Source organism: Lynx rufus, unplaced genomic scaffold (genome assembly GCF_022079265.1).
Source record: "Lynx rufus isolate CCGP_SWC_20201006 ecotype Redwood Valley unplaced genomic scaffold, mLynRuf1.p SCAF_8, whole genome shotgun sequence".
NCBI lineage: Eukaryota > Metazoa > Chordata > Mammalia > Carnivora > Felidae > Lynx > Lynx rufus.
This window is the reverse complement of record NW_025814896.1, coordinates 36,176,719-36,248,807: the sequence shown is the minus strand read 5'-3', so window position 1 is coordinate 36,248,807 and position 72,089 is coordinate 36,176,719. Positions and strand designations below refer to the sequence as shown.

General features: G+C 40.7%; 1 protein-coding gene across 2 annotated transcripts; it reads right to left on the bottom strand.

Annotated features, from left to right (window-relative positions):
* Nucleotides 1–29,182: 29,182 nt before the first annotated feature.
* Nucleotides 29,183–58,148, bottom strand: SNAP25 (synaptosome associated protein 25). Of its 2 annotated transcripts, none has more exons than XM_047069716.1 (7): nucleotides 58,077–58,148; nucleotides 56,142–56,183; nucleotides 49,059–49,107; nucleotides 42,204–42,321; nucleotides 38,138–38,263; nucleotides 35,250–35,394; nucleotides 29,183–29,251 (listed from the first exon to the last, which is right to left on the bottom strand). In XM_047069716.1, the coding sequence occupies exons 1-7, from the start codon at nucleotides 58,146–58,148 to the stop codon at nucleotides 29,183–29,185; spliced, it is 621 nt and encodes a 206-aa protein (XP_046925672.1). The 2 variants fall into 2 exon arrangements, with proteins under 2 accessions (XP_046925672.1, XP_046925671.1); XM_047069715.1 differs by lacking the exon at nucleotides 42,204–42,321 and adding an exon at nucleotides 41,916–42,033.
* Between the last annotated feature and the right edge of the window lie 13,941 nt (nucleotides 58,149–72,089).

The window sequence follows — 72,089 nt, the reverse complement described above, 5'->3', positions numbered from 1 at the left end:
TCAACAATCGTTGTAGATTTTTAGCTCTAAGAAAAGATTTTAGCTCTAAGAGTTTCTTATTGTTGAGTTTTAAGAATTCCTTGTATATTTTGTATACAAGTCCTTTATCAGATACGTGTTTTGCAGTTCCTCCAATTCTTTCATTTTCTTAACTGTCTTTCACAGGGAAGAAGTTTTAAATTTTAATAAAATGCAACATATCAATTTTCCCTTTTATAGATTGTGCTTTTGGTATTGCATCTAAAAATTCATCTCTCAATCCATGATCATATAGATTTTCCCCTATATTTTCTTCTACAACTTTTATAGTTTTACACTTTACATTTAGATCTATGGTTCATTTTGAGTTAATTTTTGTGAAAAGTATAAGTATCTAGTGTCCAGAACCATTTATTGAAAAAACTGTCTTTTCTCCACTGAATTGCCTTTGAGTCTTTGTCATGGATAGATTGACTATATTTTTGTGGGTCTATTTCTAGGCTCTTTATTCTGTTCCACTACTCTTCCCCCAACTCACTTCTATTCTGCCTTGATTATAACAACTTTATATTAAATCTTGACATTGGGTAGTATAAGTCCTTCAACTCTGTTCTTTTTTAGTATTGTCTTAGTCATTCTAGGTCTTTTGCTTTTTGATATACACATTAAAATCAATTTGTTGATATCTACAAAATAATTGCTGGGATTTTGATTGGGATTTCATTGAATCTATAGAGGATGTTGGAAAGAATTGACATCTCTGGTCAGGACTGTGAACCAATGACAGATGGGGGTTGGCTGATGAATACCCAAGCTTTCCCAGCCCTCAGGTAGGACATATCTGTTCATGTTATGCAGTGCTTCCCAGAGTCCTCAGCAGGATCAAGCACCAGTTGCCCACAGTAGCACCATTTTTGAGCTATTTTCTCTTCTCTGCTCACTTCCCCATCCTCTTACTGTCACCAGCTAGACCCTAAGACCTGACCTTTACCGCCCACCTGCGGTAGTGGGTACCTGCAGTAGTGAGTACAAACTCACTAACCTTTGTCCTACATCTTTACTTAAGATCTCCTTTCTGCCTTACCTTTTAACTTTTGCAAATGAACCCAAAACCACCCCTCAGGTGATGGCAACAGGCCTGACAAGACAGGTACCAGCCCAGTCCACCCTGACCATCTGAGCTAAATGACTTGCACCTGCGCAGATGGACTGTGGTGTGACCCCTTGGAATGACTGGTACTTATCTTTACCTCATTATAATGCTGAAATCTCCACCCAAGGAGGAGCCTCATTTACATAACATACAATTTATGTATAGGTTTCCTTAAGGTGCATGTGCACCACCTCTACATATGATGACATGGCTTCCCTATCTAAATATTCATCGTAACCTAAACAAAAGGAACCCAGTTACCCTCTCTCAGGGAGTCATGGCTTTGGAAGCCATTCTCTGTGATCTTATTTGCTCCAAATAAAGTTTTCTTTGTGCGACAACTCACCTCATGCAGTTTCCGTGATACATCAGGGAGCGAACTCCCTTTCGTTCAGTCACATTACCAGTGTTTCCTGTAATCATCTCCCAGATAAACTACTTTCCCTCAGAACCTCATCTTAGGGTTTGTTTCTGGGGCATCAGACTAAGAGCTGTGACAATACAGGAATACTCAAAGACAGGCTCAAGTAAGGCAACTTTCCTAAATGTACCCAGGTTCCAGAGTGGTACCAGGCCTATCCAATCTAGATAGAAAACTCCCAGTTTGGTAATTTAATACCTACTCAAGGCACTCAAATTTAGCCTTTAATTTAAGACGCAGAAAGCAGTACCTCGCAAGCCTGCTATTTCTTCAGAAAGAAAAAAAAAAGATACAAATGAAACACATTTAATTTCAACAAGCATGCCTGCGCATGAAAATCTACCTCAAAATAGCTAAAATGGTAAAAGATGTGTTGCTATTTTAAAGCCAGAAGATTTGGATTTGCCTCAGGCGGCTTTTAGCTTCTAGAGTTTTATGGCTCACTGGTTTCAGGTTAGAAAGTTAGAATTGCAAAGGCGTGCTGTGGTTTCAGTCTCTGCCATTCTTTCATAATTTTGTAGCACAAGGGCTTTTCCAGGGAGGGAGGTAAGGGTGGGGTGGAAATCTAACAAGGGAGGAGTGAAAGGCACCAAGAGAACTGACCCAACTATCTGTCTTTATTTTTAACAACCTCTAAAGCAAGTCATGCACGATGAACATCACAGAAGCACCAGGCATTTGTTGGAAAAAATCCTCTGGGGATGCACTTCTTGAGGGGAGAAAATGGCTTCATAAAGAAAGGATGCAAAAACGCTGTGCTCTCTTTATCTGCAACTGCAGAATGCAATAGCCACTCCACCAAATCCTCAGCTGCAAAAACAATGTGTGTAATCTGATATTTATTTTTGCTGAAATGGAGCCGCAGCTCTGCCATTGCAAAGCGCCCAGAGAGCCTTTGCTGACCCTGGGGGGAGTGCGGCCTAACGAAACAGCCTCACTTTTGCAATTTAATTTTTCTTCAAGAGCACAGGCCAGAGTTAGAGGAACTTCTATCCAGCTTTTGGAGGGAAAGCCAAAAATGAATTAATGAAGCTTATCAGACGGCCTTTAGAAAATGTATCAGCCCTTTATTATGCTACAGTATCAGCCAACACTCGCTTTACTTTTCTTGGGAGGAATTGGACGGGGGCTGCGATCAGGGAAGATGTGCTTCGCTGTCTCAGCCCACACGCTCAAGCAATTTAAATCTGGTCTCCAGGAGACCTGACATCATAAAGGGAAATTGTATTCAGGCCTACTAGTCTAGGAAACATTACCTCAATGCTGCTGGATTTCTCAGTCACTACCATTGTTTCTTTGTTTCCCTGTATCACCAAACTTCATGGGAGAGAAATTACTGCTGCACTACTTCATCATCTAGTATTTCCTTAACTCTAAGAGCTGCTGCCGCAGAACTCTTGAATGATGCTGTTCTTTTGAAGGTCACTGAGGACCCCACCTTGTCCAACCCACTAAGCGTTTTTCATGGTCTGCACGATCCAACATCACCTCCCCACCTCCCCTGCCGTTCTAAGCCTTGTGTTTCCTTGCCTTTTGTTGACGTGGTCCTCCTCTTTTCCCTATGCCTCCTCCTGGCCCTTCCTAGTGGTCATCCTCCAAGGTTCTTTCTTCCAACCTCCTACTCTATATTCATACTCTCAACAAGCATCCATTCCCATACTTTCAGTTGGAGCTTCAGCAGCAATCTTGACTGATGAAGTACCTGGAAGGTAGGATTCCCCAGGGGAGGATGCAGAAGGACATTAGAAGGAACTTGGCCCTCTGATGATTTTGCTGAAGCCGTCGTATCTATCCTGCCTGCCCACCTCCTGATTTCTTCTGCATGCTAGAATAAACCTTGTGTTTAAGCCACTGTTTTGTACATTTTGGATTTTCTGTTATATGCAACAGAATCTAATTTAAATAATAAAAACGGGCATAACAATGTCTTCTCATAAAGTTAGTATAAGCTTTACATGATATAAGTCATGTGCCTAGCTCATGTGCCTAGCCAGACCTAGCCTATGTGGTCAAATATTGTAGATTTTATTATAAACTCCATGCCTGCATTCCCAGCTTCATGATGCATCAAATCACAAAATGTCAACTATGATCTAAACAAATCCCTTCCAAAACCAACTCATCCTCTGATTGCCTCAATCTTTGGTGTATGACATGACTAATCTCTTGTTAATCAAGGTTTTGAGTCTTCTCATTTTCTTGCTAATATTGAATCAATTGCTAAATGCTATTAATTTAGTCCTTCACATTTTCTCCAATTAATTCCCTCATATTTTCTCTGTAAACCCCCTAGTTGAAACTTTCATTATTACCCACCCAAAATATTACAGTTGTCAACTCGATTGGTTCCCCACTTCCTGTGTATCTTCCTACTTCAAGTTATCCTACTGAAACCATCACATAAGTCTTCCAAAAGCACTGCTCTAATTTTGTTATTCCTCTAAAAACCTTAGTGGCTTGGGGGCGCCTGGGTGGCGCAGTCGGTTAAGCGTCCGACTTCAGCCAGGTCACGATCTCGCGCTCCGTGAGTTTGAGCCCCGCGTCGGGCTCTGGGCTGATGGCTCGGGGCCTGGAGCCTGTTTCCGATTCTGTGTCTCCCTCTCTCTCTGCCCCTCGCCCGTTCATGCTCTGTCTCTCTCTGTCCCAAAAAATAAATAAACGTTGAAAAAAAAATTAAAAAAAAAAAAAACCTTAGTGGCTTGTCATTGCCCACTGAGTTAGTCCACATGCTCTTCAGCTTGGGGCTTGAGACCCTAACTTATATCTTCTGCTTCTCACCTCCATCTCCTTCCATGCCAATCAATCTAGACTCTTCGATTTGCCTTCTGCTTTCTTAATTCTGTTGCTTGGCTCATGTTTCACTCACCCAGAATGTCCTCTTCTTACTCCACTGCCTACATTTCAGTATCTTAGCTAACTTTCAAAGCATCACAGAAATTATATCACTCCTAAAAATCCCCTCCTTCCAAAACAGATGTGATTTTCCCTTTACTCAAAACACTTTGTATCTCTCTTATGGTGCTTGTGCTCCAATGCTTTACACCAGTCATTCTCACATTTTAGGGAGCATCTTAGTTATCTGGAAGAACTTTGAATATACAGATTGCCCACTCCCAGAGACCCTATCAAGACAGTATGTTATCGGCACAAAAACAGACACATAACGAATGGAATAGAATAGAGACCCCAGAATTGGACCCACAAATGGATGGCCAACTAATCTTTGACAAAGCAGGAAAGAGTATCCCATGGAAAAAAGACAGTCTCTTTAACAAATGGTGCTGGGAGAACTGGACAGCAACAGGCAGAAGAATGAAACTAGACCACTTTCTTACACCATTCACAAAAATAAACTCAAAATGGATGAAGGACCTAAATGTGAGACAGGAAACCATCAAAACCCTAGAGGAGAAAGCAGGAAAAAACCTCTTTGACCTCAGCTACAGCAATTTCTTACTCGACACATCTCCAAAGGCAAGGGAATTAAAAGCAAAAATGAACTATTAGGACCTCATGAAGATAAAAACTTCTGCACTGCAAAGGAAACAATCAACAAAACTAAAAGGCAACCAACGGAATGGGAAAAGATATTTGCAAATGACATATCAGATAAAGGGCTAGTATCCAAAATCTATAAAGAACTCACCAAACTCCACACCCCCCAAAAAATCCAGTGAAGAAATGGGCAAAAGACATGAATAGACACTTTTCCAAAGAAGAAATCCAGATGGCAAACAGGCACATGAAAAGACTCAACGTCACTCCTTATTGGGGAAATACAAATCAAAACCACACTGAGATACTACCTCATGCTGGTCAGAGTGGCTAAAATGAACAAGTCAGGAGACTATAGATGTTGGAGAGGATGTGAAGAAACAGGAACCCTCTTGCACTGTTGGTGGGAATGCAAACTGGTGCAGCCACTCTGGAAAACAGTGTGGAGGTTCCTCAAAAAATTGAAAATAGATCTACCCTATGACCCAGCAATAACACTGCTAAGAATTCACCCAAGGGATACAGGAGTGCTGATTCATAGGGGCACTTGTACCCCAATGTTTATAGCAGCACTTTCAACAATAGCCAAATTATGGAAAGAGCCTAAATATCCATCAACTGACGAATGGATAAAGAAGATGTGGTTTATATATACAATGGAATACTACTTGGCAATGAGAAAGAATGAAATATGGCCATTTGTAGCAAAGTGGATGGAACTGGAGGGTATTATGCTAAGTGAAATAAGTCAGGCAGAGAAAGACAGTTACCATGTTTTCACTCATATGTGGATCCTGAGAAACTTAACAGAGAACAATGGGGGAGGCAAAGGGAGGTGGCGTTACAGAGAGGGAGGGAGGAAAACCATAAGAGAGTCTTAAATACTGAGAACAAACTGAGGGTTGATGGGTATGAGGGAGAGGGAAAAGTGGGTGATGGGCATTGAGGAGGGCACCCATTGCGATGAGCACTGGGTGTTGGATGGAAAGCAATCTGACAATAAATTATACTTAATATAAAAAGAGAGAGAGAGAGAGAGAAAAAGAAGGTCTGGGAAAGGGTCTGAGATCTGCATTTCTCTTTTTTGAAAAAAAATTTTTTTAATGTTTATTTATTTTTGAGAGAGAGAGAGAGATAGAGAGAGATAGAGAGAGAGAGAGAGAGATACTAGTGGGGCAGGGGCAAAGAGAGATGCCAAAGCAGGCTCCAGGCTCCAAGCTGTCAGCACAGAGTCCGATGCAGGGTTCAAACTCAGCCGCAAGACCATGACCTGAGCCGAAGTCAGATGCCCAGCTGACTGAGCCACCCAGGCGCCCCTGAGATCTACATTTCTAACAAAGCCCCAGGTGATACTGATGCTGCTGGTGTGGGGATCACACACTGAGAACTGCTTTCTGGTGATCTGGATTTTACTCTTTCTACACTGTGAACTTCTGGAGATCAGACAATATGGCTTATTACAATCTTTGTATTTCCCAATGCTCCCAGCACACAGTAGACAATAAGTGTTTATTAAAATGGCACAGGGTAGAACAAGAGCCCAAACAAAGTTGGCAAGGACCTTTTGAAGCTATGCTCAATCGTTGGTTTCTATCATACAGAAAGAACACATCTAAGTGCTTTTGCCAAGAGCATAACCCAATTCTCCTGGTGTTAGCTATTGTTCTTGGTTTAGGGAAGTGAGCCCACAGCATGTGCTTGGAGGAATGCTAGGTATTGTAAGGCAAGGACACGACATGAATTCAGGGAAAGCAGTAGTTGAAGGGCTCCCCTAGAGGAGAAGGATGACAAAAGTTCAACATTTGGGAAATTAAGTATGAAGGTTGCCATGGTAAGATAACAACAGATTTCAAATCTATAATTGTACCTGGCAAGAGGCATGTTAGAGTCCCTCCATATACTATTGTTTCCTTCTTGTGCTTTTAATGCTTCAGAAGCAAGTCACTCTGAATTCAAGTTGTGCTTCTAATTACCCTTTTTATTATTCTCAGAATGTTCTTCAGAACCAACATGATTTTTAGGAAAGAAAATTAATTGCGGCTTTTCTTGGTTTGGAAATGTGGGCAACTGGGTATTCTGGCAAATCACGCCCTGTTTTCCTTCTGTGTGTAGATAACAGACTGATAATTCACCTTCTGCCTGTCTATCCAGTTATCTAGTCAGGGTGTTTTTTCCCAAGGCGGGGAGAGGACATTTTGCATATGGAAGGTGTTTTTGAAATGACAAGAAAATGAAGAACAAGTCAGCCAAAGAAACAACAAATGCCACAGTCATCCCCCAAAGACCTTTGTTCTTAGCTTTTCATATTTCATGTCATACTTCTCATGAAATAAATCCTCCAGAAACAACAAAAGATAGATGGAGACCATTACAAGAAAGGATGGATATCAAATATGGATTTTTTTATTTTAAAGAAGCAATTCAATTGTACCCAGATGGAACATTAGAAACGTCACATCTCTGCATCATCATTTTTCAGCAGCAGCACAGATGGTACCTTTTCATTTGCAGTGCGGGCCAACATAGTGTGCTCAGCTGTCTGCTCCACCCCCATCATGAGTCCAAGTTTACATGTAAGAGGACATGTTGGTTGAGTTAACCCAGAGACCCTTGGGAAACTGTGTTGCCTGGGGCCCTGACATTACTATTTTATAATATTTCCTTCTTCAAGGAAGCAGATGGGATTGCCAGACCGTGACTTTTATCTACTGTTCTCGAATAAGGCGCCCTAAGGCTTCCTGCCTCTTCCCAGAGCCGGACCACAGATCTACAGTGATGAGGAGAAGCAGGCAACATCTGCAGACCTTCTGTTAAAAGCTCTTATTTGTTTAAGTATCCTGTTTCCTTGCTATTTATATTTCTAGAAATTAGGGAGATGCTTATCCCTACTTGTCCCAATACAGTTGAAAATTACGATTGATGTCGTTCAAGGGCTCACAATTTATGTCCTAAGTGAAAAAACAAAACAAAGTAAAACAAAAACAGAGTGAAAATACACCGCCACCATCACCATCACCACTACCACCATTATCCCCACCTGACTATTGGAATGGTTTATCTGGGGACAGTAGCAGGAATTCTGCTTTCTCTAGGGAAATTACTATGGGCTTCTGGGGGCAATAAACCAGCTCAGAGATTCCAGGAGAATCCCAGTCAGGGAAGGTACTGGGTCACTAATTGCTGAGAAGAACTTCAACTAAAGAGAGAATGAAATTGTCTGTCAGTCTATCTCATGCTGTCCTGCAGTTTCTGCTTCACTGTGATAAAACAGAATTGGCCAGGAAGCACAGCATCCCTAATTTTGGCATACACATAGGCCCTAGGGCATAGCACAGTCTAGCATTTATTTATCAATTTGATTCTTGGCTTCCTAAGCTCACTGATTTTACAGACAGTGATAGGAGCATATCATTTTCAACATTTCACAACTGCGTTAACCTCTGTTTTCTCCTGTCCCTGGCTGTTAATGTAGAGCTGCCGGTGCTTTGAAAAGCACTGTCTTCCCCTTCTTCAGCCATTCCCGTATCCATTCCCTTTGCCATGTGGCTTTATAGCCTCCCCATTAAGAGATTGAGCCTATTTCCCTGATTTTTGATTCTGATTTCATCCATGCGACTTGTTTTAGGCAATAGCATATTAGCCGATGTGACCCAAGCAGAGGCTTGAGAAAATGCTTATTCGTTTCCATTACAGTTGAATATCTCTGCTGTCTCCATGAGTGGAAGCCCAGGCCATCCTACTGGAGAATGAAAGACATAGGGCAAAGTTGAGTGCTTCCATCTGAGTTCTCCTAGGTAAAGACAGTCTGGATCAACCAACAGCCAACTGACTCCTGTACTAATCCTGTACCTTTCAATCCATTGTTCAGTTTTGGTTTTACCTCCAATGTAATCCTCGAGTTTGCTCATCTCTCTCCACCATCACTGACCCAGTCGGTATAGACCTGTACCATATTTCACCTGGATTTTGTAATGTCCTCTTAGATAGGGTTCCTGCTTTCCCTCACATTTCCCTGCGAGCCTGTTCCTACTCAGCAGCCAAGGGACCTTTTAAAAACCTAAATCAGATGGTGTTAGTTTCCTGGATAAACCTTTTGATGGGTTCTCCTTGTTCTTAGAATAAAGTCCAATATGTTAACACAATTCTCAAGGTTTGCCTACCATGCTTCCTCACTGGAACTTCTAAAACTGTTACTCGTCTCCTACTCCACTGCTCTGCTCTTGTGTGTCCTCAAATAAGCCAGGCCCATTCCCCTCCTAGAGCCTCTGTCCTTGTTGCTCCCTCTGCCTGGAATGCCCTTTCCCCAGCAATGCTAACCACCAGCTCTATGTCCTTCATTAGTTTCTGCTTCAATATCACATCCTCCTGAGATCCTCTCTTCCTGTATCAAACAGGCCTCTTCCAAGTGGCAATCAGAGCATCTAGATGATTTCTTTCATAACATTCATCGTAATCTGTAATTATCCTGTTTATGTATTTGCTTGTTTTGTTGGCTGCCTTCCTAGTTAGAATGTAAGTTTCTCATAGACAGGATCTTGATTTTCTTATTTTCCCTGGTATTTTCAGCACCTCGCCTACAGTCAGTGCTTTGTGTATGTGTGTATGAGACATTAAAACTGGAGGACTCGGGGCGCCTCGGTGGCGCAGTCGGTTAAGCGTCCGACTTCAGCCAGGTCACGATCTCGCGGTCCGTGAGTTCGAGCCCCGCATCGGGCTCTGGGCTGATGGCTCAGAGCCTGGAGCCTGTTTCCGATTCTGTGTCTCCCTCTCTCTCTGCCCCTCCCCCGTTCATGCTCTGTCTCTCTCTGTCCCAAAAATAAATAAACGTTGGAAAAAAAAAAAAAAAAACAACTGGAGGACTCTTACACACACACATTTTATATATGTATATAATATGTACATAAAAATATATACATATATTAGTTTCCTATGGGAAACTCATACATTACCAATATATGTATGTGTTAATGAGTCTTCTTTAAGTTCACATACATACTAATGTATATGTGGGACACACGTGTGTAATCTATTGTATGTGTATAATGCACATATATATGTAATGAGTCCTTTAATTTTAACCTGACACATACACAATTTGCTCTTTAGAATCTTGCATTATCTAAAAATATAACTTGAACATCTTTTTGCAACAGCAGATATAAGCCTACCTCATTAAGTCTTCAGAGTATTCCTTTGTACGAATGTACCATAATTTATTTAGTCAATATGAGCTAGTGCTAAGATTGTTCCCATTCTAGTGATGAGGAAACAAAGGCTGAGGGAGACAAATCATTTGCCCAAGACAGCCAGTATTGGACCTGGCGCCTGAGTCCCAGTGGCGGGATGGGGCAGTATAGGCCTGACCTAGCACTCACATGGTACATGCATGGATGGAGGCAAATTTGTTGGGGGCTCCATTCCTTCTTTGTGGCTTTCTGACAACCATCTTCCCTCCAGTGGATCCATCTTCCAACAAGTTGAAGAAGCTGACATATGTTAGTGGTTTTAAATGTTGGCGCCCATAAAATCACCCAGAGGTCCTGTTAAAAGACAGATTTCTAGGCCCTACCCCAGAGATCTGGGCTGGGGGCTGAAATTCTGCATTTCTAACAAATTCTTAGACAATATTGATGCTTCTAGTCCATGGAGCACACTTTGGGTATGCGAAGTACTCCATAAGCATTAAAGCCCACACAAATTCAGGAGAATGTGACCTCTCAGTTTTCATTAAGCCCCTATTGAATGCCAGCTATGGTGACAGGTATTATGGCAAAAAGAACCCATCATGCAGGGCCTCACTCATGAAGATTTAAGAATTTAGTTGGTGAAAACAAAATATGTGTTACAAAAACAGAAATTTTTAGTGCAGTGAAGAGTGAGATAAGCGACAGAGGCATAGTCTTTAATTAGAAACCAGTTCTAGGGGCGCCTGGCTGGCTCAGTCAGGGGAGCATGCGACTCCATTTCAGGGTCATGAGTTCAAGTCCCATGTTGGGTATAGAAATTATACATACATACATACATACATACATACTAAAAAAACCCAAACAGTTCTGGGTAAAAAACAACAACAACAAAAAAACCACTCTACTTGGTGCAGACCACTGGATTTTTGGCATGTACTTACTAAATACCGATTTTTTTGATAAACCTTCTTCCCTCATTTTGGTGTGTGCCAAATTAGCATCCTCCCAGAACTCATTGATGACTGGTTTGAACATCTGCTTGCTAACCTGTTGCTTAGCTCAGACACTCCTAAGAGCCACATCATCAGGAAGGGAAACTGTTAGGGTAGATTCCTTAGAGCAGAGCTTGAGATGAGGGTTCTTGTGCAAGTGATTTATTTAGAAGGAGTTTTGGGGAGGAACCTATGACTGGGTTAAGCAGGGCAGGAGTATAACAAGGATGTGGTCTCATCTGTGGCCTTGCCTGATTCCACGGGGCTCCTGACTCCAAGGCACTAACAACTGTCTCACCATAGGGGGCTGGCCTTTAGTACCCCAATGTCTTTTCCCCATTTTCCACCCTGGTTCCTATAGTCTTTGTAAAAGTTCACTTTTTAAAATTTTATTTAGCAAGCATATATTGCCCACATACTCTAGGCACTAGGCATTTGTAAGGTCAGGGGCTGAACTTCCCTGTCTCAAAGCCCATAGTGATGTCATTTGATACTGAAATCTACCCTCATGGCTGCAGAGAGAACGTGGGCCCTCTCTCTCCAGGCTGCACACATGTAATTCACCTGGTGTATAATGTAATGGCCTACTTTATCTCTCACTTCCTATTAAGCCCAACGAATGCTGAACTATCTGCTCACCAGGATCTTTGCACATCCAGGTCTTATGTTGTTGTAGTACACTGAGTAGTGCGATCCCAAAGATATTAGGTCCTACTCTCTGGAAATGATTAATCTTACTTTATATGGAAAAAGAGTCTTTGTAGACAAAATAATTAAGAATCTTGAGAGGAAGAGATTGCTCTAGACTATGCAAATGGGCCTTACGTGCTATCACAAGTGTCTTCAAGGCAGAGGAAAACTTGACAGGGGAGGAATTGATATGAAGATAGAGGCAGAGATTGGAGTGATGTGGGCACACCAAAGCATGCCACCGGCAGCTGGAAGAGGCAAGAACGGAATCTCCACTCCAGCCTCCATAGGGACATTGGCTCTGCCAGCCAATGATTTCAGACATCCAGCCTCCAGAACAGTGAGAGAACAAAACTCTGTTGTTTAAAGCCATCCAGTTGTGGTAATTTGTTGTAGCAGCCCTAGAAAACTGAGAGCAGTTGTTATATTACCTGTTTCTGGAGTTACCTGGGTGCCTTCCCCTCTCCCACAACACATACTTCATCACAGTGATGCTTGTTTCTTCAGCTCACATGCCTACCTCTCTAGGCAGCCTCCTAGATCTTTCATCCCACCACCTCCAGGCACTGATCTAGTAGACACCCCTTGTCTGTCTCCCAGAGTTCCTTGAACAATATTCTCTCATTGCCTTTGCTCCGTTCTTTTCTATGACCTTCCCAGGTCAATCTCCCTGTGAAATTCTAAATCCTTAGGGTCTTATTCATGTCTATATTCCCTGGTCCTGGCTCAGGGCTGAGTGAAAAGTGGCTTCCTGGTATTTGTTTCTTGACACGAAGAGGAAGTAAGTAGATGCTGCTGTTCAGTGACTAAAAGGGGAGAATCAGGGGCTCGTGAGGCCTCACATCACTGGCCAAACCTGACTGGACATGCGGTAACTCCCCTGGCTGAGATGCCCTGTAGAGGCTTCTCCCCCGTTATCCTACCAGTCCAGCCTTCCAGCCCAGCCTGCTCTGAAGCTTTCTGAGGCCTCAGGCCTGGTTGTGTTCCCTTTGGCTTCGTGTCTGCAGAGCCCGTGTTTATTTTCTGCTCAGCTCTTCTTATGTTCATCTCCTCTCTCTGCTCTCCTTCTCCTGACTCCCAATCAGCCGTGACTCACAACCTCAAACGCTGTTCCCTTTTGTCATTATTTTGAGGAGTCGCATGATTTCCCTCATTATCACCTTCGGGGCTAGAATAGGGGTTGGCCTGCAGTATTTTATTTCTCAGGGCCAACATGAGGGGTGTGAAGCAAGTGACAAGTTCAATAACCTGGGGTCAGGTTAGCGTTCTAGCGATCTAGTTGCTCTGAGGAGGTGGCTGCTAAACGTGGAATTTGAAAATTAGGACTGGGCTTCAGTCAAGGGGATGATGGTAGAGCCTTTTCAATTCTTCCTCTATAAATTTGCTTTCCAACTCAGACTTCCTGGACAACATTTATAGTCAAATTTGACAGTCTCTTCTAAAACCTGACAGTTTTCTTTCTATTAGCCTCCAAGGAAGGTAGATAATTATTTTGTCTTTTTTTTTTTTTTTTAACATCAGGTAGGGAGCCTCCAAGGTGGGGGTGTGGTTGTATTTTCTCCCCTTTGTAAGCTGTTTGGAAGCCACTTGTAACGTTGTAATTATGAAACCTGGGCTCTGTGGGAGGTTTTAATAATTGATTCACAAAGTGGCTGAATTAGTTATTTATTGCTGCGTAATGGCCTCTCCCAAAACTTAGAGACTTAAAACAACAAGCATTTGTTAACTCACAAAGTTTCTGAGACTTAGGATAAAGCAGCAGCATATTCTGGCATGGGGCCTCTCATGAAGTTGCAGTTCAATGTTGGTTGAGGCCACTACAATCTTCAGAAGGGCCTGGAGTTATCTGCTTCCAAGAAAGCTTATTCATATGCCAGTTGGCTGGAGGCCTCAGTTCCTTGTCATATAGGCCTCTCTACAGGGTTGCTTGAGTGCCTTTATGACATGGTGGCTGGCTTCTCCTGGAACAAGTGATCCAAGAGAAAGAAAGGAAGAAGCCACAAGGCCTTTGATTACCTAGTCTCAGAAGTTACACACTATTCTATTCCTTAGAAGTCAGTCACTATGCTCACACTTAAGGGGAAGAGAATTCAGCTGCACCTGTTTGAGGAAGTGTCAAAGAATCTGCAGATATATTTTAAACCACCAGAGTAGAGTGCCTTTCCTTCAAATAGCTCCAGAGAATGCAGCAAATCATTTTTACCCTGTCGATAAAATACCACCTGGTTTTTGAATGTTTTGCCGGAAGGTTGCAAGAAATATAGAAGTCTTATATCATAATCATTAGAATAGTGAAAAATAATAGTATATAATAGTGAAAAAATAATCCTTATGAAGATAGGTGAGAGGATACTGTGCTGCCTTAGGTCTGGGTAGGTGGGAGGATTTGAGAAGAGTAGAGGATCCCAGTGGTTTCAATTTAGTACTTTCTGTTTAATATATACAATATTAACTAGCTATCTCATTGCCTCTTTGATTCAACAATTCAACATCAGGCACCATGATAAATGAGACAAAATCCTTGCTTTCAAGACTGAGAGATAGATGGAAGAGAGCTACTCTAGATAAGCTGCCTAGCCCAACCCAGCCCAGACAGAACCCCAACTGACCATAGATGAGTGAGCCCAGTAGAGACCAGGAGAACCACCCAGCTCAGATAGTTGAACTCTGCAGAAATGTGAGACATTAATATTTATTTTTGTATGCCTCTGGGCTTGTGTGATTGTTATACAGCAATAGTGACTGATACAAGTTTACAGTGTGGTAAAAAAGACAAAGTGAAAGGCAAATTTTGCAGTGCGATATGATACATACTATGCTTAAGGCTCTGACAAGAGTGAGACGGGAGGGCCTAAATCTACCTCAGGGTGATCAGGGAAGCTGAAGACTTCAGGTGATGCCTGAATGAAGTCCTAAGAATGAGATGGTGTTTGCCAGAATGGGTTGGAAGACTGACGCTGGGGTGGGGAACCACATCCTTTTCCGGTAAATGTGAAATCTTGGTAAGCTAGAAAGCAGTTGTAATGGATGGGTCCTAATTGTTGGCGCCCCTGGATCATGAATCACTTCATAAGTCCTGCTAAAGGACTTTATCTTACTCTTTATCTTAAAGGCAACCACTAAAAGATTAAAGAGGCATAAAATAATCAGATTGATGGTTTGTTAAGCGCACACTGGAAGTGGTGTGGAACCAGGCAGGAATCAGGGTGGCTAGTTTTGAATCTGTGCTCCTCCAGATATGGCCATGGGAAAGAAGAGGACAGAGGAAGGAAATATTAGGAGGTGGTTCAGACAAGGCTTGGCAGCTGATATAACGAGGGGGTGGAAGTTGGCTTTAGTTCCAAAGCAGAAGAGTTTGGAAGGGGTAGGTGGTAAGCATTTCAATGTGGGTCACGATGAGTTTGAAGTGCCTGTGGGTGAGCTGAAAGGAGGTGTTTAGTAGGTAGGCAGAAAAGCAGTTTGGGGCCTCAGAAGAGGAGCCTGCAGCAGGCATATACTTTGGGGCATCATCCACTTGGAGGCAGTGGCTGAAGCTATTACAGGCAAGGTTGGGTTTATGTAGGTGAGAACCAACCCAAATTTTGTACTTTAGGGAAACACTGACCCCTAAATGATGGGCAGAGGAAGAGAAACCAAAGGAGACTAAGAAAGAGATGCCAGAGAGAAAGAGAAGACACAGAGGAAAGTGATTGCACATAAAACAAAGAGAGGGCTTTGGAGGTTAGCAGTATCACATATCTCAGGGAGGTAGGAGCATAGAGGATTGAAGAGTGTTTTGTTTGTTTGTTTTGCACCCAGAAACTATGATGAGTTTCATGGTGACCTGAATCAAAGGCCAAAAGGGATGAGAGGTGTATTGCAAAAGTAGACAAGGAAATGGAGACAACAATGGATATTAACTACCGCTTGGTAGAAGAACCATCTGTGGTCTCTTGGCTGCAGCTCTAACTTCAGCCATGGATAGGGAGATAGTTCTGTATAGGCTGTGACTCACTTCAAGCAGACAGCATCTGGCTTCTGGTATGTACTTTGAATTTTCCTTTCTGCCCAGGGCTTTTCCAGTGTCCTGAGCACTAGTGAGAGCTTGCTTAGCCCAGTACATGCAAGCTTGGAAGTATGGGGGAATTGATGTCTCTGTGGGAGAAATAATAATCATCCACCTATGGGGATGCAAGCTAGTTAATGAATGCTTGACATTCATTATTCATAATAGTCAAGATATGGAAATAACCTAAATGTCCACTGACATTTGAATGGATAAAGAAAGTGTGGTATATATACACACTGAAATATTATTCAGCTATAAAAAAGAAGGAAATTCTGCCATTTGTGACAACATGCATGGAGCTTGAGAGCATTATGTTAAATGAAATAAATCAGAGGAAGACAAATACTGTATGATCTCATTTATATGTGGAACCTGCAAAAAACCAAACTCATAGTAATGGGGAATAGAATGATGGTTGCTAGGGGGTGTGGGAATTGGGGAGATGTTGGTCAAAAGGTACAGATTTCCAGTTATTAAAATGAGTAAGTCCTAGGGGTCTAATATCCAGCATGGTGACTATTGTTAACAAATTCTGTATCTTATACTTCTAAGTTGCTAAAGGAGTAAATCTTAAATGTTATCACTGTAACAGCACTCCAACCAGTCTTAAGGGTTATTTTGCTTTAAGCTCTGCACTCCTTGCATCAAGTCCCTAAAACCTAAGTCCCTTAATCTGTAGCAGAACTACCCTTCTTTCCTTGAAGCTGGTCTTGAGGAGTGAAGGATCAAACTTTCCCAGAAGATAATGCCTGGCCACATTCGAAAACAGCTGCTACAGATGCCAGCAAGTCTGTTCAGGGTCCTATCAACATACGACTAACCACCTGGGCACGTGTTTCTCCCACACATAGCCCCCTCCCTTTTCCCCTGACTCCCCCTTTAAAATGCTCGGCATCTTCCCAGGTGGTCACCTTCCTGAATAAAGCAAACTTTGCTTTCCCACCCTCAATAGGCTCTCAAGTACTGATTTTTAAGCAGTGAACAGCTGAATCTGAGTTCGGAACCAGTTCTCTGTTTGGTAACATTACCACACACACAAAAATTATATGAGAGGAAGATGTATTAACTAACTGTATTGTGGTAATCATTCTGCAATATAAACATGTAGCAAATCATCCCCTTGTACACTTTAAACTAACATAATGTTATATGTTATTTATATCTCAATAAAGCTGGGGAAAAAATGCCTGCCTCTCATCTTTAGAGTGGACAAATTCTGAGAAGGATTCTGTGAACTTCTCTGAGGTCACATGGAATTAAGCCCCATTAACTAGAGTGGTGATATTGACAACACATGCTTATACGGGCCTTTCTTCCTCACCGGATCCCTAATTCCTGCTCCCTGATATCACTCCCTAGATAAACTACTTGAAACCAAGTCCGTATCTCAGGCTGTGTTTGGGGAGACTCTAAACTAAAAAGGAAATCTTTTACACTAAAGATTTAAGATAAATGTATGGATATCAATAGGTACTCACCCACTGCACTCCCTCTCCTTAAAGCTTCTGCTGCTTAGGCGGCCATATTTCATGTCACATGACCTTACCCTCCAACAATAGCTAATTGGACCAAGGGGAGCACGTGACTGAGCTCAACCAACCAAACATGATCTGGTCAGCAACCTATGGTGTTGCTTGTTCTGTGAATATAGGGGAGGAGCTAATTGGTTTCCCTTGTTTTGGGAATTTGACTAAAAAATATCTAGAGAATAAAGAAATAAGCAATGAGAGCAAAAACTGAAAGATTGAGACGGATAGGAGTAGAGAAAACATGGCAACAACATCATGAGAGAACAAAAGCAGTGAGCTAACAAAAGAACATAAAGAGACAGAGGTGGAGTTTCCATGGGGCTCAGAGGAGTCCTGTATTCTCCTTGACTTTTTAATTCCAGTCATGTGACCCTTCACTGTGAGAAACTTCTCCCTTCCTTTTGTCTACAGTACCTTTATTTTTTACTATTATTTTTAAGTAGGCTTTGCATCCAGTGGAGCCCAATATGGGGCTTGAACTCATGACCCTGAGATCAAGACCCAAGCTGAGATCAAGAGGCCGATGCTTAACTGACTGAGCCACCCAGGTGCCCCTGGTCTGTAGTACCGTTAGTGAGAATTTCCTGTAGCCACAATAGCCTCCATTGAGTGATCTGTGGAGGGAAAGTGTGCTGATGCCATTGTTCACCCCTCTAAACCAACGTGCTTCCCTTCTCCACCCTGTCTGGATCTGGCAAGCCAACTTATGTGGACTTCATCACCTCCTCCCTTCCCCTGGCTCCTGGTGGGTTTAGCACATGGGAAGCATTAGAAAGGCCAGAGATCAGAAGGTGGGAAGGGAGGGAAACTATAGTGTTTATCCCCAGCTTCCTTCTATCACATTGCTATAAGTTAGCTCCATCTGTCCAGGTAAAGCCAAAGCTTAGCCAGGCAGTCCTCTCCATGTTATACAGCCATCCTTTCCGGGTTCAGGGAACTGGTCCCTTCCCTCATGTCTTTCGAAATAAGGAAGGGAAAGGTTTCTCACTGTTGCTAGTCCCAGGGGACTGTATCTCCCTCCCGGTTTCTCTACACCTGCCCACACCTTCATAAATAGTCCCTATTATGACATTCTCCTTGCATTATTCAGTCCCTCTAGGAGTCTGACTAATATGGGAAGATGGTACAACACAGGAGGAAAGGGACAATTTTGAAACTGAAGGGACAGGAAATGCAAATAATTCTTGTCTGATAATTGCAGACTGTCAAGTTGCACTACTCTGGGAAGCATCTTTCGCATTGGGATGGAATCGTGTGAACTGTGCTCCTGCTGACAACTTCAGCTTTCCCTTAAAGTATAAGATAAAGTCATGCTAAGAGAGAGGGAGGTAAATGAGTGAGGCAGGAGGAGTTTATATTTGAAAGACTTCTGCGGTGGAAAGGAGAGCCAGATGAAGTTGGGGACTGTATTTTGCTGCTTTTATGACTGTTTCAAAAACTTTTTTTAATGATTTATTTGTTTTATTTTAGAGAGAGAGAGTGAGAGGGGGAGATGGGCAGAGAGAGAGAGAATTCCAAGCAGGCTCTATGCTCAGTATGGGTCTCAACACGGGGCTTTATCCCCCAACACTGGGATCATGACCTAAGCTGAATTCAAGAGTCGGGCACTCAGCCTACTGAGCCACCCAGGCGCTCCAGTTTCAAAAACTTCTTGTTGAGGTATAACATATATCCCCTAAAGTGCACACTTATCACATTACATGGTTCAGAGAATTTTTGCACACTGAACACACCCATGTAATCAGCCCCCATGTCAAGAAATAAGATGTTGCGAATACTCCAGATAGTTCCCTTGTGTCCTGGTTGACTCTCTAAAACCCAAGAAAACCACTATCTTAATTTCAAACGCTATGGATTAATTTATCCTATTCTTGCATTTTATATACATGGGATCAAACAATATATTCTTTTCATTAGGCATCTTTTATTCCACACTGAATTAGCATGGTTTATGCATGTTGCTTCAGCAGGTAGTTGTACTCTGCTCATTCTTGTTGCTGTAAGTACCACATGGGTAAACAACCATAGTAAGATTTCCCAATTCTATTAATGGGCATTTAGGTAAATTCCAGTTTGAGGTTGTTATGAATATTTCTGCTCTGAACATCCTATTATGGATGTGTCTTTTGATGAACAAAAAGGTGATACTTAGGAACAGAATTGCCAAATCATAGTGTATGTACACATTTAGCTTCCATAGATACTACCAAATGGTTTTCCAAGTGGTAGTACCAATTTACAGCGACACCTACTGGGCATGAGAGTTCCAGTGGGGCCATACATTTTTATTGGCATCAGTCCAGGTCACTGCATGATTTTCACCTGTGTTCCCAAGAACCCCAAGCACAGGGGGAATCAGGCAGAGGACTACATTGATCCAGAGTTTGGGGTTTGTAGTCCAGGGCTGAAGGGCAGAAAACTGAAGATGCCGACATGAGAGTAGAAGGCGTAGTGCACTGGGGATTTTGCTGACATCGGAAGCTGGACTTATTGATAGATATAACTTAGAAGCAGGAACTAGAAGTCTGAAGGGCATAGGCGGAGATGTAAGACCACGAGAGAAGAGAGGTGTGAAATATTTTGGTCAGAGGATGAGTTTGGAGAAATGTTGAATGCGTTGAGACTAAAGATGCGAACAGCTTGAATGAGAACAGTTTCAAGCTGTAGAAAATTGCAATCAAGGTCACCTTGACGATGGCCATGAGAATAAAGGGAGGACCAAGGAACACAGGTGGAGTTGTTTCAAGAATATGAAGGAGACATAGCCTGGAAGTGGCAACAGGGAACTAAATCTCTAACCAGCCCCATGTCCTCCAATCTTCCAGTCACTATTTTTATTTAAAGGTTCCTTTTTATATTTCTTTCTTGTTTCCTTTTAACTAGTTATGTCACTCCTGCCCTCATTTTCTTCTGTTATCACCTTGCCAGCATTGTTCAGTCTTATCTTCTTTGGGGTCCCTTTTTCTTTTCTTCCTCCTTATGCTGAATCCTGACCCTTTTCCTCTGGGTCTTCAGGATTCAAAAAGACAACAACATCAACAACAACGTTTCCCTTATTACTTTTCTGCTGTCTTCTGAAACCCATGCTCCAACACCAATATTTAGAACTTCATTTTTGCTATCTATCCTACAATTTGCCTTTTTAAATTTGTCCTCCAAGTTATTCTGGAACAGTGGCTTTTGAAGGTTTTATTTTTTGTTTTATTTTGTTTTTGCATTTTCTTTTTTATCAGTGGAAGCTCTTTCAAACAAAATCTCAGTTGACCCTATATATCGAGTAGGGAAAATGTGGAGTTGTTACAATGTGAATAATGCCCCCTATGGCTGAACAGTATGTAACCTGCACAACTGTATGCAGTTCATGTTAGATACTTCTTAAATATACCTTCAGATTCTCTTCTCCCTGTCTCATATTCCAGTCACAGCAGTGGCAACCAATTTTATGCAGACTTCAACCAGCCTCGTATAAGTATGAACTGACAGTGTCTATCTATCGCAGTCCCACGTCTCGCTTCTGCTGTAGAACTTCTTTGCTCCTCTAAGGCAGGACATCCTCAGAAAGAACCCCTTGACACACGTGTGCACAACCCAGAAGTACAGGGGAGTTAATGCCCTGTCCCATGACTATACTTGACCAAAGGGAGATGGAAGCAGATGGGTAAATCTCCCTTTCTTGCCCCAGGAAGATGGTCCTGATGTACATTTTGCAAGGTTTCTCAGCTGCCTCGTGGGAATTAAACACCCAGGTAGGTGCCTATAGAGCAATGCCTAACTCTGTCCTGCATTCTTGCATTAGCTCTCCTTCCTTCAGCATTTCATCCTCCCTCTACTCATTCCTGTTCCCCAGAATCACACTCTCAGATTAACTATTTAGCCTTATGCCACTGTGTCAGGCTTTGTTTTCTGAGGAGCCAGCCAGTAACACCCCTAACTCAACCCCCTGGGGGGTGGGAAAAGCACTTCCAAGGCACTCCAGTGATTCTCTTTGGTTTGAAATTAATGCTGGGGAATAAAATTATGTTGAGATAGTTGGTGGGGATATCTTGACTGAAGAACTAACTGCTCATTATTCTTGGAGCCGAAGTTTGCATTTCAGGTGCATACATGAAAGTTCAGTGGGCATAAATTGAAATGGGCCATTGTCATGGTCAAATCGATAGGTCTGGAAAACAAAGTGGATTTTTAGTGGAGAGGTATAAAAGCTCTAATCCCTTAGAGAATCTACTTGGCCTAGTTTGGAGTTTTGCCTTTAATAACAGATGAGAATATGGGTTTAGGTCTCTAGGGCTTTCTATCTCCACAGCCTCTGAAAGTTTAAAAACACACACCATTAGCACTTGCCTCATCTTTCCTAAACTGGCGGTTGTCACAGTTTCTTTAAAGTAAGACAGTGCCTCAGAAGACAGCAGTCACCTCCCACACCCCCACTCCCCCAGACACCCAGGATACATCTTGTGTATACTTAAGCTGTCTCTGACACACATAATTTCTTTTTCATCCCTGAGTAATCAGTCTTTTTTATCCTCTTAGCAAAGAGAACAGTATATTTTTGTATAGAAAAGATAGGGAGGAAAGGAAAATAAAAGAAAGCCCTCTCCCCCCCCCCAAGAAGTTTCCCACAAAATAGCAACAAATAAAAGATGGCAAGGAAAAACTACAGAAGCTTCTAGAATGAGGGCATTTTTCAAGCGCTGGTTGAGGATCCAGTTCTATTTTGAACATTTTAAAATCGTTTTTTCAAGTTCTGTTGTTTAGGGGTTAATGATGGTGCAGAAACCCTATTGCTTTGAATAGGAGGGATTAGTTTCCCTATTTCAGGATTAAGGTCAGTCTTAACGACAGGCTGCCACATCCTGTCAGCAATCCTCAGTCCTACGATCATTCTGCTCTCATTCTGCTCACAATTCTCAAATCCTCCCTAGGGCTGAATGCCTGCTGAGCCCTATGCTTTTTCTTTTGAATATTACTAAAAGGGAAGAATACTAGCATGAGTCCACTCTAAGATGCATGAAGGGCTCACCCTAACCTTTTGTTTGCATCAGGTTCTAAAGACACAGAAGAAAGGAGGATTCTATAGGCCTCTTTGAGGTTAGATTGATTGTGAAGATAGCCATATTATTCACCCTTCTCCTTGCAATATGACTTTGAAGCTTTTACCAGGAAAGAGGTGGAGTATATTTCCTTATGTCTTGGATTTGAACTGGTTCTGTCACTTACTTTGGCCAATAGAATATGGTAGAAGCAGTGTGCCTAGAAGAGGTTTTGCAGGCTTCCACTCTTTCTGACTCTACCATGAGAAAAAGTCCTGGCTGACCTGCTGGAGAATGGAGGCCACATAGAGAAGTGAGGAGCTTCAGCCAATAGCTGGCCAATTCTCAGAAGCTAAGTTGCCCAGCTGACCTGCAGTATACTATAGTCATGTGAGAAACCCAGCCAAGACCAGAAGAACTGACAGCCAAGCCTAGCTCAAAATGCCAAACTACAGAACTGTGAACTGAATAAATATTTATTGTTTTAAGTCATCATGTTTTGGAGAAGTTTGTTACAAAGCAGTGGAAAACTGTTATAGAAGGTTCATAGCCCCCACCGTATTCTTTGGATTCTTAGCCTAGTTTGCCTCATTTTTTTAAGAATTATTTTTTATTTTAGAGAGAGAGAGAGAGAGAAAGCAAGCAGAGGAGAGGTAGAGAGAGAAAACCCAAGCAGGCTTCACTCTCAGCACAGAGTCCCAGACTCTGGGATCATGACCTGAGCAGAAATCAAGAGTCAGATGCTCAACTGATGGAGCCACCCAGGTGCCCCTCTAGTTTGCCTCAATATTATTAATAGTATTTGCAGCAATGATAACAACATGTAATATTAGGATAGAACTGTAAAGTATACAACTCATTTGGTTTTCATAACATCCAGGGAATAATTCCTGTGTTGCACATGAACAGTAGCAAAAAACAATATTAATGCTCCTGACTTTTATGACCTTTGGATACAGGTCAGAAAGACTGACCCTTCACCTTTCAATGGTGAAAAAATTAGAGCACATTTCTTTATAGCAGTGTTTTGGAGGAGATGTTCAGACACTGGCATGTATCTCACGAGAATGTATTGTCTGAGGTAGGGTTTCCCCAGAAGCGAACCTGAGACAAGGATTTCAGGGGAAGTAGTTTATTTGAGAAGATATTCCAGGAAACAGCGAGGTGGGAAAGAGAGCAGAAAAGACAGCCAATAAAGATAGTGATAATTACCAGGCAAGGTATCATGTGAGGGATTGGTGATTGATTCTGCTGCAGGAACTCTGGGAAACAGTGTAGAGCACACAGCTCAGAGTTATCCCAGACTGGGGCCAAAGAAACTGGGCATCTACTCACCAATCCCCATCCATCCTTGGTTAAGGACTGCTTCCCAGAACATTAACAGCAGTTCTGGTGTTCTGTATCTCAAGGCAGAGATTTGCAGTGTTCTTCACTACAAACAGTGGTTTGTGAGTAGAGGTAAGAGCTCAGAGGATATGGGCAGGGCACTAGCATTGTCTAGTAGAAGGATTATGGGCCATTTTTTTTCTGAGTTTCTTATAGAAAGAGGATCATGAACTTAGGCAGTAAGCCCCCTGAACAGAATGGTCTTGAAGCTGTGTTATGGCAAGAGGCTGGAGGAGCTAAGAATGGTAAAATGGTGGCACCCCATTTAGGATTGGAACACTGGAATAGTTAAATGTCTGGATACTTTGGCAACTCATCCTGGAATTAGCTGTAGGTAGTGAGGTTAAATGACTTGTTAATGGTTTACTTTTCTTTGGTTTCCTTGTTTCCCAAAGTGTCCTACATTCTAGGAGATGGATTTGGGCTTCCAAATCCTAGGTAGAGAATTTGAGATTTGTGACTAACTTGCTTGAAGATAAACTAGTATGTCAACGATTGTATGAAGACCACTTGGACCTTGAAGTCAACATTTTCTACTCTCCTGAGACAATTTGACTTGATGTTCATTCCTTGCACACTGTTTCATCCTCTGGGCTTGCCTCCTTCCTCTCTGAGCCAAAGATATTTGCAAGTTTCTTCCAGACAATGTGGGAAATAGTTAAAACCAGGACTGATTGAGTTGCAGAGGAGGAGTTCCAGTATTACTAAATGAAAACATATAATTTGTAATTTGTTTCATCATTCCCCAAATCTGCTTCTCAAATGGGTTCACCCTGGACATATCATTTTGGTTACTCCAAACCTTGAAGAACTCTTTACTTAAACTTATCTGTGAGGTCTTCCCCAATCATTCTCTCTTTTTTTATTTTTTATTTTTTATTTTTTTTATTTTTGGGACAGAGAGAGACAGAGCATGAACGGGGGAGGGGCAGAGAGAGAGGGAGACACAGAATCGGAAACAGGCTCCAGGCTCTGAGCCATCAGCCCAGAGCCTGACGCGGGGCTCGAACTCACGGACCGCGAGATCGTGACCTGGCTGAAGTCGGACGCTTAACCGACTGCGCCACCCAGGCGCCCCTCATTCTCTCTTAAAATAATACCTTCTCCACTGTCTGCACTCTTTTCCCCCTTCACTGCTTACATTTCTGTGAGACACATATCTCCTGATATACTTCATATTTGACTTGTTGGTTTATCTATCTCCCCCAGATTGAATATAAATTCAATGAATGCTGAGAATTTTCCCTGTTCCCCCTGCTGCCTTCTCCCCTTCCCCTGCCCTGTGTACTCCCAATACTCAAAACAAGGCCTGGCATAGAAGTTCAATAAATATTTCATGTATGAATGAACAAATGAATCAAAGGTGTTCACCAAGACTTTTGGCTAAAAAGTCCAGTAAATTTGTCTTTGCTGCTCTTTGTGAAGCCAAATGTCTCCTGGAATTTCCTGGCTGGTTGAATTGAGAGAGGCACAATCCTGGATTCATCTTCCAGGCCTCCCTATAGCTTTGGAATCATACACATCTGGTTTGAATCATGCCTACATCATCAATTATTAGCTGAGAAGTCTTGTTAAAATAAACTATTAATTTCTTCTGCAAAATGGGCTAATGACCCCCATTTTGTAGCATTTTCAAGAGGGTTTAATGAGTCAACATAAATGAGGCACTTAACATAGCACCTGGCATGTAGTAGATGATCACAAAGTATGAATCTTCTCCCTTTTCTCTTAATTTTGGGTGCAGTTATCAGTTTGCTGACAAATCAGTGACACAAAGATCAGGAACATTGGTCAAAGGGGGTGCTGGGGGAGAATGTGAAAAAAGGGAAACTGAAACTACAAATGAAGAGATAGGCCAGAGGAAAGGACACTGCTCCTAGGACCTGAGACCACCTTTCACTTTCTAGTTGTTTGTAGAAGGGCCATGGATGAGGGAGACAGAAGATTCAGCCTTGCCCCAGTAATTATATTTCTAATGTACTTCCTGACTTGGTTCCTACCCAGAGCTGATTCATCCCCAGGGAACATGTACTCCTTTAGCCAAAAGAAACTGACTGCATACGAGCTGAGGCTGGACAAACTCAGTTATCCAAGAAAATGTGTTTGAGAATGAATTATGTCATAGGCTTAAAGCAAAATGCTTGTATCTCACTTTTCATGTATCCAGTATGGGGTTTTAATAACACAAACATTCACTCACCTGAGTGAGTAGAGATGATTGACAGGATATGGAATTTGGGACAGAATTTTCTTTTCTTTTAAGTTTATTTATTGATTCTGAGAGAGAGAGAGAGAGAGAGAGAGAATCCCAACCAGGTTCTGCTGCCAGTGCAGACCCTGATGTGGGGCTTGAACTCACGAACCACAAGATCATGACCTGAGCCAAAACCAAGAGTTGGATACTTAACCAAATGAGCCACCCAGGCGCCCCGGGGACAGAACTTTCTAATATGACCCATACGTTGACCCCTTAGCAGCTTTCATATATGCGGAATATTTATTCACTTTCTCCATATTCTAGCATCCTTTCTACTACTTTAACTTTAAAGAAGAAATATGTCGTTATAGTTATTTCTCAGAATAACTTCCCTGAGTATCTGGGTATGTCTAGAACTTGTTTTGAGGCTTGGCAAGAGGGTGAAGAACTGCAAAGATTTGTCGAGAATGAGTTTGTCATCACTGTTTTCGTTCCTTAACTTCTCTTAGCAAACATCCAGAACTGCTTTCAGGGATGAAATTATCTGGTGGCCAATCAAGGCAACCAGGATGAATTCATCTCTATTGATATTACGGGGCAGGAGAGAGAGGCAGAGGAGGTAGTGGAGGTGAGGGAGGTAATGGTGGTGATGGCGAAGGTGGAGGTGAGGGCGATGACAGTGGTGGCAGGTGGTGGATGTGATTGTAGTGACTGGGATGATAGCAGTGATAACGGTGGAGATGCTGAAGGTGTTATGGAAGATGATGAAGTTACAGAGGAGGCAGAAAGGGGAAGGTGGCAAGTAGTGGCAATGGTGGGGGGAGGGGTGGTACAGGTGCTGGTGGAGATGATGGTGGTGGAAGTGTTGGCTTCAATGGTGACAGAAGCAATGATGGTGGTAACAATGATGACGTAAAAAGAACTGGAAACATGTCTGCACAAAGACTTGCACATGAACGTCCATAGCAGCCTAACTCATAATAGCCAAAAAGTGGGAACGACTTGAATGTCCGTCAATGGATGAATGGGCAAACAAAATGTGGTAGCCACACACAATGGATATTATTTGGCCTTAAAAGGAATGGGGTTCTGTTACATGCTACAACATGGATGAACTTTGAAAACATTATGATAAGTAAAAGAAGCTGGACACAAAGCCACCACATACTGTATAATTCTATTTATATGAAATGTTCAAACAGGCAAATCTATAGAGACAGAACATAAACTAGAGGTTGCCTATGGCTGGTGGGAGTGGTATGGGAGTGACTGCTAATAGGTATGGGGTTTCTTTTTGGGGTGATAAAAATATTCTAATACTAGATTGGGCAACTCTGTGAATATACTAAAAACCATTGAATTATATACATCAAATGGGTGAATTGTATAATACATCAATAAAGCTGTTAAAAAAAAGCGGCAGTGTCAGCAATGTGGTCGTGGAGGGTTCACTTTTGGTGTGTGGGAGAGGAAGGAAGAGTTGATTGATACCCGATATACCTAAATCTATGTTGGGTCAAGTCTGAGTACCACAGATTTTTTCCATAGACATTTTTTCTATCTTCTGGAAAACTACATTTTCGCACATAGCTGACACTGAATCGACACACAAGTATTTCTGAAACAGATTATAAAAATCAAGCCAAGTGTCACCCGCCATTGGAATCGTGTCTAAAAGGAACATTTTTTTTTTTCATACAGTGTTTTTTTTTCCCCCCCATACAGTGTTCTCAGCATGCAGAACTGCTTTTTCGGAGCAATGGGATGGAGGAGCCAGGCTTCCCCTTCTCATGTGATTGCAAAATCAGACGGAGTCCATGAAGAAATTAAAGCAGACATCTGAGGTCTATAATTTTTAATAATTTTAAACTAGCTACAAAATGTCAATCACTTCACAAACTGACAGAGGAGACAGGAGGAATTTAATATTACATGCTGTAATGATATTTATCTCACAGTTTATCTATATTTCATTCATTTATATTATTTTTTTTTAAGATTTCTTTATCAGCTACTAAATATCTCAGCAATTTGGTGTGCATAGCTCTAGATTAAGCAACAGAGAATTGTACTGATAACAAACCACAGGGGGAAATGGTGATTAAAAAGAGTCAGCCTTATAAAATTTACATCTTCACACTGTTTCACAGCAAGATTGCTTTCTCCAAAACATAGCCTTCAAAAGCAGCAAACAAATCCTATATTACATTCATTTGACATAGTTCATCCAAACGTATATTTTGCTGGAAATGATTAAGTGGTGAGTGTGTCAAATCCATCTTTTTTTTTAAATTCTTTTTTTAAAAAAAGGATGATTATGATTAATAAGTCTATATATTGACAGAAAGAAAGTGACACTACTTCAGTTTTGCTGGTATAACTTAATCTTGACAGTGTCTCAATACTGAGCATGCTTTGTTGTTTTGTTGTTTCTGTTGGTGTGTGTGTGTGTGTGTGTGTGTGTTTTCTCATCAGTATGCTACTGTCATGGAAAGATTTTGTTTAAGTAGGAATCTAAAAATCTATTTAGTTCTCATGCATAAATGCATAAATCACATCACTTTTAGTGCAATGCCTGTTATGTAATTCCACATTGTCTAATCATGAAATCATAAAGACAGATGACAGCCATGAGGAACCAAGGACAGCAAATTTTGAGAGTTTCAGAGCCTGACACCCAAGGAAAGGACAGTGGCAGTAGCTCTGTGGAATGTCACAGTTTTACAAGAACAATACTGTGTATTGAAAGAATCAACAGCACATTGAGCATTCCTAAATTGTTGTCATTCAGCAAACACCACTGAGGAGAGAAAAGGAAAAATGAAACCCAGGACATCTTATGTAGGGAGTTAGAGCCACCAAATGACTACTATATACAACCTTTGGAAAGAAAGAGACCCAGAAAGAACAAAACACATAATATTGTTTGGAATGTGATGAATGACACAAGACAACATTCACAATGGGAGTGGACTGATGTGTGTATGTGTGCAGACCTACTAGGTAATACGATGAGAAAAGCATGAAGGTGCTATTTTGCCCAACAGCATTTGGAAGAGAACACAGGTGGGCACATTTAACCACTCCCCAGCATCTTTGTTGCACGTTGGTTGGCCTCATCAATTCTGGTTTTGTTGGAATCAGCCTAGAAAAAGGGAAAAGAAAACAGAATTCAGGTTACCTTTTGACATTCCATTCTTCCTTCTTGGTCTATTGAAGTGCCCCCTTCTTGAATGAAGGCATCTTGAAACTCCTCCAGTCAGAATTAACCCTCTCTTCTCTTGTGATTCCCGAACCATTTCCTGTGGCTCTACTTAGACATGATCAAAGAAGCTTGATCTTAGCTCTCATGACTGTTTAAACCTACCAGAGGTTATCCTTTTAAGGACAGTGTTACATCATTTATCTTTCTATCCTGGAATGACACCCAATGACTTCTATGTTAGGTATTCACATCTATTGGATTGAGTTGAATTACCACCACTTATACAGTTGGATTCAAATCATGGCTACCTTATTAGCAGTATCATTTTGGGCCAATTACATAACATCTTGGGGCCTCAGCTTTCTTGTCCATAAGCTGGGAATAAAAAAGAATATTGCTAACAACCATGAGTGTCTATTATATCCCATTCATTCAACTTTGACAACATCAAGATTAATATCAACTATGAGATGTATATTATTATTAATTCTTTTATATTATTATTAATTCATTTTTCCCAATGAGGAAACCAGGCAGCCTGGAGTCAGAGTCCACACTGGTAATCATTATGTTAATCATTATAGTACCTAGGTCTGCCGTGAAAATGAAATGAATTTATATATATAATATGTTAGAATAATTTTTTACAAAGATTAAGTACTCAATATATCTTATCTTGCAATTATAGTTATTGGATGAAAACTTGACTTGTTTTAGGGATGTTTAATAATTTTAGGCCTCAGGGCACCTGGGTGGCTCAGTCAGCTAAGTGTCCGACTCCAGCTCAGGTCATGATGTCATGGTTTGTGAGTTTGAGCCATGCGTCGGGCTCTGTGCTGACAGCTTAGAGCCTGGAGCCTGCTTTGGATTCTGTGTCTCCCTCTCTGCCCCTCTCCCATTCACCTCTGTCTTTCTCTGTCTCAAAAATAAATACAAAAAAATTATTTTAGGCCTCATTTCTGAAGACTCACTCCTGTAAGCCTGATAATTGCCTTTTTTTTTTTTATTAAAGTAGGCTCCACGCCCCATATGGGGCTTGAACTCATGCCCCCAAGATCAAGAGTTACATGCTCTACTGGCTGAACCAGCCAGGTGCCCCTTATAATTCGTTGACTTGTTTTAACAAGGGGACTTTTATCATAATTTTGTGCCTTGACTGATCTCACTGCCTGGGTTACCTTTTGCTGTATATATAGCATGAAACCCAGAGTTGCTACCATAATAAACTTTTAAACCCCAGAAAATGAAGTATTCCCAACACCACTGAGAAAGGTATGAGTCAGCAAGCAGAGGCAAATATGAAGATTCTGTTTACGCTGTTGTTTTGTCCCAGCGTGATTGGTAATGGTGTCTGCCCCTCCCCAGCCTCAGAAGAGAAGCAGGAAGCCAAGAGGCAGTGTGGGAAACAACTGTTTTTCTATCAACCAGTATTTATTCAATGATTACTGATTTTGCATCTACTATGGTACTTGGTACTTTCCTGCCTCCACCAAATTGGATATTCTTTATTCAGTTTAATTGTGAATTCCCAGCACAATTAGAGTTACCAACATTCAACTAGAAATTTGCCAAGTTAAAATAGAAATATTGCTAGATTACTGTAATTCTGAATTATCTGGCAATAGCTTCCTACCATCTGTTTGGATAACCAAAAGTTGACTTTCAAAACAGGTAAGAACATTAATTTGCCTTGATTGTTTTGATCTATAGACTCATATTCTGGACCTTAGTTTACTGATTTGGAAAATAGGTATTCTTTCCAATTTTACTTGGCTCTTAAATCTTCCCTCTTTAGCTATAAATTCTATCAGAAATAATGACCCTTTGGTGCAAAGGAAAATTAAAGGCTCAGACCAGTGTGAAATGTTCCTGCAGATTGAATTATACTATTTTTTCCAGACTATACACTGAGGAAAGCTCAAATGAAGAAAATCATTCATTTGAAAATGGGTGGCATTTCTGGAAGTAAACATTGTAGAAACTCTTGCATTAAGAATGCACTGGTGAGCCTTCACCTGGTGGTGAAAAGGGATATTTTGAAGTATAACATGAGGTTATTCTTTGGATATCGTCAAAGGTTCTGGAACAGACCTATGTTCAATAAACATCTGTGATTTCCACCTAAATTTTCTCTGAAGCAATCAAAATTCAAGCCCATATATCTGATGCAAAAGGTTCTACCTCTTTATTGTATAACAGAAATAGGATCTTTTAGGAAAAAAATCCTGAGGTAATCTCCTTTTAGATGTCTTCCTGGTATTTGGAGAATGCCTGTGTTCATTCTGTTTATATGCTTTAGGACTGTATTTATGGAATATAGCCCACCCCAGTTTTCACATTTCTATTTAGAGAATCTTAAGCTTGCTGGCATACCCAATATGCTACATGATTTGCCCTGTGAGAAAGTAAGGATGACCCCCCCCGCCCCCCACTGAGCCAGTAAGAGTTAGAAGGAGCTCATTAGCCCACCACCCTTCTGAACACTCTAGAAATATCAGCTTCAGACCATGGCAGGTAGCTTTTAGGCCCCTGCTCAGAATGCCAGAAGTAGATGTTTATTACCCTACATGGCAGCCCATTCTCATCTGAGGTTTGAACTGGTTCCTTATTATCTTCCAGATGAAACAATCAGGTCACAAAGCTGGTGAGTGCAGTTGGAACCTGAGGTCTTAGTTTTCAAATGCTGTGTTTTCTCATTGATAGGAGAATTCAAGGAATGTTAAAAGCTTCAGCTTCACTGTGTTTCACTGTGTGTGTGGCATCTACTGCTGACAACTTGAGATACTTTCTTCCTTTTTTTCTTTCCTGTTGTTTTTTTTTTAATTTTTTTTTTTTTTTTTTTTTTTTTTTTAGCGAGAAAGAGAGAGAATGCACAAGCAGAAAAGAGTGGCAGAGGGAGACAGAGACAGAGAGAAAATCCCAAGCAGGCTCCACACTCAGCACAGAGCCCCATGTGGGGCCTGATCCCATGACCCTGGGATCATGACCTGAGCTGAAATCAAGAATCACTCAACCAACCCAGCCACCCAGTTGCCCCTACCACCAACACTGACAACTTTAAATCAAAGTCTGAATACCGGGGCACCTGGGTGGCTCAGTTGGTTAAGTGTCTGACTTCGGTTCAGGTCATGATCTCACAGTTTGTGGGTTTAGCCCCGCGTCAGGTTCTTTGGTGACAACTCAGAACCTGGAGCCTGCTTCTCTGCCTCTCTCTCTGTCCCTCCCTCACTCATGCTTTCTCTCTTTCTCTCTCTCTCTCAAAAATAAATAACATTAAAAAAAATTCAAAGTTTGAATACCACTATTTCCTGAGCAACATAAAACAACTAATATAAACTTACCCCATTTTAGTAGTTTTCTGAAAGAACTGTACCACTTTAACCTTAGAAGATTGTATATATATAAATAACTCAAAGCAGAAAGCAAGGTTTTAAATAGACAAAGTAATTTCTTGACAGTCCACGGGGACGTATTAAAATTACATTGCTTTGGGTGCACCTGGGTGGTTAAGTGTTCCACTTCAGCTCAGGTCATGATCTCACAGTTTGTGAGTTCGAGCCCCACATTGGGTTCTCTGCTGTTAGTACAGAGCCCACTTTGCCTCATCTGACTCCTTCTCTCTCTGCCCCTCCCCCACTCATGCTCGCTTGCTCTCCCTCAAAAATAAATAAACATAAAAAAAATTACATTGTTTTGGACTTCCCAAACTTCACTATCAATCCAAGTGATGAGAAAGGATCATGATTGATGGGGTAGGGTGAAGGTTGTTGTTGGGGTCATGAGAGAATATGGGAGAAACATCAGGATTCTCTTTACTCTTACAGTGTGATTTTAATTTACTCTTAAATATGCAGGAGACCTTCTAAACTGTTACCTGTTATCAGAAGTGAGAATTTACATGAGAAGGTAGAAGTCTATTAATAATTGTGCAGCTCATATAACATGTATCATTTGGGGCAACGCTGGGTTGAAATGGACTCTATCTAATCATGCTTAGATTATGATTTGGGGAGTAAGACCCAGGCTGGTTATTCGAAGGCAACTAGACCCCTCTCTCACTTCTTAAGCAATTCTACACCTAAAAGGATGATACAAACCATAACGGCTATTTCCCATCCACTTGCCTGCCTTCCAATTATACCTCATGGCTGCATATGTCTTTGCCCTTGTAGTAAATTGGGCCCCAAATGAAAGGTTTTCCCTAGAGAAGAGAACTAGAAATGCAAAGTGGCAAAATTAAGATGCCACTTGCCTTTCCAGGAACACTTTTTGTGCTTAAAGTCCAACTCCATCAATAAAGGTTTGACCCCTCTCTCTTAGTAAAAGTTCTCCTTCTGGAACTCTAATTGAGTTAGAGGTACATTATCTCTCTACATCCGTGAGTAAATTGGGTCCATTGACAGAAAATGAGTACTTCTTGTTTTTTCAAATCATTTCCTGATGGAAGGTGGTTCAGCAATTATTTCTTAGTTCATTTTTCTGGGCCATCATGGGCAGGTCAGTCTGTGTTGGCTCCAGTGCTTTTTGAAACTCTCAATATTGTTGTAAAATCTATTGATTTGCACAGCTTTAAAAGCTTTAGCATATCAAAGGCTCTTAGCAAGGATAAGTATGTCATGACTTGCAAAAGTCAGCAAAGCACAAGCTTTTTGCTAACCAGCACTGACATTTATATAGCTCAATATTGATCGGGCAAAATATTATGCAATCAGATATTTTTAATATGGGGCACATAGAGCACAATAAGGCAAAGTATTCCCTTTATGTCTACTTCCTTTTTCAAGTCTTGGGTTCCAAGAAACTCAGTATTTAGCCTTCTGATTCAAAGCATCCTTCTCTGCTCACCAAAGTGGAATGAATTATTTAGAAGAAACTCAGGGCTTCAGGCTCAGAACTTCAACATCCTCCAGGGAATAAACTCATACAATATAAGATTAGCCAACTAGAATTGATTATAGATGCATGATGGCCACTAAACTTATAATGTATCTATTTCTTCCTGTTGTCATTTTGACATTTTAGGAGATTATAAGCAATATTCAGGACTCTACTGATTGGGGAGGGGACAGAATACAAGATCATAGAAAGTATGTCAGATTTGTATAGTGTGGGATATCAGGTTTTGGTGCCCCAAATCTTTTTATAAAAGCTACCAAGTGTTTCTTTCTATTCTTTTCCAATCTCAAGCCCCCAAACCCATTCCTTCCCATTCTATTCTCTCCACTTTTCCTTATGCCTCTTGTTGACACCAGGGGGTTCAGTCTTAGAGCCACATCTGGTGTCCTTGTGTGAATTCAACTTCACCAGATTATGCTCTCTATTTTGAGACCTGGACATGTGAACTGCTGAACTAGAAAAGGAATGTGGGCCTTTTTGAACTATCATGAAAGCTTTGGCATTTATAAAATCAAAGCTCATATTCATTTTCTGGTTAAACTAAAGTAAGTACTCTTTCCCATATTTCCTGATTATATTCCTACATCATCTCTTGACAAGCTCCTAACCAACCTTCAAGGCTCAATTTGACTTTTATTTGGGAGACTGTCCTATAACTTAACTCTTGAAATCTTCCCTCATCTAACCCTACTTTGAATTTTATGTGTGGCTCTCTTGGCAAATTATATAAATTCATCTGGAGGCTCACTGCCTCCCATAGGCTGTGAGTTTGTTACTAGTGGGGATGATATCCTTCTCATATTTATGTCCTTTGGTGCCTAGCACAATGCTTGAAATAGGAATATCTGCTAGATTCTACCCTCTTGTTTACTTATATGTTGGTGAATTTGTGTCTTGGAAAATAAGGGGAAACTTCCACCTATTGGTGTGCCTGAACCCAGTATCACGGCTTGAGGGTCTTATTATGTCCTTCATCCTTCCTCAGTGGTTATTTCAGAAGAAGTAATGAACAGTGGAAACTTGTTAACTGCCACAAGCTTACCTTCTCCATGATCCTGTCGATCTGGCGATTCTGTGTATCAATCTCATTGCCCATATCCAGGGCCATGTGACGGAGGTTCCCAATGATACCGCTCACCTGCTCCAGATTTTCATCCATTTCATTTTCTCGGGCATCATTTGTTACCCTGGGAGTCAAAATGGCAATTTTTAGAAGGCAGAATGTGAGAAAAATCTCAAATACCAAGGACTCAAAGCTTAGGGAAAATCTGTAGACGCCTAGGTATCAATCCTATCTACCTTCACTCTGTTCAATATGAGAACATTTTAGCTTTTATACATTAGAAAATAATTTTTTTTAATTTTTTTAACGTTTATTTATTTTTGAGACAGAGAGAGAGCATGAACGGGGGAGGGTCAGAGAGAGGGAGACACAGAGTCCGAAACAGGCTCCAGGCTCTAGGCTCTGAGCTGTCAGCACAGAGCCTGACGTGGGGCTCTAACCCACGGACCGCAAGATCATGACCTGAGCTGAAGTCGGCCGCTTAACCGACTGAGCCACCCAGGCGCCCCGAAAATAATTTTTTTTAATATTTAAGTAATCTCTACACCCAACGTGGCGCTCGAACCCACAACCCCAAGATCAAGAGTCACATGTTCCACTGACTGAGTCAGCCAGGTGCCCCTACGATAGAAAATAATCTTTAAATTTCATTTTTGAACGCTTGAGTTTATAAAGAAGGCATATTAAACAGATTATCTACTTCTCTTATTTCCACCAGCTTATCGCTTCCTCTCTTCATATGTTTATCTCAAGTTTCATTTTTTAGGAATAAAGTCATTTTAGTTGGGAGCATTATAAGTCGGAGAATGAAGATGGAACTAGTTAGAAACTGTATTTTCCTTCTGAGATGTCAACCAACGTCTCCAAGAGTTAAATTTAGAATGAAAGAAAAGGCTTATTGTGTTAAGTCAGAGAATTTCTCTGCTCATGTTCTTCCCCATTTGGGACAAACATCCATGGGAAGGGTAATGATAATTACAGTCTGCCCCTTAATCCAGCTTGCTCCCAAGAACTCCAAAGGGAGCTACTTGTTCAAGATGATTTCTATTTGCTCAGATTTCAATGCAATGGGGGTTTTGGTGGCATTGCAAATGGGTGATTTCAAGGGAAGAAATTGCGATAAAAGATTATTGTCCCATTTTGGGGAGGAAGGAGTTGGCTCTCAAAGTGCCTTACCATCTTGCCATTTTTTCATAGCTCAGCTTGAAAGTTACAAAGGTAGTAGCTCTTTATTGCAAGTGGTAAGTACTCATTCTAGAATGTACTGGCTAATTAACATTTTACCACTGCAGATGGTGATAGCCTAAAAATGTCCAGAGGGGTAAAAAACCCATTCCCCATGGTAACCTCCAGAGTTGACTGTTTCATTAAAGTTTTTAAAGCAGATGAGACCAGGGGAAATTAAAGGAGAACTTCCTAGCTTTTTAACATAAAAGTTTATTTTAATGATCATCAACAGCTAAGGCCTACTTCTAGTTCTATGATTCTCAACAAATCACCTGAGCTTTAAAAACCACAGATGCCTGGGTCTCACTACTAGAGATTCTGATTCAGTTGGTGTAGGTTAGGCTCAAGTCCCGATGTTTTAAAAAAAATAGCCTCAGGTACTCTAATGTGCACCCAGGATTGAGAACGCTTGGTCTAGTTTCCCTGGAAGCAAATAGAAGCAAGAATAGAATTGTCAACTATGAGGCTTTATAGACCTTATACCTAAGTGACAGTAAGCTGTCACTTGAATCTGGATTATTGGTTGGTAATATCAGCTACAATGGTCCAGGAACAGATAGATGTGTAACTATCTGTACACCACTCTAGTCAATGGTACCCTAGTCACTGCTGTGCTCCATAGTAGCCTGTAAAAGGGAATCATTTTTTTTTCCCTTTTCTTTTTAACAACAGGAATATTTGTCATTATTACTTTGTTTCCTAGTCTCCTGAGAGCTGAATTCTGGATAGGCAGATCTGTGTAATTTGAGATTTTTAAATGGGTATTTAAGTTGGCTTTTGCTTCCAGGTCTCAAAGGAAATAAGAAGTCAGGTATGCTTGTTATTCTCTATTTGTACCCCCAGATCCATTGTTTGACTGGTTTTGCTCTCTCCCCAGAGATGCTGGCCTCTCTACAACTACATCACCCAGCTTCTCTTACCCTCCAGCTAGACTTTGGTGGTGACCAGTGAGATACTGGAGGGCAAGAGGAGACAGGAGTGAGGGCACTTATTTCCCTTTCTCGTTTCCTGCTGGTTTTGCAACAGCTGCATTTCTCTACAGTCTCTCACCCACAGTGGTAACTATTGTCAGGTTCTAACAATAGCTCCTGTCCCTTTAGGACTCTTCCTGCTGCTGCTAGTCCACAAGTGATTTACTATTGCTTGTTATTAGCCCTGCCCATGCCTCTATAAACAATCTCTTTAGTAAGTTCTGTTCAATTAAGTTTGTGGAATGAGATAGATGCCCATTTTCTGCTGCACTGATACTGGATGTGGTCACATGACCTGCTTTGTCTGATGAAACTGGCAAAGCTGACAAGGTTTGTGGTAAGTGCTTGTGCATTGGAGCACAATGCTTGGAATGCTGCCACCACGACGTCAGAAACCAGGGCTTTTCTGCTGGAGGGACTACACGGAAGAGAATGAGGTGCCCTGCCCAGCCAACCAACAGACAACTGAGTGAGACCATCTTGGGTGATCCCGCGCCAGTCTGCATGTAATGAGGGAGCCCAAGAGGGGCTCTTGGAAGAACTGTCCAGCCAACATACATATTTATAAGTAACCAGTAAAATGGTTGTTGCTTTAAGAACCACTCAGCTTGGGGTGATTTGTTACTCAATAATAGATAACTGCTATAGGACTGGCTGCACACAGCTCACCTCCGAATGAAGCCACCACTGATGGCCATCTGCTCCCGTTCATCCACCACACGAGCAGGCTGGCTGGCCACCACTCCATCCTGATTATTACCCCAGGCTTTTTTGTAAGCATCACTTGATTTAAGCCTATGCAAAAGAGAGGGTGAGTGACAAGGCAAGGGGGTGGAGCGTCAAGCTCACAACAATGGTTACCTCTTCAAGCGAAGAACCGAACCAAGCAAATGGGTTTTAATTTGAGGCATTAGAGAATACCGATATATCATAATCTGGACCGAAACAGTTGGCCACCACCATGCCTCAGCTACTCAGCATTTCATTTCCAATTGAGCCAATTGCAATTGTCTAGACTGTAACCTTTGTCCCAAAGGTTGTTCTTGTTTTGGTTTCTTTTTGCAGTTTCATTGGATTTAAGACAAAGATTAAGGTAGCTGGAGGACATTCAGTTCTATTTCAGTGGCATGGTTATATTTTGAGACACAAAACACACAGAAAAACATACTGGCAGACAGACACATAACAAGACTGCCAAGTAGAGTGTGTACATCACACCACAGCAACACACTGTCATCAAGAAAAACACACTTGACTGAGTTTTTACACACCATCATGCAGATTCCCTGTTTTAATTTTCCCCCCAATGCATGTACAGAACTAGCTATTCCAACTCTGCATGAAGGACATAATGGACTGGTGGTTGGCCAAGGGTGGTGGTCTTTGAGTTGCCTCTAGTGTGATTTGAATTAGATAATATATCGGTACTTCCAAACAGTCACTATACATCTAGTTGATGTACAAACCTTTGTCCACAGAGACAAAAAGTAAAAGAGGCATAGTGAAATGAATGCAGGAAAATAGAAGAGAGAACAAGCCATCTAGCACCAGAAAAGGAAATCCCTCTATGTCTTCTTCATGCACCAGCTACAGGCATGAGTAGAAAGTGAAGCATTCTCATTTAAGCCAAACTACTCCAGGAGTTGACCATTCTCGAAAAAGGCACTAGCAGGACAGTAATAGCCTTCATGAGGATTTGAAACGCAGGTTCAGTAGCTTCTTTGTCAGGCTGGGGGGTGGGCAGGGTGGGAGTGATTACAAACTCCTACTTCAGGCTATCCTGGGGCGTGACAGGGGAGAGTGGTCTGGAACTGGTGTGGTCTCCATGGGCCATATTTCACTGAGCTGCCTTGGAGATAAACTTAAAATCCAGGCATACCTGTTGTGCCCAATAGAAACATGTGCAGCATATTTTGGTGGGTGTGTTGGATTAAGGCAATCAAAGATGTTTTTAGGTTCTTTGCATAGTAGAAACCATATGCTTTTTCATCCAAAAAACAAGAGAGCTTCCTTTGGTCCCATGTTCACATTTTCCATTATAAGACAACAGAATTTAGCCCTCCCCCCCTTTTTTTTTCATGCACTAGAGAATCACAGCCATCTATTAAAACTGGCTCTAATACTAATATTTGCAGATTGAGAACCAAGCAACACTGGAGATAAATTGGAAAATTGTACAAATGGAATTTCAGCAATTCCCACAATCTAGTGTATAACGCCACAGCCCTGAGCTGTCAGAATTTACTGTGCTAAAGAGCCATGGGCCCACTCAGTGGGACAGCATCCAAAAACTAATTTAATAGAGCTCAGAGTCTGGCTTTGTTTTTTTCCAACTCCCCATCCCCTCCCTCCTCCCATTAAAAGAAATTATATGGACCTTGTGATGTTTTCTGCTATGTAAAATATCTGGTATACCATCTTTGGCCAAGTCAAGGGGGTGGGAAAGTTTGCGTTTCTGAAAGAAGGCGAATCACTGCACCCACAATGCTGCACATAGACTCACATAACTGCCGTACATCTACCATAGTCCTTCGAAACATGCTGAGACAGGGCGAAGCCCTCAGAGAGTCCAGGGCACCACCAGCCACTGCATTGTGACACATGGTTTTTAAAGCATTATTTACACACAATAGGGAACACTTCAGTCAAGCTTTGAAGCTCAGTTAGGGTCTCTTATGCAATAAGGAATTAGTGCCAACTACTATGTGGAATTCGTAGGGGCCATCGTTTCATCTGAACATTAGAATCCATACCGGGGTTGGGCCTGCCTCCACACTTTCTCCACACAGTTGAAGAATGGGGAAATTGTATCTGTTGGAATTCATCGCAAAACAGGTGGAAATCTCACCTGGGGGGACAAGTGGCCACTGAAAAGGATATACAGGTAAATCTTGACTAACTGGAATGCATAGCAATGAGTCATCTTGGTGAATTAAATGCCTTTCTTAATTAACAGTGGGCCATGGAGGAAAATTTTGTTTCAGGGGTGATTGTTGAATATCTGTTAGATTCTCAAGCCACTTTCCTGCTTTAGAGTTTTAGGGTAGTGAACATGACTGACTTTTTCCTTGGTTATAGTTTCTCCTGATGTGCCTGATGGCCTTTCTTCTGAAGATCAACTCTTATTGTTTGGTTCCCTTAGGTATGGAAGTTATAGGATGTAGACTGAGTGGCAGAATGCAAACTTCCCAGGTTGCCCTTCAAGGAAAACCATTTTAAGTCTCTGATGTGATTTCCACCCCCACTTTGCTCAATTGTCTCTTTTTACTAAAAGTGGACGGAAGCAAAAGTATCAATACATTGAAGGTTCCGGTTAGCTAGATTCCAGTTAATCAGGCTTTACCGTAGATCATTCTTTTAAAACAGTTTTAAATTTATTTGTAAATTGAGCCCCTCCCCCTCCTAAATAGGAAGTGGGATATTTTAAAATCAGCCTCAAAGTTTAAAGGATGTGAATGGTCATATAATCAGCTAGAAATAACATCAATTGCTGTTCTAAAAGCTAGGATCAGGAGAGCTTTTAGGAAAAAGGCTTCTGTTCAAAGGGAGGTGGGAGGAGTGAGGGAGATTGGGTACGGGTTTAATTTTCCAAATGCATGTTGGACAATCCACTCATGCATTTTTTTTTCACCGCTAGTCAAATGAGACTATCTTCCAGAACCCTCATTTTCAGGTTCCTTCTGTTGCAAACCTTTATAACCACATGTCACATTTCTGCTACATTCCAAAAAAGCGTTGCAGAACCTGGAGGACAGTTGAATGTTTTGTGACGTCGTGCATGCAAAATCTACACATTTCAACATTTTAGGCAGTGTACAGGTAGATCTTCCAAGAGGAAGAATTTCGGAGGGATGGGTCCAATTTGAGTAAAGCTTGAGCACTTCTTGCTGAAGGGCTCATGGCCTCTGCAGTGGGTGCAGCTATGGCATCTATAGTCTAATCTCTGGACAGATTTGGTAACTGGTAGGGGAATCTCTTTCATACTCTCTATCTTACGGATGTTTGCTTAGGCCAAATTACTGGCCTCTTTTTCTTCCAAAAAATCAAACCATGACATATGTGTTTCTCAACTTCCAAACTCACCCCCCAGTCTTTTCTAACTCTGCAATTTTGGCTTTTGGGGTTGGGGGAAAAGAAAATTCCCTGGGCGCCTCTTTCTTGAGGCTGGTCTCTGGCTCAAGGTACACTTTCTGGAAAATGTTGAAACGTTCGTCAATAAAAGTTGCTGACAGTGAAGCTTTCACTGTAGTATGCCTGATTTTTAATGCATCAACAGTAACTCCTACTAATATCATCTATGCTATGAGATGAATACATTGGAGACGGTATTGATCTGTTCTGCATGCCACATGCTCATCCTGCCTCTGTGCTTGGCAGGAATGAGCTTGTCAAGGCTTGGAGATGGGCCTTGGGAAACCAAAGCTTCAGGCAGGCAGGCAGCACCTACTTGTTACAGGGACACACACAAAGCCCGCAGAATTTTCCTAGGTCCGTCAAATTCTTTTCTGCTTCTTTCATGTCCTTATTGATTTGGTCCATCCCTTCCTCAATGCGTTCCAGTTGTTCTGATTAAACACAAGTATTTTATCCCCACAGAATGAAGCAGATGGAAAAGGACAAAGAAAAAAAAGACAAAACTTCAGACATTCACTTTGACATTAAAAAAGAAAAAAATAAAAAGAAAGAAAGAAAGAAAACTGGACGCCACAGATTAGAGCTGGTACCCAGTACCTACTTGTTACAAGGACATATGAAAAGGCCACAGCATTTCCCTAAATCTTTTAAATTTTTCTCGGCCTCCTTCATGTCTTGGTTGATATGGTTCATGCCTTCTTCGACACGATCGAGTTGTTCTGGTTAGGACAAAGGGATGACAGTGTGGAATGAATTTTTTGGGGGTTTCCAACAGAACATGAGAAATGACTATGTGGAACGGAATTTGAAAGAGAAAGATATTACAATGCATGGTCCAAGAGGATGCATTGCTGTAGACTGGTGCTGCTGCCCTACACAGGCATAGGTGGAAGGAAACGAACAGAAATGATGCTCAAAATAGTTTGTAATTCAGACACGATGGGATGGGGTAGGTAGGCCTGTTTGATTCTGAGTGTCCAGGAAAACAGCACAGCATATTCACTTACTCAGACACCAGTGAAACCCGAGAGAAAGAAAAACGGGGTGTTAGCTTATGTTTTAGGCATTCAGATTTCATGCCACTATAGAAGGTATCTGCTTCAATTTTAACTATCTCTATCTTTTGGCTTTAAGCATCCTCGATCAGGTACAGGTAGAAAACAGAATCAATCTTCTTTGGGGAAAATAATTACAGCGATAATTAGCAATGGGTATCGGGTCTTTTTTCCCCTAGTAGTGGCTGTCTAGCCAAAGGTAGGCCATGGGCAGTTTTGGGTTTTGAATACTTAATCCATAGACACTGTTAAAAAAAAAAAAAAGTCAACATCAACAGAGTAATATGCCAAGTACCAGAACATTTAAATTCCTCTCTCATCCTGACTTACTTGCTATGCAAATTCTGGAAGGCATTTCACTTGATTTCCCAGTCTCTACAATGGGGGGGATGTTAGATCCCAAACCCAGGCAGACAGCAGGGAAAACAAATGCTTGGGGCTCTGGAGGAGGGGTGGCAGGCTGGAACATAGAGTCATCACTCCCAGCAAAGCCGACCCAAGTGTATCTGAGACATAGATCGATAGCCATAAAGCCGGCTTGTGCTTCTGGGTTGCCAGGGTTACATTCACTAATCTGATTAATTTTTCAACAGTTGTCACCAAATTGAGTAAATTACATGTTCAGTAAAGGGGTTTTTAAAACAGCTTTTAAGACTGTTAAAGGGAAGGAACAATGCAATGCCTATCTAGTTACAAAACCTAATTACACTTCCATCCCTCTTTTCATCTACATTTCCATGTACACATGCTTCTGGGAATAAAGGCTTGATTAGAATAAAACTGATAAATACATTTCCAGTCTAAGGGCATAAATAATCATTTAAAAACAATTTCACATTAAATTGTAGAGTGAAGATTATCATTCCAAAAAATGAAGATTAAGTTCCTTGCTGACCCAAACTGGGGAAACTGTCCATTTGGAAATCAAGAGCCCATTGTGTTCTCTCTTGTGGGACAAAGGATAGAATCCAGCTTATTTGGAATCTGCTACCTGTGCTATGCACCTCAAATGATGGATGAAGGCAAAATTTAGGTGTTTCTCCAGCGTTGGATAGCTGGAAGAAATAACAGTGTTGTGCTGGTGAACTTTTGCTGAGTATGTATAGGTATAGTAATGTCTTTAAGAAAATCTTTAAAAAGACTTTAAAAAAAATTGATGACAACTCTTGACATCCTAGAAGATTCTGTACCTTTCTAAAGACTTTATTCTAGTTCCCGTTAAAGAATGTAATAAACTAGTCTGCAGATTAAAAAAAAATAATAACTACTGAATGAGGGGATTGGGAGGGAGAGGCACAGCTCAACATGGCACAGCTCAACATTGTCAAAAGAAGAACCATGTTAAGTACAGACAGAAATCCCAATGGAATAATTGATAATAGCTTTCTGGAGTGCTGGGTTAGGATGGGATTGAAAGACATCTGGACTCAGAGGGAAAGCAAGCTGCATTCCACTAATACCAGCTGAAATACACGCAGATTATGGCATGGGCATACATATTCCGGCATTTGTCCTTCCCAAGGAGTTTCTCTTGAGTTAATATTTTGGCTAAAAATACAACATTTCAGGAGCCCCACCCACCATAGCCCCAGGGATTAGGCAGTAAAAAAAAAAGGCAATAAAATAAAAATGTGAATTGGTCCACAAGTGTTGTATTTCTGAACCAGGAATTCAAAATAAAATATAAAAACAAACAGGCTGGTCCCAATCGGTATTCCTAAAAGCTGGGTTCTATCATGGGTTGCCAGATTGTTAGGCAAAGGTCATAGCGAAGAGAGGGATGCCAAAGCTCTTACGGAAAAGTTGATTCAGAAAACTATGTTATAGCTACCAATATTGGTTGAATTGATCATTTTACCGAATTGAGTCAAACCTTTAATTAAAAACATGTGGAACCATTTTGTCATAGGTATTCTAACTTTTCATTTTTAGAGTGTACTGTTATGTTTGTGGATGTTTGGCATATTGGGACTTCATACAATTTCAATGGATTTCTGTGAGGAATCTCTCAGCAAATCCTTGAAAGTAATCAATATCCTCATTCCATTCCAGGGTGAACAGTAGCATCCAACTGACTGATGCAATGTACTGTCCATTGTTGATTGTTCCTTACCTCCCTAAGCTTGCTTTTTGGTTGTTTTCTGTCTCTTCCTGGAGACTAGGAAGATAGTAACATTTTGGGTTAGGAGAAGTATTCCAGTAGATGATGCTATATGTTGGGGCAAGAGATAGTACTTTCTTTTGCCATAGTTACTTGTGATAGATCCAGCAATGGCAGGATGCTCAGGGATCTAAGTTTAGAGACCTTTCCTACTAATCTTATTTAAGTAAGGCAACATGAGGCCCTTAGAATCCTCGACCTGGTTTAAAAACACACAGTAGAAGAATAGCAAGATGTCAATGCTATTGACCCAGTGTGCAAGCCTTCCTGAGTATATTCAGTTACCAGATGCTGCCTACATGATTTTCATTTTCCTTGGCATTGATGAACATATGGAAATTCATTAATAAGTTTAAATAGTCACGTGTGGCTAGTGGCTACCATAGTGCAGCTTTAGTCATTCATAACAGATATTGGTGTGTAGACTTTAGCAAAAGGAATGTTTTCTCAAATGCTACTTTGTACCTCCATGAACCTTTTAAGAAAGTTGGCAGTCACTCTGGGAGAGGCCTTACTTTGCTTTTACTCTGCCAGGCAAAGGTCAAAGATTTCCCTGTTTAGTTTGAAATTGATCCCATGGGATTGTCTCAAGAGCGGAGTCTTCAGCATTGAAACAAACACATAACCCAGCAAAGGCCAACAAAAGGAATAAGAGATACGGAGGTGAAAGGTTAAATCAGCCCACATTAGTGATGAGGTTGGTTTCATGGGGATTTCACTTGGAGACAAGTTTTCTAGAGAAATAAAAGTCCCAGGAATCAGTGCATTTCCAGGGCCATCTGTCATGCTCAGTGCTCCTTGGTGTCTCCTGATACCTGGGTATAAAACAAGAATCCCATAAAGAATTGCCGAGTGCAAGCCTTTGGCTGGACAACCTGGAATGGTTCTTTAGAAGGATGTCTGTTTCTTGAAACTCCTGTGCAGCTGCAGGGTAGAAGCAATCAACATTTTTGGTGTTGAGGCATAGACAAAATTAGTAGAGCATAACTGGAGAGACATTTTAAAGCAGTTACTGATCTAAACAATTAAACACAGCATACACAGAATTAAAATGCATTTACCATGGCAGTGAAGATAGTTGTGAAGATATGTTCATCTGTCATTTTAAAAGGTCCTAATCACCTTATAGTATAAACGAACATGTGTACCACTAAAGACCAGGCAGAAGCCACTTGCTTTTGGAGGTTTTACAGTTGCATGTTTTTTTTCTCAGTACCAATGCAATTACCATGCATCTGGTAAAACCAAAACTATTCTAGAAAATATGTTTAACCAAAGAATTCAGCATTTACTGTGATGTGGCCACAAATGAAATGTTTGAGCTGAGAACATTAACTATCTTGGGGGGGAAATCTGTTATTCTGCTTTCTTTCTCAGAGAATAATATATAGATGTTCCTGGGAATCATTTGTGCTTATGAATAATATATTTTTGTGTGGAGATTTTGGCAAATTTTATTTCTAGATTTTCTTCATCAAAGTGCAATGAAATCTGCAACTCAAGTAAGTATGTTATCCGCTTTCTCTCTTTTTAAATTTATTTAATTTTTTAATGTTAAGTAGGCTCTATGCCTAATGTGGGTCTTGAACTCACAACCCCAAGATCAAGAGTCTCACGCTCTACCTACTAAGCCATCCAGGCGCCCCTTTTCTCTTGATTCCACATTTGTATGTATTATTTTCCAAGTCTTCATGTCAATGCATTATAATATTGGGGGAAAAAAGCATCATCTTGAGCCTTTCTGAAAGCTTCCTTCCAATTATCATGCTCCCTTTTTTACTCCCTTCACATACAAATTACTAACAAAAACAGTTAATAAGATGGAACTCCTAATTATTTGGGTATATATGTATCAATTTAGCTCTGGAAATGAGGTAGTGCTTCTTCTACATGGGCACCTGCTGTTTAATTTTTTGAAAAAATGATTTGCTATGTCCTGAGTTTCAAAATCTGGCACATTGTTACACAGACCAAGCCAGCAAGTCTCACAATTATAACAACTTCATTTGGGGAGTTCTGAAGATTGCCACAGCTACTGTAATTCCTTCAAAATACAACTACTTCACTAGACTCCCTTACTTACATACACCTTTTGATAATTCGTATTTCAAAAATTGCAGGGAAGTGTTGGGCTTGATGTTAAATTGCTTTTAAAAGCTTTTTCTTTTGTTTTTTTTTAATTGGTTGGTATCTATTTATTGACAAAGTTCAATACAAATACATAATATAGAAACAAAAGCCTTTATATGACAGTCATGAAGATGTGCCCCTCAGAACTCTCTTCAAGAGGGAATTTGTAGTTAGTTCACATCTCTAGCTGATGCACCTATGGGATCTGCCAAAGCAATTGCATGGAGACCATGCTTCAAGTATCCCTGGGACGCTTCTAGCCTAGAGCTGAGCACAATGGAATCACTAAAGATGAGGTATTCCTGCCCATCACGGGGCTATCATTAGGTTATCTTAGCTACTGGGCTCCCCGTCAGCTTGGCTGACACTTTCTCAGAGCAGTATTGCAATCTGAGACTCTTCCTCCCCAAACTTCCTCCCCTCCATTCCTCTTACAAGTGTCAGACCTGTGTCAATCTGACTGGCTGTCCCTGTCTACTCCTGCTCCTCGTCTCTTGACTCATCACAGGTGTCCATAATAGATCTCAAACACTTCTGATTCTTGGCATTTGCTTCCCAGAGGATCCCAAATGATACCTTCCACTAGTTCCTCCATGTCCCAGCCCTAACTCTTCAGAAGTTGGTGAAGATTTATCTCATTTAGTGTAATGATTGCAGAATATTTCTTTATGGCCAGAACATAATTAATTTGGTTGCTCTCCCCACTGATAGACATTTAGGCCATTTCCAGTTTTACACTATTATAGGTTAGGCATGTACATTTCTCTTCTTCTAGCTGTCAATGTATATCTACAGCATATAATTCTAGAAGTAGAATGTTTTGGTCAAAGATGTGTGCACTTCATAATTTAAAGGATCATGACATTACTCTTCAAAAATTTTTATCAGTTTACAGTGCCTATCTGTACATTGAGAATCTCTGTGTTATCAAAACACTCACAGCATTGGTGATTATCAATTTTAAAAATTTGTATCAGTCTGTTCTAAAGAGTGGCATCTCATTATTGTTGTTGGTTCAGGCATGGCTTCATGCATCTATTTATAAATTGACAATTTATTTATATCTTAAATCCATTTTGCTTGTAGGTTTTGCCCTTTTCTTTGATGATATGCAGGTCTGTCTGTATTTTACGGAAATGCCTTAAGTCTGCTATCTGCTATCTTAATGGCTGTATGAACCTCCTTTGAGGTTCATTTATTTCAGAAGTTGGCTTGTGGTGTCCCATGTTGTGAATACATTTTACGTTTTTATCTTTGACATTAAAAAATTTTTCTCATGATTCCTAAGAATTTTCTAATGTTTTCAAAAATATAAATAACAAGAAAAAAGTTCTCAAAAATTTGTTTGTTATGATAAGAATTCAGAATAGAATCAGGTAACTAACTTGTGACTAGCATTAAATAAAAATTGCCATATGACTAGATGTATTGAGAAAAAAAAATATTACCCTTCTAGCTTCCACTTTAGAGTACAGAGATGATTTTCCTTGATACTCTGATTTTCATTGCTTCTAGCATTTCCATAATAATTTAAAAAACAATTTAAATATTTTAAGTGGTTCAATTTCCTATTTTCCAATAATCTCCCTCAGCTTCTATCCTGTTAAAGACAGCTTCTAGTTATTTAAGGAATCCTCATGATGACGTGGAAATCAAAACTGCCAGACACTGAATTAGGATGGTCAGAAGAAATGGACAATGTGATATACTATTCTCTCATTCTATCTAGGGATTATTACAAGAAACTAAATTTATGGGGAAAACTGGGGATAAGGGGGAATCAGAGAATTCTCAAACCGTCCAAAATACTACCATTAAAAGAAAATACAAACACATGAGTTTTGCCTTCAAAATTCTGTTATTCCAACATATATAACAGGGAGAGTAGTAACATTCAATCAGTCATGAAGGCCTCAATACTCCCATACATTTACCAGTGTTTTCAACAAAGAAAGGGAGAAAAGCAAGACGATGAAAACTCTAGAACCCTCATATTCCTACATGCGTGTAACACGTGTCAAAAGGACCACCTGTGTATGCAAAAATAATTTTTTGAAAATGCACTTTATTCAGATGAGGAATTGTTCTTACTGAAGAAATCTCAACTTACCTCCTTGTTCATCCAACATAACCAAAGTCCTGATACCAGCATCTTTACTCTACATTCCAACAATGGTAGCAAAGTTGAAAAGCAGTTAGAGAGAGAAAAGAGAGAAACAGAAATCAGTAAGGGGACAATTAGCCCAAGAAATGGAAAATGAAGAAGGACCAAAGGAAAGAGAGGGAGGAAATAGGGCAAGAGTATTAAGGGCTGGGGAGGGATCAGAGGAAGGGGTCACCTATGGACTTGCTCTCTCAGTGATTCTTAGGATAGAAGAGGGGATGTAGCTCAGTCTCCATGGAGGTAGGGCTGGGGATGGGGCTGGCATGAAACTGGAATACACAACTTAGTATTATACTGTGAAGTACTTGGAAAACAAAAATGCCTTATAGTTTCTATAACACCATCCACGGAAAGCAAATCTTCCAAAATCTAGACTAAATCTTCTCTGGCATGATACATCAGGAAGTTTCCCTCAAGTGAATAGGGAAAGGATGACCAAGTGGAAAGTAAGAAACTTTGGGGCAAAATTTTTAGGTTGATCAAAAGAGATCATTGCTTCACAAAGGTTGAGAAATACAGGCCCAAACAGAACTCACTCTCCCATTTTCTCTCTACAGGGGAAAATTCTGTGAGATTTAGAAAATGGATGGATGGATGAGAAATAAGGGCTCTTTATTCTGAAATCTAAAATTCTGCACAGTAAGAGAATGAGAAAATAATTCAGCCACAAGCTTTACTGCAGTTATTTTGTGCAGAAGTCTGTAAAAGGCACCCCTCACTTCACTCCTTATGATCTAAACAAATTGAATACCTGAACCATTTGGGGGATGGGAGTAGGAGTTGGTGGGTAGGGAAAAGGAACACAGATATTTGCATGGCCCAACCTTAAAAACCATCATTCCTGGGAATTCAAACTAGTTAAGGAAAGACCTTTGTTTCATAGGGTGATTGTTAATAAGTATAAAGTGGCATTGCTAATAGTTGGGATTAATTGGTTTTTTGAGGAATGCTCATGGTGGCCCCAAGAATAAGCTCAAAAGTAAGACATCTCTCATGGCCCCATTTATTTTCCAGGGATTTATTTTAAACCAAGAACTAAGAAAGAAAGACAAGTTAGTGGAGGTCAACAGAGGTAGTTTATTTACTAATTTATTATTTTTATTATTATTATTTTTTAATAGTATTTTAACAGCTCAGTTCCAATAGGACTTCTAAAAAATAGAACACTGAAAATGTTTTTTTGTGAATTTTATAAACTCACCATTTCAGAGAATGTGTAGTTAACTCTCCTAGACAGGAAAAGCCAAGTTACTCTTGAACATGTTTTGATAGGCTTTAGTTGTGAGGTTAGGGTGTAGTCTGTAGAGCTTAGGATGACTTCAGGAGTCCTCAACAGCACAGATTCTGGAGCCAGACTCTGCCCTGAGATCCTGGTGATTTCATTTCCTAGCTGTGGGACCTTGGGTACATGTCTTAATTACTCTGTGCCTCATTTTCCTCATTTGTAATATAATAATAATAGTTAATACCTCATTGAGTTGTCATGGGAATTAAGTGAAATAGTACATCCCACATGCTAGACTGGTGATTGGCCTACAGTTAGCATGACAAAAGTGTATATAAAATAAATACCCTCAGCAAATGCGTCTATAAAAGGATATCTAGGCAAATGCAAAATATCATCATTACCAACTACCATCAGAAGCTTCCTGACCACTACCTCCCAAACCTTCAAGTGCATATGTATCCCCTGCATAGGAAACAGCTTGTTTAAATGTAGATCCTTAGGGTGCCTGGGTGGCTCAGTCGGTTAAGCATCCAACTTCGGCTCAGGTCATGATCTTGCGTTCGTGAGTTCAAGCCCTGTGTCGGGCTCTGTGCTGACAGCTCAGAGCCTGGAGCCTGCTTCAGATTCTGTGTCTCCTCCTCTCTCTGCCCCTCCCATGCTCATGCTCTGTCTCTCAATAATAAATAAATGTTAAGAAAATTTTTTTTAATGTAGATCCTTATTCAGTGGGACTGGGATAGAGCCTGAGAGTTTGCATTCTGAATGAGCTCTACCATCTAATGATACTGCTGGTGCCCAGACACACGCTGAACAGCAAGATTCCAGACCCCAAAACACGTTTGTCTACACTAGCTGGTACTTTAACAATTTCTGTGCCCTTTTTCCTGCAAATTTTAGCCTTTGCTTAAGAGAAGAAATTGTAAAAAGCAGATGGCCTTATTCAAGCATATGGATGTGACAAGGTAAGTACTGGTGAGGACAGAATCACCTCAGAGAGCATTTTCTCTTTATAGGACACAACTCAAAGCCATGCATGAAATCCCTGTTCCATTCTACTGGGGACACAGGATGAGAAGCAGCTAGTGACTTCAGTTTGGACAGTCCAGGTCTCATCTGTTCACACTCTCTGTTGTACTTTCTATGGAAGTCTGCAAGTATAACTTCACATTTGTTCAATTTGCTGCTAAATGTTTCAGTGCTGGAATGACTCACAGAACTAATCTGAAGGAACAAGAGCTTGCTCCCATTTGGGTAAATAGAAGCTGCGGGTACCTAATCAGGGAGTCAGGAACACTGGGCTGCGCTCTTAGTTCAATCAGCAACTAGTCATGAGATTGTGGAAGAGTCACTTGATTTTTAGCATGTTTCCCCATGTTTAAGATAAGGGTAAAGATGCCAAAGAAGACTGGGTGGTTACTGGGTTGGTGTTCATTCACTCATTTGTTTATTCATTTGTTCATTCATTCATTCATTCATTCACTGATTATTTATTGAGCCTCCACTCTGTTCCAGGCACTAAGGTAAGGGCCAAGCATATGGCTTCTCAACTGCTTCACAGAGTTAGACACAGTTTGGTTAGGTGGACAGAGTTGGGATCTGGGAGTTGATAATTTCAAATTTTAGACTTATCTTTGTAGTTCTATTGTAAGAGTCACTTGTTCTGTGTCTCAGCTTCCCTAGGTGTCAGATAGGGAAAGAAACAGCTCCCTTACTGCCCAGAGTACTTATAAAGATTAAAATGAACTCAGAAAGTAAAGGCTTCTAAAAGTTCACTCTATGGAAGGCTGTATTTACAAAAAGCAATTAAGATAAAGGATTTAATTTGTATAGAATCTCAATCAGTTTAGAATGGGCTGCTGTGTTTGTTTTTTCAGATCCTTTTGCTTTTTGCAGAATTCTCAAAGGAAAAAGTAAATATGGTAGGGTTTGCTGGTGGAAGGGGAGTGCTGTGTGTAAGAATTCACAGTCTGGGATCTGGGATTCACTAGACCTGGGTTTTAATTTCATGTGTACCATTTGTAGCTGGGTATCTCAAGCAAGTTACTTAACCACTGTGTACTTCAATTTCCTCCTTGGTAAGATGGAGATCAGAATAGTAGTAAAAGGTGGCTACCTACAAGGGTTAAGTTAGATTATATATGTTTGATGATGATGGCTCTAGGTATAGTACCCTACACATAGTAGGTTCTCAATAAATTTTAGAACTTACATTTGACTCCACTGTATTCCTGACAGTTTTTATCAAAATAACTGGATTATTCTTTGGGGATACTAGAAATGTAAGGGAGAAGGGCAGGGATGGGGATAATATTTCAGGAAAGGCAGAATATTACTTTTCTCTTATTCTTAAGGAGTATTGTGTTTTAATAGCTAGGAATGAGAGAAGATGGTTCCATTTTTGTCTTAGCTCTATTCTTGGTTTCTGTTTGAGAGTGCTGGGAAAATTGTCTACCTAAAAACCAGGGAGTTGGAGATGTCAGGAATTTTTTTTCTTTCTTTTTCTTTCTCTATTTGTATTTTCCCTTTCTCGCAGATGAACTAAGACCATGTTTCTAGAACATTTTAAAGTCTTTCTTTTCTCATTCTGAGATGCTTTCCCCAAAGCCCAACACATCTGAACTAAAACCAGGACTGTCTAGGCACTATCTTAACTGCTAGAATTCCAAAAGACCCCATATCTACCTATAGGAAAACAACTGCCCTGCCTCAATTTTCCAGTTTTAGTAGAAAGTCTGGCATAACAAAGACATAGCTTTAGAATGCTTATTCCCTTCTCATTACCAGAGTGTCTTGAAAGATAAATTGGGATGAAAAGAAAAGATCCTTAAAACATCCATGCAAAAAACACCACACAGAGCCTCAGTAACTATCACTCCAGGAAAGCTCTGTGTGGTGCCTCTGAATTGGCCTGCCCTAAAGCAGTGGGGCTTTCCTGGGGCTAGTTTTCATAGCTCAAGGCATTCATGTGTAGATTTCATTTCCAGCATTTATTGTCAGCAGAGTTAGCCTTTTCGCCCAGAACCAAATACTGTAGAGACATTCATGACTTTATTACCAGAATTAATTGTTCCCTCTTATGTGCTCCAAAGGCAGGTAAGGCCTTGAATTTGGAGAGTTATTTTCATACCTGGTTTCCTGCACGATACAAATTTATATCTTCCCTCAGACCTCCAAAGTTAGGAATTCCATACATGTTTGTTGAAGAACAGCCATCAGAAGAGCCAGTTTGCAACTCTAGGCTGGGAACCAAGTGTTATATGATTTCTAATCTTTTTACCTGTATATGGTATCTAGCTTTTCTGAACTTTCCCAATTGACTTATGTGTAACTTTACACTATCCTTGAAATGCCAATAATGGCTTCTATTAAAAAGTAAGATTCTACACCTGCCACTCTGTTACACCCTAAAGTCTATGAGGGATGGCACAAAGTCATATACTGAACTGAAAGTGGGGTTGTCTGCCTTAGGGAGACTTTACAAATGTAGTGACCTTTCCTGTCTTTGAGACTAAATTTCAATAAGAATTCAGCTCAATTCAAATTAGATAGCACTGATGCACTCTGGGATCATGGGGAAGATCCTGGTATTTCAGTGCTCGTATTTGCCAAATGATTTCTGCCCTTGATGAATATTTAATGCTGATTCTCTTTAAAGAAAATTTCTTTTTTGATTGAAAAGCAGACTATCATCTGAATAGCCATTGCCCTAGACATAAGGGGTGTTTGACCATCAATATAAAATAACCCAGGAGGAAGTAAGAGCAATCAGTCTACTCCAATAATGCCTTGCTCGTAATTTCCCGAGGATAGAAAGTCTAATAGCCTCCTTTCATTTATAGAGGTGGGACTAGCTTCTGTCTGTTTCACCCCTGGTGCTATAAGATGCAACTTCATGCTTGATCAAGAAATACCTTAAGAGAAACAAAAATGTATGATTTAAGTATCCTACTTTAATCCGTAGAGCTTTTGAGACTCTCCCTCTGTTAGAATAAATGAGAGCAGACACTTCTTTCTCAAGACTGACTGACACTACTTGCAAGTTAAGAAGAGGCAAAAAAATATTGGTTGGCCCAAAGACTCCAATGGGTGAGGGGCCAGTTCAAAGTGATGCATTTTAATGCATTTGCTCCACCATTTTCCCACATTCTAAGCAGTGTTTCAACTTGCATACGTGGGCAAATTGGTAACAGTTCTGGTACTTTAGAAATTTACTTGACACATGCATACACGTAAACAAAAATGAAAAACGAGCCTAGAGGCTATGGTTGAAGGTCATAAAGACATAGAACATAATAATGTCAGCTGACATGTGGGTTCGCTTCATTTCAACATGAGAACTCACGTGGGAATGTCACAAAAATGTGATTCATTTCTTCTCATGATGGGTTGAGGGACAATAAGCTAACTCTAGAAAGCCTCACCAGCACTCTTAGATTTAGAATATCTGCCTCCTTCTTGGTCCTCAAGTATTTCTGCATGAGTTGTGTTCCCAGGGTAGAGCAAAGACAATATTTCTCTTCCTTTAGAGATAGAAAGCTGCTTCATGTGATGCCGAGGGCTCCTTTGTTGGCCTGCCTTCCTATAGGGGCCAATTTATGCTACATTACAGGCTCAAATTCTCATTTCTCATGATAACCGATTTCATTATGTGTACCTCTCACCCTTTCCTCAGTGTCCTGGGGCGCCCACGGCACTACCTTCTCCCCACTCCTCCTGTGGCAATTCACATGTAGCCAGTATTTCATTTCTGGGTAAGAAGCTGAAAGTGCAGAAATAAGGGAAGACATTGGCTTCTGTAGTGTGAGAGGCAGCTGAACTTCCTTTTAGCCTTATAAAATTGATCTTTTTCCTTTCATGTCATTGCATAAGCAATTTACAGTAGCATGAGGCAAATAGGCTCATTTAATCATTCTCCTTGAGAACACGGAAGATCTCGAAAAATGATAACCACACATGAATTGATAAGCAGTTTCAAAGCATAGCTAAAACAGCATTTCACTGAATAAAAACTATTAGGCTTGTTTTATTCAGTTCAGATAAATATAGCCCATCCCATTCTTTTTCCACTTCATCTCTCCCAATAGACAAGTTCAATTAATCCATTTATTCTTCCTGGTTGACTGCTGCTCTACCAAATTGGAAAGAGCAAGGTTTATTGTAAGTGCCCTTTTGATTCCATTATTGCTATCTGTCCTATTTTACCCATTTAAAAATAGTTTGGGATTCATTAACCATGCCTCGCAAATGGATGTTTAATCCAGAGTCAGGAACATAAAAGAGCTTCTATATGTGCGTTGTGGACTTGAAATTCCTTTTATCAAAAAATTTCCCTATTATTTCATGAATTTTACTGCCTGACTCTCAATATTACAATTTCTGAAAATGTTGTATCTATTGGGAAATATATTTTTAAAAGTCATATATATATGTGGTTAAGTCAAAACAGAATGTCAAGATGAGATGTGACCTAGAGGCATCAAAGTCATTACAAGGGAAGTTTTTATGTAGATAATTCCTTATATTTGCTTAAAGTGATTCAATCTTATATGAAGATTTCTTGGGAGCATTTACTTGGAAATACCATCCATCTCTACTTCCCAGACTATAAAGGTAGCCAGGGCTGGGAGAGAGAGGGGATAGTTTAATGGCTGCCTGACATCTCCCTCATTAACGTGGCTTCCTGGTAGACTTCATTAGCTCTGGAATCAATGGGATCATGGCCTAGGAAAAGGCAGTAGGGTCTAGGAAAAGAATATGCCAGCAAAAGGAATTCATTATCTTGAAATCCGACCACTCCTTACCTCTTCAACCAGTTGCAGCATACGACGGGTGCTTTCCAGTGACTGAGATTTAAAAAAAATGCATAAATATTATCAGTGCAGAATCCAGAGGTCTTGGAAAACCAGAACTATTCTCTTTACTTGAGAAACACAAAGGGTTACTATCACATATTCTTTTAAGTTTATAACTGAAACACATTTTCAATCTCTTTCCTATCAGTCTTTCTACATAATAAGATTCCCTAAAGCAATTACATTAAAGCTGATCTTCTAAAATCAAAACCATATGAAGCTGATCTTGATATCAAAGACAAAGTAATCTGGAAAAGATAATTTTGCATGTGCAGGATGCATGAAAAATTATCTCAAATACTCAGACGACTAATTTGGCCTCCCTGGACCAGGAATATTGAATTTTAAACACAAACATAATTTTTCATGAATTGAGATGAATCTAACATCAAGTTTCTCATAAAGCTCCTAGAAACACAATTGGAAGTTCTTATCAATACAAATTAAGCTGTCGCCTTAGGGTGAAAAAAAATCAAGCATGTTTGAAATAACTAGCCTATAGGAGACAGCTATAATAATTATCTTCATCCTTAGATAAGACAAAGTGAGACGGAAAATCTGAAGTCAGCACTGGTCCCTCGGGCACAGCGTTGTCTCTTTTTTCTCAGTTCTTTTGAAACTAACAACTAGACTCCAGCAACCAGGGTGATTTCTCAAGGCTTTGCTTTTAAGTGACAAACTTATTTTGGACAAGATTCTGCAGAAATGTGAAGAATGTTAACTTTCCTGGAAGAGCTGTCAGGAGGCTGCTTTTTGAAATAAATGGCTGTAAGCAGTGGTATGCTAGTAAATGCTAAACAAACAGCTCTCTGGAAAACATATATGAATATGTATATATGTATTTAAATTTACTATTTTTCTGATATAAGGGATGGAGAGCATTAAGTTTACAAATAATTCCATATAGCCAATTGATTCTCTCCCAGAAAGTTTCTGTTAAGGTTTGCAGAACTCTTGTGTCCAATGCTAAGCGTGCAAAGAACAAGTGTAGTTCTAACAGGAATGTTGGTTGATATTTTCATTTACATTAATGAATAAAAGGAATGTGAAACAATGAGGACATGTTGGAACTTCACTAGTTTGTCAATGATGCAGGTGACTTCTTTACTGACGAGAACAAAAATTTTTGAATACTGGAAGATTTCCTCCATTTTTTTGTGTTAATTGAAGAATAATGGCTAGAGACAGGCAGACTTTTAAGGTTATTAATATATTTTCTCTACTTTCATAAGTCTAGACAAACAATAAAACAGTAAGTCAGCCCTGACTTGTAGTGCCTGCAGATTCCTGGGATATAAATACTCTTAATCTGTCTGATTTTTAACTATACCATGGTGTCACTGAAGGTGAACTTGGGAAGATGTACAGTAACGTACCATTACATGGTATTCCTACACTATAGATACAACACAAGTCAAGAACTTTGAAATCATAGATAGAAGTAAAATACAGTAAAATAATTAGGATGTGATGAGTTTTGAGTATTTATTAATTTTGGTTTTAATATAATTTATTTAATTGTCAGTTTATATAATTCAATTTTAGTACCAGTTTGCAAAATTCTGGAAAATGTAATAATCACCTCTCAGAATTAGGCCAGCTCTAGCACACTGTAGGCTATAAGATATCCGGAGACATTGCTTTTTTTAGAAGATCTTGACTTTTCTAGGTTTCTAGAAATTGGGAGTTTAGGGTAAGTCATTACTTGTACGTAGGTTTATCAAACCATTCCTGTCTGCAGAGGTATCAGGTATATTGAATATCAAAGTCATACCCCACTGTTTTTTAAATTGAAATGTTGGAAGACCTTTTCCACCTGAACCTGAATAAGTCAAACTACTCAGTTCCCCATCTTTTGTTCCTTTCCTGTGTCCCATCCCTCACCTCATCAGCCAGCTGGTCAGCCCTTCGCTGCATCTCCTCCAGTTCATTGCGCATGTCCGCGTCTTCAGCCATGGTAGTGGTGGTGGGGGGAGGTGGCTGGGTGCTTGGGCTGGGGGGTCAGTGATGGGTTTGGACACAAAACCTGAAAGAAACAGATTTGAACATGTAAGGGTTTATATGAGCGCATGTAGTATGTGCAAATAGGAGAAGATCTCAATAGCCCACACTCTTTCTCCATAACTCAGTCATCTTCTGAAAGGTGGAAGCCATACTCAGACCAGGATCAACAGAATTTTGCTGTTTCTCCAAAGGGTGCATTATGAATGTATACTTGCCAATTTTACAATGTAGACAGATACCTACGAAGATATCAGATAACTATGAAGCATTCTTAAGACACAAATCACCCAGGATTTTGGAATGACAATATGGAGGGATGCTGTTCTGGGTTAGTATGCTTTTAACCTCATATTTATTTTTTATTTTTATTTTATTTTTAAGAGCTTTATTGAGGTATAACTGACATATAATAAACCCCACATATTTGAAGTATATAATTTGAAAAGTTTTGACATATGTATACACCCAGGAAACCATGACCACAATTAAGAAAATATATCCATCACCCCCCAAAATTTGGTCATGCTCTTTGTAATCCTACCCACACATTCAATCTCACCTTACCCCAGGGCTGAGACACTTGTTATTTGCTTTCTGTTACTATAAATCAGTTTGCAATTCCTAGAATTTTATATAAATGAATGATACTGTATGTGTCATTTTTTTCCTCATTTCTTTCACTTAGCATAATTATTTTGAGATTATGTTGTAGCATGTATTAATAGTTTGTTACTTTTTGATGTTGAGTAGTATTCCATTGCATTTAGAAGCATTTAGAATATAGGGCTAAGGGGAGGCTACCTGAAGATGTGTTACTTTGGCATACAGATTATTTACAGCTGAAAACAATCAAGGCCCAAAAGACTCAGGAAGAAATTTGACTCTCTCCCTAACTGCCTACAAGAATTTAGATAGAGGACCTCCTCCTGGAAAGGAGTTATCACCATAGATAACTACAGTATAACAAGAACTAGGGGTGGTAGACCAAGAAGGATTAAGCGAAGTCTGATTGTTAAAATTCCTCCCTATGCCATTTGTTTCTGTATGGTCCAGCAAACATTTACTCTTCTTTTTTTTTTTTTTTTTTTTTATCTTCCTGGAAATTTCTCCCTTTCAAGTCCCAGATCCCTACACCCTTCTCCTTAGTTCAGGGTGACATATATACCTCATTTTGACTGACTGTCTTTGGAACTCATGTCTACATGGATTCCCCATACATACATAATTAAATTTTATTTTCTCCTGTTAATCGGTCTCAAATGCATTTAATTCTTAGGCCAGCTAAAGGAATCCTGAATGACAGATAATTTTTTCCTCCTCCAGCAAGGAGCTCCAGGCAGAAAATCTTTAGTCTCTTGCAGTTGTTATCAGAGTTTGCCAAGAAGGCTTATTGACTATGCAGAACTATTTTCCCAAAAAGGGTTGGATCCTTATCCCTGAAATGTGACCAGCCCATTTTATGGTTATACTCTTGAAATCCCATATGATGCAAATTACAGGTAGCCACACTGAGCTCCCTCCAGAGCCAACCAGCACCCTCTCCCTCTTCCTTTTTCCCTTCTTTCTTTATCTTGTCTTTCCTTCTTTTTCAAATACTTACTGAGTACCTATAATATGCCAGGGCAGTGTTAGGCACTAAAGATATTGATGAACGAGACAGGTAAATTCATTGCTATCACAGAGCAACAGCCTAATTAGAAAGATGGGAGTAAAATAAGGAAATTAAATTACTTAGTGTGAAACTGATTATATTTGGGGATATACCATGGGTGCCCATGGGTCATAGCAGGTTTCCCTGAGGAAGTCATGTCCCCAGCAAAGGCCATCAGAGGTAATGGGATAAAGAGCCTAAGGAAGGGTTCAAGAGGATAAATATTTGATATGATAAAACCTTCTCTGTGAGTAGTGAAATTATAGAAGCCATGGGCTCTTGTTTTGTGGCTGAGATGGCTAAGTGTGCACTGGAATTTTTCCTCCCTCTTCCATTGTAGAGTGTTGTTTTAGGGAAATGGCTGCCCAGTTGGGAATTACATTTCCAGTTCCTATTGCAAGGAGGTGGTGCCATGTGGCTAGAGGTGGTTTAGGAGTTACAGTGGAAATGATGTGCATCCCTGCCAGGCTAAGGCAATTCAGAAACAGGCATTCCTGGGGTGCCTCAATGGCTCAGTTGGTTAAGCATCCAACTCTTGGTTTCGGCTCAGGTCGTGATTTCACAGTTTGTGAGTTTGAGCCCCTCATTGGGCTCAGCACTGACAGGGCGAGCCTGCTTGGGATTCTCTGTCTCCCTCTCTCTGTCCTCCCCCTGCTTGCTCTCTTTTTCTGTCTCAAAAATAAATAAATAAACTTAAAAAAAAACCAGGCATTCCTCCTATGCCCTCTCTTTCCCTCTCTGCCAAGAAAGAAAGAAAGAAAGAAAGAAAGAAAGAAAGAAAAGAAAAGAAAAAAAAGAAAAGAAAAAACAGGACCCTAGAGGATGGCCAGGCTATGAGACGGCAAGAATTTGGACCCTTAGAATCCCTGCACGGAGGAAAGTTGACAGTTAACCACCAAGACCTGAACCTTCATATGAAATGACAGTGTACTTCGATTGTGCTACACTATTGAAAATGTAAGGATTTTGTTTTGTTATAGCAGCTGATGTTACACTAACTAATGAAGGCCTAAAGAGACTTTAAATGGAATAAAAATATTGCATAGGAGCATGATTTCCTAACTGAAAAACACATCTGGGTTTTTTCTTCTATTAAAAACTGAAGATGGGAAAGGAATTTAGATTTAGGGCCTTGAAGCAATGTTTAAGTATTATAGTAATTATTATTGTTATTATTATTTGTACGAGAAGCATTTTTTTTTTTTTTTTTTTTGGCAAAAGTAGAACAAAAACTCTTCATCAACATAATCAGGTTCACAGAGGCAGGCCCTCAATGACCCCATCTCCTAGGCTCACTGCTATACTGTTTTCTCAACAGCTAAAGTGGATTCCTCTGGGATCTTAATTTAGTACATATTATTAGACTCTGCCACATGTATTACTTTTGTGAAGTAACTCAGACTATTCAAGATTCCTGATAGGAGGAGTCTTAAAGTGAATCTTCTTTGTAAATAATAGATTTCACTGTTCTTTTGTAGCCCGTGGTTCTTGGGTAAAGCATCAAGTGTGGAATCACAGTAAAACATAAGGAAAAAAGCTTCAGGGGTACATTTTACTTACCAGCGTTTTAAAAAAAGGTAGTAAGCTTATGTTAGGTTGGTTCTATGGGCAGCCATTTAAAATTTCAACAGGGTATCATACCATAAGACTGCTAATTTTTTTTTTTTTAATTAAAAAAAATTTTTTTACATTTATTTATTTTTGAGAAACAGAGTGAAACAAAGCGTGAGCGGGGCAGGGGCAGAGAGAGTAGGAGACACAGAATCTGAAGCAGGCTCCAGGCTCTGAGCAAGCGGTCAGCACAGAGCCTGATGCGGGGCTCGAACCCACGAACTGTGAGATCATGACCTGAGCCGAAGTCGGACGCTCAACCGACTGAGCCACCCAGGGGCCCCCTGCTAATTTTTTTTTAATGTTTATTTATTTTGAGAGAGGGAGAGCAGGGGAAGGGCAGAGAGAGAGGGAGAGAGAATCCCAAGCAGCAAGCCCAACATGAGTCTCGATCCCATGAACTGTGAGATCATGACCTGAGCCAAAATCAAGAGTCGGAGGCTTAAGTGACTGAGCCACTCAGGTGCCCCGAGCCTGTTAATTTTTGAACACCAATCTGGTCACCAGAATATGTACTCATGATATGATATAGAGCTTTAAATGCTTTATGTTTTACTTAAACATGGGTCTCCACTTTAGAAATTACAGATCTAGCAAACACAAACTGGAAAGGAATTTACACTAAACCACTTCTGAACCTTGAAACAAGCAGAAACAAGATTCCATGTTCTTCTGAGTGACGGGGATCTACCCTCTAGAGTAAAATGGTGCATCAGTGGAAATGTTGAGTAGACTGCGGGCCGTAGCCTAGTGCAGTAGCCAAGAGCTTAGATAGACTGTTGGCTCTGATACTCGGTTGCTGGGTGACTCTGGGCAAATCTATCACTGTCTCTGAGCCTCAGTTTTTTCAACAGGGCACATGATACCAGTTTCATAGGCTTTTTGAGAGGAATATATTATAGAAAGTTTTGATCAACATTGTTTGTAAGGATGTGGGGGCTTAATACTCAGAAAGCCTCACTCATTCAGGTTAAGCCTATACCCTTTGCTAAGAGTGGAACAATTCTAATGTGTGTTAATTAGCTTTCCTTTAAAACAGCTGGGCAGGAGGCATGTTGCTGGGGCGCCAAGCACCTGCAGACACTGAAACCAGGGAAACCAGCAAAGTGCCTGAGCCTCCAGTCTCAAAGCAGCACCTCTCAGGATTGCCACATGGGCCCAGCTCTCCATCTTTGTATTTTGCTGTTGGGCTCCTTGGGGAAACATCTTGCTTCAGTCCAAGCAAGCAACTGAGTTTTCCTCCTAATAGGTTAGTTTATTAGAAGGCTGGTCCCGTGCTTTCTGACGTGTAGTACTATTGCTAGCTCTCTCTTCCAGGTTTATTTGCTCGTGATGCTCTCTTAGGCGCTCTGTCTCTCTCATACACACACGCACTCATGTCTCGTGGGTTTCCTTGGCAATCTCCTCTCAAGTTGCTATTCTCAACACCTGAAAAACAGCCGTAGGGTCCCCTGGCACCAAGCTGACGGCAGCCGATAAGGACCTGGCTGAGGGACAGTTGGGGTGAAGGCAGAGAAGCCATGTGGTGGATACCTTTGTTTTTGTCACTTCTACGGTCTCCCCAGGAACTCCCACACCTTAGTCCTGCCCTAACATGTGGGGGATGCCTGTGATTTGGGAGGAGGGCTAATGAATCTGACAGATCTCAAATGCACAGCATTTCCAAGCTGAAAGAGCAATGTCCACTCTCCTAATAAGAAGAGAGGGAGAGTAGGCATGAAGAACACCTCCAAACCCTCTGTTGGGGTATTTAATGCTAGTGTTTGATAAATTCTCCTCACAAACCACAAACCCAAGCATATTAACCTTCTAGGAGATAGCACCTGAAGAGGCATACAGACACTGATGAACAGCAATTTCACCAGCTGAAAGGATGTTAACAGTGAAATGGCATTTATTATCTAGGCGGCATGGAACATTTCATCATGTTAGCACATTGGACCTCCCTCCTGTGTGTTGCTGGAGCTAGTAGTGTGGTCCCAGCCAGCAAAGCCCGCTTAGTTAAGTGAAGAAATTAGAAGCAGAGCCACTCAAAACTGTTCCCTGGGGCTCTGATGTAAGATAATCTCCCATGCTATTAAGGGTCTAACAGTATCCTATTAATTATCTCAAATCACCAGTGTTTGGTAAAGGGTCTGGCCCCTAGTAGGTGTTCAATTCATGTTAATTGATTTGTTGAGTGAAAGACAGAATGAGCTGTTCTGATACTCTCCAGGTGGCATTTAATGTCCCTAAATCAGCAGTTTTCCAGGTGTGGTCTAGGGCAGTGCTTCTAAAACTGCAATGAGCATCAGAATCACCGGAAACCTTGTTAAAACAGAGTGCTAGGTCCCACTCTCAGAGATTCTGAGTCAGTTGATCTGAGATGGGCGTCCCAGGTTCTGCATTTCCAATAAGCCTCAGGCAATGCTGCTGCCATAGGCCCAGACAGCACTTTTGCTGAGCTCTGATATACAGAACCGTCTCCTGGAATGTTAGTAAGAGCCAGCAGCTGCATGGGAAGCGAGGCAGCTCCACAATTACCCAGACGGGGAAAACAGTAGGCTCAGCCAGGGGCTTCAGGGAATTACAGCCAAATCCAGTTCAATGCCCATTTTTGTGTTGGCTCGATGCAAAGGATGGTTTTATATTTTAAATGGTTAAATAGACTCAAAGAAGAAGCAGACTTTGCACATGTAAAAATATATGAAATTCAAGTTTCAGGGTGTGTAAATAAAGTATTACTGTCACACTCCTCGCCCACTGGCTTCCTTATCATCAATGGTCCTTTCAGGCCACAATGGCAGAGTTGTGTGGTTGCAAGAGACACCACGGCCCTCAACGCCAAAAATATTTACCCTCTGGTCCTATACAGAAAGCAATTACTGATCCCTGGGCTAAATCAAGTCAAACAAAATCCTTAAAGCATTCCTTATCCATCTCCCATACCCTCAGGGTACTGTACATTTCCTGTAGACAGACACAGTGTGGGGTGTTTTCTTCTGTCTATATTTGTCTGAAAAAGTCCCTCCTCATGGAGCTTCCTGTGTCATTTTTTCATTTAAAAAAGAACACGTGGGGCGCCTGGGTGGCGCAGTCAGTTAAGCGTCCGACTTCAGCCAGGTCACGATCTTGAGGTCCGTGAGTTCGAGCCCCGCGTCAGGCTCTGGGCTGATGGCCAGATTCTGTGTCTCCCTCTCTCTCTGCCCTTCCCCCGTTCATGCTCTGTCTCTCTCTGTCCCAAAAATAAATAAACGTTGAAAAAAAAAATTTTTTTTTCAAAAATGAAAAAAAAGAACACGAATTCGCTTTTGACTGACAATTTGTATAGGGTTTTAGGACTATAAACTATGGATTTAATCCATGTCATTCATCACAAGGTTCTGGGAAGCCTGCACAGCTCTCACAAAGATTCCTAATTTCCATGCCCAGCTGCCAGCCAAGGTTCTCCAGCCCCAGGGGCAGCAATGGACTGCACTAGAGACAGAAACACCTGAGAAGCCGTGGCTGTCACGGTATGTGGTACAAAGTAGGCAGGCTGAAGCTATAACTTGATGTCAAGTATAATTTGCAAAGCCCTTCATTTTCCAATGCTGCAAGTCTATTTGAGACTCACATTAGACATGGGGCAAATAAAATACAGAGACAACCCTTTCTTCCCTGTCAAGGGGCTTATTCATTTTCATGCATTAGGCTAACACTGTTCTCTCGATGCAGAGTCTGGATTCAAACATGGTTAGGACCCAGGAAAAGAGGTGAGCATGGAAATATGAGATGTCTGTTTTTAATAGGCAAGGTCAACAGTGACATGGATAGCTATTATGCTGGGGACACTGGCCATTAGTTCAAGTGCCATCAGGCAGGAACATTTTGGGAAAGATGTAAGGGGAGTGTGCCCTGAGCTAACACCTATTTCTCTTCATGGCTTATTTTTTAATTAATAAGACAAACCAGCAAACCCATATACATCAACATCTATCGGCTGAATTATCACAGAGTTGCACCCTACAACTTGGTGTCTTTTTGCACTGCTAATCCATTTGAACAAGGCCTCTTTGGGGTATTCTCTCTCTCCTCCTGCGGAACCTGCCTGCTTTCTGGTGGAGATACACTTTAAAATTCAGCAAAAGTTTACTGAAGAGGGGCGCGTGGGTGGCTCAGTCGGTTAAGTGTCTGACTTCGGCTCAGGTCATGATCTCACGGTTTGTGACTTCGAGCCCCGCATCAGGCTCTGTGCTAACAGCTCAGAACCTAGAGCCTGCTTCAGGTTCGGTGTCTCCCTCTCTCTCTGCCCTCCACTGCTCATGCTCTGTGTCTCTCTCTCAAAAATAAAATAAACATTAAAAAAAAAGTTTATTGAAGATTCACTATATTCAACTGTGCCCAAAGAAGAATAAAAGGACTTTATAAACCAAGTTGGACAACTCTCCTTAATTATTAATAAAATCACACTAACGCTGACTGAGGGCTTACTCTTAGCTGGGCCCTGTTTTAAGTGCTGTTCATATAATAACTTAATGAACCTTAAATGACATACGGTCTGCAAATTCTTACTATCCCCATTTTGTAAATTAGGAAACATGTTTAGAAGTTAACTCTATTAACCACACAGATAAATTTCAGATCAGGCATCTGGGTCATTTTCAAAAGTGTATTTTCAAAGCATATTTACTCTCAAAGAACATTGTGTGGCTAATTTTGTCTTTTAATCAAAAACTGGAAACTATTTTATTTTTAGTCTAATTTATAGATTGGAAAATAACATAGATTGGTTTGGCAGGTACATCTCAGTATATCCCAGCTTTTGATATCACTTATCATCTCTATGCATGCTTTTATTTTATTATTATTTTTAATGTTTATTTACTTATTTTGAGAAAGAGAGAGCATGAGCAGGGGAAGGGGCAGAGAGAGAGGGAGAGAGGATCCCAAGCAGGCTCTGCACTGTCAGTAGGGAGCTCAATATGGGGCTTGATCCCACAAACTCCAAGATCATGACCTAAGCTGAAATCAAGAGTTGGAAGCTTAACCAACTGAGCCACCCAGGTACCCCTCTACCCATGCATTTAATCTCCAGTTCTTCTTCCCACCCCCTCACCCCAGTTTTATGCTTATTTTAACTCTCTCTTTTTCCTAAATGTTACTGTGTTGTTCTTTCTATATCTTCTTGAATTGACAAAAGATTCATTTATTTTACATTTTTCTTGTTTTTGGTACAGTATACTTATTACTGTAAATTATCCTGTGTTATTGTCGCCCTATCCTAAAGATTGGGGTGTACACTATAGCCTTTGTTATTTATTTCTAAATAGCATTAAATTTCAGTTTTAATTTCCTTTATTCAAATTTCTTCTGTTTCAATTTTAATTTCAAACAACTCAAGAGTTATTTGAAAGTATGATTTTAAAATTTAAATAATAGAAAAGAAGCTTAATAATAGAGGTATTTTGCTTGTCATTTCTAATTTTTTTCCCACCATAGGCAGCGAAGGTGACCCATATGATGATGTGGTTTTTGAATTTAGGTGAGATTTCCTTTGTATCCATGTCCATGGCCAATTTCTGGGAATGTTTGATTTGTGTTTAAAAAGAAAGTCTATTCTATGTTTGACTCTATCTTGCTACCAACCTACATCAAATTAAGCTGAAAATTTGTTTTTCAAACTCCCTGAAATCTTTAGTCAATTGGATCTATTGATCTACATGTATTCAAGACCCCTGCGGTACTGTAACTGTATCATTTCTTCTTACATTTCAGCCCATTTTTTTCTTTTTAATATTTTGCAGGAGAACTGTCATATAATAGCCGATGATAGCTACTTTTTCATAGTAAATTGTAGCTTTTATCAATATTAAATAATAGAATTGCACCCATACTCCCCATTTCACTATATTACCTATCTATCTATCTATCTATCTATTGAAGTATAGGCATATAATGTTACATTAGTTTAAGCTGTACAACATAGTAATTTGTCAAGTCTGTAAGTTATACTATGTTCATCACATGTACAGCTATAATCTGACACCATACAGCACTATTATAATACCATTGACTATACTCCCTATGCCATACCTTTCATCTCCATGACTTATTCATTCTATACCTGGAAGCCTGTATCACCCATTCCCCTTCACTATATTTATGGTGCACAACTTTGATTAAACTCAAGGGTCTGGAATATACGTCTTAGCCCTATCCTTTCCATCTTCTAAAACAAACCCAAACAACAATAGTAACAACAAACCAGATGTGGGAGCTCTCATGTGGCTCATGACTCAGAATCAAACAGTGAGGCAGTCACCTGTTTTCTATGAGTTTTTGCCCTTACCCTCAAGAAGGAGTTGGTACTTGGATGTGTTTGGAGGCAGAATCTCTTTCCCCAACTACAATGTTTGGTTCTCTTTTCCCAACTACAGTGATAGGAGAATGTGATCAAGAATGGGCCTAATGCCATTATTTTTACTGGATGAAATTTCTCCTTGAAAGTGATGCAACCATAAGATCCAAAGTGCCTATTCTAGGGAAATAGTGAAGTGCAGTTACTGCATTTGAGACAAGTCCTCAAGACTCCTCAACCGCATCAGGAGCATTATTTATTCTGAATAATCAGAATTTGTCCCGGGTTCAAAGCAGCCATTCTCAATTAAGAAAAATCAGCTGCATCGATTCCAACATGCTATGTCATTATAACTCTTATTGCCTAAATATTATGCATAATAGTCATCACTTACTGAGAATGTGCTATGTGACAGGAATCAAACTAGGAATTTTGTACAAAGCTATGGGAGTTATATAGGAACCCCCAAACCTTTGCTACTCCAAATGCAGTCCCCAGACCAGCAGCATCAGCCTTACCAGGGAGCTTGTTAGACATGCAGAACCATGGGCTCCACCCCCAGACCTCCTGAACAAGGTCATCTAGCATCAGGAGTTTGAGAAGTGTTGCCCTGAACCATGTTATCTCCATACTAAGCAAGAAAAGATGAAGTACAAGTTGACTCAATAACCCAAGATCACAGAGCCGGGAGAGGATGAGAGTCCCAACGCGGGGAGCCAGACTCAGTGTCTGCTCCATATTTCACTTTCCCCTTTCTACACCACCTGCCGATTTCCAGCAGCATTTGCTTCCCAAATGAATGGAAAGCTCCATGGGCCATGGGTTCCAAATGTCTCACAACAGTGTCCTGCACTTGAAGGGTGGACACACTGGCTAATTTCCATGAGATAGTCTTTCATTCAAAGACCAAAGGGAAGACGCTTATCAGGAAAAGAACACAGAGACTTTCCTCCTTCAAGTAACAGAGTCTGTGAAGGCTAAGACTTGTTTAACATGATTAGAGCTGGGTAGTCCTGATAAACTCTTCCTCTGAAAATGATGATAATTAAATTATAGGTCTTAATGCCAAACTAAGGATCAGAGCAAAGAATAACTTTTAGCAAGGTGGCAAGGTTCTGTTTATGCTTCTATTGTTAAAAACGGCCAGTTCTTAAATCTGCAGTGTTTATGGTGGTATAAGTTCTTCAAAGTGGGGACTGGACTTGGCTCCTTGTTATTCTCCTTTGAATATTCCTGTGCATGAAATTCAACTTCCTTCTCTCTTCATTGTGGGACTCCTGGTCTTAACAGATTGCTTAGCTGAATAAAAAAATATCTTTCAGATATGAAGAACAAGTGGCTCATAAATAAATGGATTTACCACCTCACTTCCATTTTATGCCCATTATCTAGGTCACAGATGAGTCACAAGTGCTCACGATAGCACTTCTCTGTAGCATGGTCTAAGGTCTCTTTGCATCGAAATCTTTTTAGCTGCTTGTAAAAATGCAGACTGCCAGTTACAGCACCTATGGGAAGAGACTGATGATGGTGGGGCTAGAATTCGCATTTTCAGTAACAACCATAGGTCCTTCTTATGCTCCCTAGAATGGGGGGATTCATGTATAGCTTCACGTAGGGTGAAAAGCTTTGCACGTATCTAAGGGGAAACTCTTATAAAACCATCCTATGATAAAACCATCTAAAAATGCAAATACATTTGCATGGCTATTTTGCATGGCTATTTTGATCTGAGGTGGCAGCCTCTGGTTCTCCCCCACCATGTTTTCACAATATTTGATGGTATAGAATGGGCTAGGTTAAACACTATGAATGCATTTCTTATAGGGAAATTTGCCTTAAGAAACCATCTCAAGTGACAGATATTTCAACCAGCTCACAGATATGTCACTGCTTCCCCAGTCTCCCTGAAGGAAGTCACTGACCAACATTATAGCTAGATTCCTTTCAAGCTTGGCTTCTTTATTTTCCAAACCATTGCACTCCACCCCATTCCTAAATGGGACTCTGTGACTGTACATCTAGATATATAAACAAACACAGTCCTGATCTGGTTTCTTTTGAAAAGAAAATTCTGACTTCCCTGATAAGCCCCTTCCCTGGACTATTCTGGGCATAATAACGGCAATGGTAATAGGTGGCTTCAGCTTTGTAATTTAGGGTCCTGGTCTGGGACCCTAAAGCAGCCGGCCTCCATGCAGCCAGCTCTGGCATCTCTTAATTGCAACAGGGCTGTCAGCCACAACCAACACTGATTATGCCTAAATCTCTCCTTTCAAAAGTGCCAATGTTTCCTTTGTTTTGCAAATGCAGCCAAATGGGTATTTAGCGCTGGGGTTTGTATGATGCCACAGTTCCTGATTGTTGATTTGGGAACTGAAGCCTGAAGCAGTGAGGACTCACTGACCAGGAAGAAAAGGAAGGGCAGAACCAAACCTCATTTCATTTACCCTGATCATAGTCATAGCAAACCACAGTAATTGGTTAGCCATCTACCCAATGTTTACCGAGTGTTATGCCAGTGCAGCCACAACTGGCATGCAGCTGGAGAGGAATGGCCACCTCTAAGAGATGGCTCTAGGGGCTCTAGCTAGAAGCCTTTTGCTTTTGGGTTTTCTCCTCCATCTTGCCTAGGAGGGAACTGATGAAAATGTTTGTATTCCAAGGAATCCGGCTAGTTCCTGGGAGAACGGTAATATCCATGCAGGACTAACACTTGGCCACATGAAAAACAAGTCTTGTTACTCCCTAAATAAAATGGTTTCACTCAGGAGTGAATGAACAGACAAAATCCAAGACCGAGCAGAAAGAACCCTTTCTGGGGGCGCCTGGGTGGCTCAGTGGGGTTAAGCGTCTGACTCTTGATTTTGGCTCAGGTCATGGTCTCGCGGTTCATGAGTTCGAGCCCCACATCCAGCTCTGCGCTGACAGCCTGGAGTCTGCTTTGGATTCTCTGTCTCCCTTTCTCTGTCCCTCTCCTGCTCGTGCTCTCTTGCTCTCAAAAAATAAACATAAAAAAAAAAAGAAACAAAAAAACAAACCCTTTCTATGCCCACAGGACTGAGGCAACACTTGGAAGCTGCTGTATGCTCACTGACAGTCTTGCCTTCAGCAATAAATAATGGATGCTGGTGCTCTGTTCAGCCCCCTAGGATTGCCCTCACTAATTCCATATGGGGGTCCCCCAGTTTCTGCATATTTCATGCCTGACTCACTCCTCTAGTTTTTGCATATTTCACTCCTGACTTTACCCCTTTTTGTAAGACCGGCCTAAGGCTGCTTCACCTGATCCACTGAGAGATGTAAGTGCCTGGGTCTCCCCAGGGCAGACCCGCAGCTGGTGGTGACCGACTAGCACAGCAGAACAGAAGCCCTGCTGTGTTTGCCTTAAGGCAAGACATAGCCTAAAATATAATGGACCATCCAACCAAAGGGTCCTGCCAGATCTAAGACCTCTCCTCCCATCACTCCACTGCCTGGCTTCCTCTCTATCTCACTGTCCTGCTTCCTCCTCTCCCCTTCTTGTTTCTCCTGGCAGCACTTCCTTAATAAATCACTTGCATACAAATCCTTATCCAAGGGTCTGCTTCGGAGGAAACCAGCTGAAGACAACTTCCATGGGCTTGTGAGTTATATTTTATGAAATACGGATGATTGTAAAGCAGGTACTGAAAGGAATGAACAAATCATTCCATCAGGAAAGGGGTGGGGCAGGGGGGAGAACAAAAATTCCCTGTATTCCTAGCCATGCCAAAGAATGGTAAGTCCAGCCAAAATTGGAAGAATCCACATCCAAAACATCACAGAGTGGCTAGAACTTGAGGGTTATCGGAGGACTATCCTCATAGGAGAAAGGGAGGCTCAGAGAGGCACAGTAGTTTTCTGGAGGTCACATCATCATCTAGAGCCCAAATCTATCTTTTGACTCCCAATCTAGGGCTCATCCTAAAGTAGTGTTGCAACCGCAAACATCAGAAAACTTGGGAGGAAGAGACTAGTCTTGTCTGAGTTCACTGAATGTTTTCAGAATGTATAAAAACACCATGACTAATGCCCATGTGGCCTGTGCTCTTTTCCTACTGTTAATCTGAGGCAGTTGCTCTTTTTATCCATCATCCATCATCTCTCTGCTAACAAAACCCAAACTGTAGTTTCTTGTAGCGTAGATCTCTTCTGGCGGGTACTGGTCTTCGTATACAAGTTTCTATCTCCTGAATTAAAAAAAAAGGCATATGAGCCATATGGGATTTATCAAAGAACCTGTAGTATTTGTGACGCTAAACTAGTTGAATTTTGGCATTTTCCTTCTGGA

Bases quoted from the DNA above. Each gene is read 5' to 3' on its own strand.
- SNAP25 (XM_047069716.1), bottom strand. From the start codon at position 58,148: ATGGCTGAAGACGCGGACATGCGCAATGAACTGGAGGAGATGCAGCGA. The intron at 42,322-49,058 runs GTAAGTTGAGAT...TGTCCTAACCAG, and splicing joins TATGTTGGATGAACAAGGAG to AACAACTCGATCGTGTCGAA. The intron at 29,252-35,249 runs GTAAGCTTGTGG...CCCTTTTTCTAG, and splicing joins TCGACAGGATCATGGAGAAG to GCTGATTCCAACAAAACCAG.